Here is a 72089-nt window from a genome sequence, read left to right on the forward strand (position 1 = left end):
TTAGAACATGTGAGGAGGAACAGCGATTAATAAAAAATCTGATTAAACAGGGTAATCAACTTATAAAGCAGAGTGAGCATAAACTAAAAGAAGGTGATTTACTACTTCATTCTTATGGATGCAATATAAGCAGGTGTGCATAGACTTATATATGTCTCCATAAATATATATATATATATATATATATATATATATATATATATATATATATATATATATATATATATATATATATATATATATATATATATATATAAAGAATTTTAAAATGTATTCTACAAAATAGAGAACTCAATTTTTTTAAAAGATAAGAGCTATTATAAATTAGTAGAAAATCGCTTAACGAAAATTTTTCTCATTTAGAAATGCATTTCTGATTGCTTCTGATCTCAGCTTTCAGTTCTAAAGAATCCAAATCATTTTTGTGCTTCTGGGCTAGGCTAAATTTTTGCTTAAGTTCTTTAACAGAATTAAGGGAGGTTTGTTTTTCAGTGAGAAGTCAGATGATACTTTGGACATTACCTCAAATCGCCATTGCATTTGTGTGATAATGCTATCAAACACACAATTGCATTGAATGATAAAGTCTTGTTCTGGTTTAATTAAAATGCCATCATCATCAGCCTCATTAAACATCATACGCTTGACTTTTCTCTTTCGTTTAATTGGAAAGTCTGTGTCAATGTCAATTGTTTTTGCTGTTTGTTTGGCAGATTTTATGATGTTTTTCACTCCTCTTTCTCTGAGACACTGGATGACCGAGACAAGCCCTTTCATTTTTTTGTCAATTGAAATTTTTGGGCTTGCATTGCATGATTTTTTCTGTCAATTAATGTAAGAGTTTTATTCCGCAGGTTCAACAAACAAAGAAATTTAAGATTGAGCAATTTGAGTAGGTCTTTTGCACCAGCAACAGTTTCATGGTTTAAACTTGTTTTTGTACTCAAGTCTTATAAAACACTATAAACTTCCACAACTTAATTGTTTAGAGAAGCAACTGCTTCTTTTTTTGATGACCATTTTGTTTCACCCTTTAATGAAATTGGGAGTTCTTTCATCAGGTTTTCCCATCTTGATGTAGAATTGGAAAAAAATGTGAACATTTTTTGAATAGATCCAAGGAATGTAACCATAAGAGGTGAGACTTCAGCAGCATAAACGCCAACCAAATTAAGAGTATGGGCTGCACATGGTACAAACGATGCTAGTCCATTGGTATTAATGATTTGTACTTGAACTCCTTTGTATTTTCCAGCCATATTTGCTCCATTGTCATAGCCCTGGCCTGCAATATTTAATCCACCAATTTTCAGTTTTCCTAGGATTTCTTCTGCAATGCCTTTTCCAGTCTTTTGATGGCTCTCTAGAAAATCCACGAAACTTTCTTCTATTGAGCACATTTCATTTTTTATAAGAACATATCTTATTACTTCACTTAGCTGTTCTTTATGAGAAACATCAGGTATACAGTCAAAAAGCAAGGAATAATATTTTGCATTTATAATCCGTGAGAGGACTTCTCCTTTAACTTTTTCTCCCACAAGTGTAGTTATTTCATTTTGAATTTGTGGTGAAAAATATGAGACTGCAGCTTTTTTTGCTTTTATTGTTGTAATATGGTCTGCCAATAGAGGATTGTAATGACTAATCAACTCTAGGGTACTTAAAAAGATTCCACTTTTTTGTTCCCCATATTGCATCATTACTTCCTCTTAGAGCTAAATTATTATTTGCACAGAGTAATATAGCAACAATAGTTTTTAAAATGTTCCTCCGTTTGTTTGCTTCTCGATTTATTGTTCTCTGAAGTTTGACCTTTTTTTAAATTTTGTTCCATTTCCTTCCAAATTGCATAGCATTTTCTATGCTCAAGACTATTCTCATGTTCAGGAATTTTGGGATTAAACTTTGTTCAGTCACTAAATCCTTCAGAAATATCAGACAACTTATTAGCTTTTTTTTTAGGAAAAAAGTACATAAAAAAAAACAGAATGTTGCATCTTTTAAATTGCTATATAGCAACCATTGCCTTTTCACCAGTTTGCCATTGGCAAGAATCTTTTTGTACCACTTTGAACTGAAATGTCTTATTTTTGCATCAGAAGAAGAAGTTGATGGAAAAGTTTCTCTAGTTTCCTGCTCAGTTCCATTTTCAATTAAAAAGCGCCTCACTCGATCAGTTATTTGTGATCATATGGGAGGATCCTTTAGCTCAAAATTTGTGTTTAGAATATCTTTTTTTCCTTCTTCTTTGGGATTTGATGGTTGAAAGTTATTTTATTTTGTCACTTACAAAAAAAACCTCAACAAATGCTTTGTCTATATCAGACGAAAGTTGGAAAACCTTAGTTTTGTTTAGATCTTGATTTGATAATGGCGAAGAAGACTGAGTTTCGTTAATACGTTGATTGGATGAATTCATAAAAGTCTGCATTTGACATGGATTTTTTTCAGTTAAATCTTCTTTTTCAGTTAAATTTTCATTTTGGGATGCACTAACAAAACTATCAGCGTCTTTCACAAACCATTTTTTTAAATTAATTCTAGTTTCTTTTCACTTTCTTCTATTTGTCTTTTTTGTTTTTTTTTAATATGAACCTTATGGTTTTTTTGGAGGTGCCATTTTTAAATTTTTGATAATTTTATATTGCGCAAAATATCTTTTTGTTACGGCATTTTTACAAAATTTAATTGATTTTTAATTTAAGTTATGAATCGTGCAAGACATTGAAGAGAGAAACTTGCGAGTGATGAAGTGGGAGGAGATAAATAATCTTAATAATTGAAAATTGCCGCCTTTTTAATAAACTAACGTAAAGTATTGAAAATTTCCGCCCTTACCAAAATGGCGCTCGGGGCCTAGGCCTCAAAGGCCCCTCGTTACGGCACTGTTGATAAAACCCACTAAAATGAATTAATTTTATACCTTGTTACTACTGAGGTAGCCAGAATATTATTTCATTTCTAAAATGTCTATTTATCGTAGAAAATTTATAATAAATAAAAAACTTGCAACCTCTGTCGTAACATGGTCTAATCAATCAATCTTTGCGGACACACAAAAACAATGATCTAAACATTTTTTTTTTCTTTTCTTGATTTTTAATTTACAAAATTCATCATTTATTTGATAATATGCAAAAAAAATTTAAGAAATTTGGAAATTATTGTTTGTAAAATATAAAGATTTAGTGAAAACCCGGGTTTTGTTACCCCTGAAAGCTCCGCACTTAAAAAGATAAATTAAAAAAAAAAATTGTCACAAACATTTTTTGTTAATTAATGCTAACTAGTTTCGGTTAAAAAATATTCAAAATATTAGGCTTATTCTCCATTCAGAATTTTTTGCGCTTTGAAGGCGCGGAAAAGTTTTTTGAGCATGCGTCAACAAGCGGAAAACTTCCGTTTACAGAATAGCACTTAATGTATCAGTATAAGATTTAAATTATTTGACAGTGAATAATTTTTTTAAATTTTTTGCATAAGTTCACAAACTTTTGAAGTATTACTATCCTGGGTTGCTTCTTTTATATCTAAATCTTCTCTAAGACGTTCAGTTGACACTGATGAAGAAAGGTTATTACAAAAAGATATCTTGCTACTGGCAATGCTCAGATAACAATTGCAATAAGTTTTAGATTGAGTCCTTCAGTTGTAGTAAGAACTATTAAAGAAACATGTAAAATTATTTGGAATGTTTTGTGTAAAAAAGGATATTTAATAGCACCATCTGCACAACAACAATAGCTTTAAATATCTTCAGAATTCTACAAACGATGGAATTTTCCTTATTGTTTAGGTGCAATAGATGGTAAACATGTAGTTATTTAGTCACCAGCTCGAAGGTTCAATGTATTTTAAATACAAAAAAACAGTTGTACTTTTAGCAGCGTTTAATGCAAAATATTAAATCACTTTGGTTGATATAGGTGGCTTTGGTCGTCAAAGCGACAGTGGTATCTACAATAACAGCAAAGTTGGATTTTCTATCGATAATAATCTATTAAATTTTTCTGATCCATCATAGAGACATTTGCATTAAAACTGCAGACTATGAGGCCTTATCCTCGAAGGACTCATCTCAATAAAACAGAAATTGAACATAACTATCGCTTATCAAGTGGTAGATGGGTAGTTGAGAACTGTTTTAGCGTATTAGCTAGCAGATTCCGAATATTTAAAAGACCAATCATATGAAATTTTAAAAATGTAGAACACAATTTTTTAATAAAGATAAAAATAAAAGCAGACAATTTTTCATATTGTCCAAATGATTATGTTGATCAAGAAACACAAAATGAGAGTATACCTGGTTATTAGAGAAAAGAAATAAATGATTATCAAGGACTTAAACCAATTCAATGTCTTGGAGCTTATAATTTTATAAAAGAAGCATAATCTATTAAAAATAGTTATAAAAATTACTTTAATTTGGATGTAGGTTTATTATTATGGCAACATAGAATAGTTCATCGTACATTTAATCCTTTTGATGAAGAATATTAGATATTTGCTTTCACACAATGAATGGAATAAAAAATTGACATTAACGTTTTTACTTTTTCTTCATAAATATAAACATTATGTATATAAAAAAAAATTATTATTATTCAAATTCTAAATTAAATAAAACTTCTTCAATTCTTATTCTCGCCTAACTATTTTTCTTTTTATGAAGTTAACCTACTCAATAAACTTCTACAAGATAGAACATCGGAATCCATTTTATCATCAGCTTTCTTTAGTTGTTGCAAACTTTCAACAAGTAATCTATCAATTGAACTAGTATTTTTTGACCTTTTTTTAGTACGACTTGAGCAAGGTTTTGTGTTCAATAGTAGCGAATTACTGGTTTCAACTTTGTTGTGATTATATGTGGTCCGACCAGGAACTCTTTGTTTTTACTTTCAACCAATGAAAGTAATAACAAAGAATTCCTGGTATATACATATTTAATGGATTATAATTTTATTAGTAAAAGTTTGGTAAAAATCATCAACAATAAATTCAAAGAAATTTGTCGAGTTAAAAATGGGTTTAATTGACATAATGTGCACAAAAAAGCATAACGAATATCTCAATATGCTAAAAACATTAACTTGAAGTGCAAATTCTTGTCTTCAAATATTTGAAAATTTTTTTGTAAGATAACAACTTTCAGTAATAAAATTCCAAAAGATATCGCGAGAACCTTAAAATAAATAAAAATTTAAAATCTTTCGTTCTTAAAATGAAAGATGGAATACAAAAGTTCAGAAAAACATTATCAAGAAAATAATTAAAGAAAACTTCTAAAATGATCTCTTTTTCATCTTTTCAAAACTTTCACATTTTTTTTGTACTTTTTAATGATATTGTATATAAAAAACAAAACCAAGCAAACAAAAAAGTTGCTATCCAAGTGTGCCAACAAAACAATAAAATATCAATGCGGTATGACTCAAAAAAGTACGAAAAAGAAAAAAAAAAGTTGTTCAAACTTATATAAATTAAAACATAATTAACTCATATGGCATGTTATCAACAGGTGACTCGAAAACTAATATTGCAACAAAACTATGCAATAATAATCTTTATATTAAATGCGAAAATATTTAAGGTGAAACACTAAGAAGGCCTAAATTTTACTTTTAGATTAGTTAACTATTAATGAACTTAAAGTTGCTTTCAAATATTATAACGAAATAAAGAAACGATGAAATTAACGCAAATATTGTAATTGATTTTATAAAATATACAGACATCTATTTGGTGAAAAAACTTATGCGCAATATAAAGCTGTTAACAGCTCTTTTTTTACATTTGGAGAATTTATTTGTTTCAATTACAATTAATACTAGCAATCATCAAATCCTATTAAGAAAAAAACTAATTTTTTATGGCATTACTTAACCGTAAACAGATTTTGAACCACAACTCTTTGGTTCAAAAGTTACTAACCGTAAACAGTTTGTTTACTAATTGTTTACAGTTTCAAGATCCCGTATCTGAGGTGTTAATGAATATAAAGTGCGGTGTTCCACAAAGATCTATACTCCTTTTTATAATATACATAAATAATTTTTATAAATCAAGCTTTTTTATAAATAAAGCTTAACAACCATAAACTTGGCAAATGTCATCGATTTATTTTTGTCTCATGAAAATTTAAATATGCTTTTTACTAATATGAAAAACTAATGTTTTACTAATATGAAAAAAGTTGATATTTTGTCTCATTAAACTTCATTGTTAACTTAATTCTATACAAGTTTTTTTTAGCCTGATTTTAAAAAGTATTCATATATTTAAAAGATCAATAACATAACTGTTATTGCAGACATGAATCTATGACAACCAGACATTACGAATATTGCAAGCATAAATTCATAAAAAATCGTCTCTATACGCACAGTGAATTAGCGACACTTCCACTGAACAATTTTGGTATCCATGAAAGCTTTATACTTTTATTACAGAAGCAATTATATGAACGTGCAAAAACTTCAACACAGAAATATTCCAATAGAATAAAAATAAAAACAACTTCCATTTTTCCAAATTTCTAAAATTTGAGTTGCACTATCTCATTCTTAATTATTTTCTCGTATGCTGTGATGTTAACAATGTATTTGCTTAAAAACACAAGCATCATGGGATATCTCATTTTTGTTCTTTTCCAATGCCTTGGATTAATTGGAAAGCACAGTGTATAAGCACAGTAAACTCTAAGTAATAAAAAAATAAATTGAAAACTAAAAGAAAAAGTTAGCGAAAAAAACAACAACAACAAAAAGTCATAACTTACTACTTAAGCAGCATCTATTGGGTGCTGATCAAATTTACTTCTCTGTGTCTTAACCATATAAATAAAATAGGTAATTGTTTCTTTTTCAGGAACAGAAATCCCTTTAAAATGTTTACTGATTGACTAGAAAAAATAAAAATAAAAAAAACTTTTTATTTCTACATAAAAATTTACTGCATTCATAGTTTTACATAAACATCATTAATAAGTCGTTAAAAAAAGTTATCAAAGTTTGAAGAGCATTTTGAATGAGGAAAGAAAAATAATAAAAAAAATAATAACAATTCATCTTTTGCGTTAATGTTTTGTATAAACATATCTCTAGTTTCAATTTTTATATTTAGAAACTAGAAAAAATAAATCTCCTTTAATTACACCATGTATTATTATTTTAATAATTAGTTTACGAGATAATTTTATAAAACTTTAAATGTTAAAAAATTGTTAAGTTGTAAAATTTAACATTATAAAATTTGAGATGTTAACATTTTATTTATGTAAAATTTGAATCAAAGTACCTTTCTTTAATTTTTAGGTCTATGTTTTTATTTGATCAACGTAAAATTTTCACGCTAAAATATTAAAAAAAAAAAAAGGTGGGGGTTGGGAGGGATGTTATTTGATTATTTACCTTATTTATTTTAGATCAGAAAAACCTGTAAGAATAATAATTGTTGTGATTGTTAGTGCAAGTGTTTTTAATTTACTTATTATGGAGTCCTAACCTCAACCTCAAGACATTAATAAACTGAAAATCCTAAAAATTTTGTGGTTTTTGATGTTTATGAGATAATAATCAATGCCAAAATTATAAATCAGCTACACAAGTTTTACAATTAGTTTACATCAAACCATCAAATGAGGTTTATGCATCTTTTAGTAACACGTAAACAACAGCCAGGAGAAGGTTTTGATGAATCTGAAAGCTTCTAAAGTTTTAGCAAAATACTTTAAACAGGTGTCTGCAATTGAATATCGTGTTGATGTTTATTAGAGATGCATTTATAACTGGGATAAAATTGCAAGGCATCAGACAGTGACTACTAGAAAACAGTGCAATATGTTTTTAAAAGCTAGAACATTGGAGTCCGCACAGAAAAATGCAGGAAAGTGCCATCAATATAACACAGCAGATTCTACAGTTGCTGAAACAATGAAAAATTTAATGCAATCAAACTCAAAATCTGTTTTAACTTACTGGAACTGTGGAAATCAAAGACCAAGGTTGTCTGTCCTGCCAGCGAGTTGATTTGTTATAAACGTGGGAAAGTTAGCTGATTTGCCAAGCTATATAAGTTTTCTAAACTTATAACAGCAGGGATGAATGTTGTTGATCAACCTTTGAACTCATACAATCCTTCACTTATTTAACTAGACTACCCTGAATATGGAACTAATTTACAGAAATTTGCAGCCTCCAGTTCAGCTCTGACTAAACTAACAATTGTTATATTAGTTAATAGTTCATATATAAAGTTACCTTTTAAAGCTTAGGTATTCTCTGATGTTCTCTATTCTCTAAGATCCTTAATAAATACTAAAACAATGGAGACACCTCATGAAAGAATGTTTAAACACCTGTGTAAAACTGCTACTGGATGTGCTGTACCTTCATGTTATCCCAAACCAATAATGTTAAAAAAACAGACATGTAACAATAAGTATGAACAATTAGTTGATAAAGCTCAACTCATAGACGCTAACCCTAAATATGCTCATATAAAGATATTTTAAACAAACAAAAAAATCAACGACGACATGTACTAAAACTCTAAGGAATAAAATGCGCTTGAATAAATTATCAAGTCTGTAGATTGCGGAGTATATTATGGAGACTATTTGGCCTACAAAAAAACGAAGAAGGCGAGCTTTGACTAAAACAAAAAAGTTAGTTTTTCTTTTAATCAAAAAAAAATTAGGCCAAGCGTTTTTCTTTATAGTTCTCTTTAATAAAAACACAACATGTCTTAGAGGTTTGGTATTCCTTTTATAATCTTCTTTGTTTTCTGGTAACTCTGAACTTAAATAGTGCTTGCTTGCAGCCTTGTTGTTAAAATAAAATAAAATAAAAATTGTTTCAATACCTCAATAAGCTGAGATTTGCTCATACCAGGTCGAGTCGGGATTCGATAATATCTTTTATAACGTCTTAACGTAGCAATTTGAAGTTGGCTGAGTTCAACCTTTACAAAAAACATTAATATAAATTATTCTTTTATATATACTGCTTATACAACTTTTAAGAATAAAGATTTATTACAGCAGAAGAATTATAAATTGACGGTCAAAGTTGGTGACTGTCAATCGAATTGCAGATAAAAAAGGTTTTGAATCTTTTAAAGTTTGTAAACATATTTTTTGTTGATATTGAGCTGATGTATATTTATAAATATTTTTGCTTCATAAAATAATTTTAAAAATCTTTTTCTGCAGCAATAAATGATTTTTTTAAATTGTTAACATTATTTTAATACAGAAGTTTTATTGATTTTATAAACCATATACAATTATATGGTTTATAAAAAACGATACATGATTTTTTTTTTGTTACATGAAAACATAGAGTTGATTAAACAAAAATTTTTTTCTATTTTTTTGTTGTGTAAATTCAAAATATTTTTATTTAAATAATTAATTAAATAATTTAAATTATTATTTATATGGCTTTAAAGTTTAAAGTTACTAAAGTTTTTATAAGAAAATTTTATAAAACATTTTTGTTTCTATAAACTGACATAAGCTTAATGAGTTTTAAGGTATTTAATGAGAAACAAAAAATAATTCTAAAAAATCATTAATAATATAAGTATCAAAACGTTTAAAATCAGTTTTTAAGTCATGTTCATATGTACTTCAACAAATTATTTTTAATTGTATTAAACTTTTGGATCTCAAGTGAAAATTTCATAAGATCAAAGTTGTGCGTCCCAGTACCTTAGCAGTCCCTGGTTACTCTTTTTAATAGGTAACTTTGAAATACTTAACTTTGAAAATCAGCTGTCCTCCTCCATGACCTCTGATTTAAATACATATCTAAAATTTTATGGAGAGGTAGTTAAAAGTATTAAGGTTTATTTTATTGACTTTGTACATAAAAAATGTAAAGATTTGTTATGCTATCATTTTGCATATATCAGAACTTAAAATGAAGCTCTAGAAATAATAGTAATAATGAAGTTTGTGATGCGCCATCGGCAAAGGCTGATTGAGGCTAATGATAGGGTTTAATGTATATATATAAAGGTAATATCTTAATATTAGGTATGCAATTTGCATATGTAAGGTGTGCCTATGCACCAGTTTGGTTTGGCTTATTAGCCAATGCCGATTAATCAACCGAAACCATCAGCCGATTGATCGGCCAATGGTCAAGCTGATTAATAAGTCACTAGTTACCAATAGCATAGGCTAAGTAGGTCGAATCACTTCTGATGAATAGGTACATGTTAAATATGTAATTTAAATCCTTAATATTATCATAATACCCTTAAATAAATACATTAAACCTATTATTAGCCACAATCGGCATTAGCCAATGGCACATCACTATAAATTAATATATATAAATAAACTAACAACCTAGCAAAAACTATGCCAGGCAGAAAGAAATGTTTTGTTGCTACTTTTTTCAATGAGGTACTTGTAGAACCTGGAGGTTTTAAAACTCAACAAGTTGTATGCAAACCTGTTAAACCTATTATTAGCCATAATCGGCATTTGCCGATGGCACATTACTAATTGAAGTATCATAATATTTATAATGCAATATTAATAGTCCTTTTTGTTTTAGTTAAAACTTTTTCCTTTTAGCTTCAGTTTGAATTGATTTATTATTGCAAGCTTATAATGTAATTATTAACCATTTCTTGAGGGCTGCTAATGATAATAAAAAATTTGATGACTTGAATATAGTTACAGTTTTAGATTATTTTAAATTTTGCAGAAAAACATTTCTAAAAAAGAGTTATTAAGTAAAGTTTTTTTTCATTATTATTTAGTAAAGTTCAAAAACTAGGAGTCCATAGATATTTAATATATATTTTTCAGATTATTAAACACTAGTGGTGATAGATGATATAAATTAAATATTATTCTAATTGCATGTATTTGTTTGTTATACAAGCAATATTTTCACATTTAAGATAACAATAAGTAAAAAAAATAAGTAAAACTGAAGACTTGAAAAGTTAAAGGTTGTATATAAAAGAAAAACATGAAGATGGCTAATAGTTACAAGGTTTTTTTGATGTGCAAGGAAAAAAACTGGATTAATAAAAGTTTTTATAGCATAAAGAGACAAATAGAGTAAAAGGATGCAACTTGTTGAATAAGAAACAAGCAAGAATGAGTTTTGGTTTATCGTAATTGAGATGATAGTTTGTTTGAGCATTGACCATGATTGTATTTGTAAAAAAAAGAAAGAAATGCAACTTTAAAACAATGGGAGAGTAGTTCAAGCTTGGCAGATAAAGCAGTTCTAATTTATTATTATTATTATTATTTTATATGTTAATTCACCTCGCCAAGGCTGAAAATGCCACTACAGACAAGGAGGCTACTTAATTATATATTTGAGAGAGTTATATAGTTAGGAGAGATTCATGTTTCGGAGTTATATAGTTGTGAGGGTTGTAACCCTCTCTTAACTATATAACTTCGAAACAAGAACCTTGACAACCAAGGCTGCTGCGCAGAGAAACAAGTTGAGCACAGTACTACCAAGGACGTGGCAGGGATCAAACTTGGTACCTCTCGCTTATGACATAAGCGCTCTACCACTACACCACAACCGCATTACATTTACAATGTGTTTTTAGACTTTGTCTGAGAGTAAGAGGGTTGTTATTCATCAATATAGGAATACCAACATTATTGCAATATTTTTTTGCAGTTAATAAATAAGTTTTGTTGGCTAACAAAAATTGCAGATTTTAAGTCCAGAATTTAAACCCATAAGTCATAGCAAGCCTTAGGCTGTTACAGAAGAGAAATCAGCTGCTTGTTCTAAGCAATCAAAAAGTAAAGATTTTTATAAAGGAACAAAAGCTTCTGAGATGCACTTTATGCATACATATTATGGATATAAACATATATGTTTGCTATTTATTTAATGCTGGCATATATGGTGTAGTATTTGTCGAAAGAGAAGATAATGATGATTATGATTATCATGTTAATCATAATAATGTTTATATATGCATATATATACAGATAACATGAATTTTGAATTAAAAAAAATACTTTAAGATGTATAAATGTTTATGCAGCCACGGCTATATTTTATCATACCCAGCCCCGGTAAAATATCAACCCAAGTCGTTTACTAGTGAAGGTAAATGTTTAGAGTTGTCAGGTAAAGGAGTCACAAATTTAACTACCTGAATAAGAGATTAAGAAATGTAGAGGTTATAGGGTTTAGTAACAGCAGGCTCAGTGGCATTAGAGCCAAGGCATTCAATATGATGATCATTAGTCGCCAATAACAACAATATTGGCAAAGAGTAAAGAGAAAAGGCATGATCAATTTGATCAGAAATTACATCTAAAAAAGTGCAGTCTTGGGAAGAAGTAGAATGATAAGAAATAAAGAGAAAAGTAATAGAGTAAAGAGATGCCAAGCAGAAGTAAATAAAAGAATGGTCAAACGATTCAAACCTGATTTCATGACAAATAGGTGAATTGATACATATGTATTCCCCAAACCTAACATGTGACTATTGGAGTGTTTGCAAATTAAAGGATAGTACACATCAACACTGAGATCTGAAGAAGGAATAGCGGAATTTAAATTAGTCTCACTAAAAGCAAGCAAGTCTTTTAAAAGTAAATTTTGCAAGAAGATACAATTGATAGGTTGCTTCGCAGACCATGAATATTTGTAAAAGATATATTAACACAGTTAAGTGGTGGGAATGGTTTTTTTATGTTTAATATTTTGGGTTACTTTTGGTATGATTTATCTGTAATAAATCATGCCAAAATTCTAAACAATGAGCTATGCAGTTGCTTCAGTCTCATTAATTAATCCAAAGTTGTAACTTAGGGCTCCTTATATGGCCTCGACAATGTGCACCTAAAGCATTAACAGGGACATCATCATGTGCAACATAGCACTGTTATTACTCTGATATTTTACAGCTGTTGATAAAACCAGCCACTCTGAGAGCTACCACATAAGTTTTTTTTTTAACATCTTCACTTCCAACAAGGCTGCGAGCAACCAATATTAGAGTTGGAAGTTACTGAAGAGAAAAGATAAAGTTTATAGAGCAAGATAACAACTAACAGACAACTTAAAAGATTGCAAATTATATTAATCAAGAAAACAAGAGGAAGGAAGTGAATTCCAAAGGACTGATGTTTGAGGAAAAAAACTTCACAAATAAGAACTTTTGGAGCACTTAGGAACAGTAAAAAGATAAGACTAAATTGAATGATGAGTAAAACGAGAATGAGTTTTAGTAGATGGTACAAGAGACACAAGCTCTTTAGAGCAGAGTCCATTATAGTATTTATAGAAAAAAGAAAGAGAAGCAACATTACAACGAGGTGATAATGGTTGGAGGTTGGCCGCAAGAGCCGGTCCAACTATGTTTACAATGCATTTTTGCACTTTGTCTAAAGAGAAAGGGCATCACTCGAAGATCCGCCTCAGATATGGCAACAGTATTCCAACAAAGACGGATTTGAAATTTATAGAGATAAAGAATAGAATCCTGAGTAAGAAAGTGGCGAACAGGATAAAGCAGATGCTAAGGTTGTGTCTCTTTGAATTTGGGAATGCTAAGGTTGCATCTAGCTAGGATGCAAAGCTTGCATCTCTTTAAATTCGGGAAACCTTACTACCAGCCAGCCTCAGAACCATTAAACTGAGTTTCAGAGACTTGTACTCTCATTAGGAGATAATAAGAAGAGTTACATAGCCACTATCAAGGAGGCACAAGCAAAAATCTATGACTAGAGTCAAGAAAATCCAGCAATCACCAACCTAGGCAGAAAACAATCTAACACAGGTTTACATCTACACCAGCCTAATAGATAAAATTAGGGGTTTAGACTAGTCAGCAGAATTATTCTGCCTATCCTTCAAGTCTTTGCTGATGTAGACACCAAATAACACTGAAACCAGAAAGAAATAAAAACAACTAATAGATTTATAGATTTTTAGAGCATAAAGAAAACTCAACAAGAACTAGAAAATTTAAGAAAACAACTTGTTAGTTTTTGTATCTATTCTTGCTCTTTTGCTTTTAGTTTTATAGCAAACTTTGTGCATGCGTAATATTTCCAAAATAAAGTTTGACATTAATAATTTGGAATTTTATTTTAGAAACACTAATAAAAACATAAGAAAAACCTTTTAAAAAATAAATTAAAAAAGCGAGAATGACAAGTTTTGATTTATTAGCAACCTAATATTTGTATTTTGTTTACACATTTGTCTTAAATTTCTAATGATTTTGATTCAATAAATAACTTATTATTTGAAAATATTTTTGTACATGATGACATAAAAAACATTACAAAAATTATCATGTTGCAAATAAATCTTGGCAATATTTGAATTAAGAAAATTATATGCCTAATAATCATATTCTAAAAATGTGGCAATCAATATCAATGCATCTTAAATTCCAACATAAGCTGACTTTTCAACATAAATCAAAAAAACTTTGATACCAAAAAAAAAGTTTCCTACATAAGACTAAGAAATAAAATCTTTTTACTTTAACAATAATGTGAAAAAAAAAAAAAACTAAATTAAATTATTAAATGTTTATACTCATTAAACTCATTAAACTGTGTATTTGTAACAAACTGTGTGATATTTGCAATAAACTGCTTACAAACCTCCGGGCTTTCATTTTCTTCATCTGAATCTTTTCTTTTTCTTTTATTTCTTGCTTTCTTTATAATGTTTTTGTGAAAATCGCATATATATCTATGTCTTGCCTGGAATAATTGAAATAAAATCTTATACACAAACTTAAATATATAAAACAAATTATAAAAAAACAACTCACATTTTGGTCAAGTGAAAACTTTAGCTTTCTTTGTTCCACAAGTTTTTGAACACGAAAGTTGAAGCTAGCATTCCCTGATACACGCTTACAACGTTCTGAATTCTCAAGCAAACAGCATATTTCTATTTTGGTTTCTTTGTCTGTTGACATTATTATTACAACTAAAAGTTTTTAAAAGAACATATTTTAATGTACAAATTTGTTAAATAATTAGATTAACGCTAATTTGCACTTTAGCATTTTAAATGCAACTGGCGATGATAAAGCAACTGCAACTGAAGTGTTAGAAGCCAGTATTTAAAAGCTTGAGTATTTGCAACATGCATGTTTTAAAACACTGGTTTTAACCCAGACAGTTTTCTAGATCAAGTAAAAAAATAATAATAACTATAATAATGAAAAAAGCTGTTTGAAATTTTTTTACATACTGCTAAATTTTAATCCATACTTTTTAGATTTTTTAAAATTATTATACTGATTTTATATAAATAAACTTATTATCCTGAATGTTTCCATAAATATATTTTCAGGCATGTAGTATAGTTAATCAATTTGTGTAATACTTAAATTAAATAAAAAATCGAATAACCATACAATGCCATATATGTTTAAAAAAATTACAAACTTGCTTAAGTAGAAGTACTAAATAATTCTTAGGCATTTAAAATCCATGTAAGATATAAAAGAACTTGAATTTATATATTAAGGGTTTATATAGTCTATAATTTAAGGTGGCAGTAAACATGTACATTATATTACGAAAAACAAACAAACAAAAATTCTCAACTATTAATACCAATTCAAACAAAAAAGTTTACAGTCAGAAATATAATTTAATTTAATAAAAATTATATAACAAATGCTTCTGGTGGAATTTTTCCCAAATTATTTAGTTCAGTAAACTTTATACCAGCTTGCTCAAAATTCCATCCATTTGATGCTAAACAATCAAAAGACCATTTCAAGTTCATTTTAGAGTGCAAAGAAAACTGTTTTACTAGTTCTTGTTGTTTTGTCTCATTTAACAATTCTTGCTCTTTTGCCTCAATTGGTTTTATTTCGAACTTAGCTAGTTGTGCATCAGTGATATTTCTAATGTGAAGTTCATCATTTATAATTAAAAACTGGGAATTTGTTTCAGGCACACTAACGAAAACTCTAGAAAAACCTCTTAAAATATTCAACTTCTTTTCCAAAAAAACTCCATGAATAGTGAATACAAGACATGATGGTGTCACAACAGGTATATCAACAACAAAAGAATCTAATTTGTGTGTTGTTGTTGGCAGTTCAGTTAAAAAAGCAACAACAGCAAGTTTTGATTGTTTAATAAGCTGATGTCTTATATTTCGTTCACGTATTCGTCGCAAGTTTCTACTTATTTTGACATAATCATTCAATGAATGACTTTTGCTACTTGAAGATATTCCTGTATTCAAAGACATAGAAAACACCGCATCATTATGATATGCTCCTAATAAATGTTGGCGATAACTTGCATCGCTAGAATCATATATCTTATAATAATTTTCTAAAAATGTTGCAATCAATTTTAATGCATCTTGGTTTTCAGCATAAGCTGGTTTTGATTCTGGAATAATAGATTCTGAGAGCAAGTCACATTTAATAGCTTTTGGTAGAACAACGCCATCTAACTCTTCAATATCAGGTAGTTTACTGCGAATCTCTGCTATATAGGCAACATTGTCTGACTTGTAATTATCTGAAAATGGATTATCATTTAAAAACAACCTTTTTAACTTTTTGTTTGAAGCAATTTTTGTTAATTCCCCTGAAAAGCGAATTTGATTTCTTGACAAATTTAACTCCTCTAATTCTGGACACTTATCTGCTAAAAATTCAAGAGTGTTTAATCTAGTAATACCATTATGTGACAAATCCAAAGATTTTAATTGAGGGCATATAGAATTTATAATTGTAAATATAGTGTTCATAAATTTAAAATTTCCAGCATGGCCTTCTATTCGATTTTCAAAAAGGATTTTCTCGCTTGAAATATTAGACAAATCTAACTTGACTAGTTTAACATCATAACGATTACCAAGAAAGGTTTTTAAGACTTCTAATTTTTCAGGTGAAGTTTCAACAGAAGTATTACTAGAAGACTTCTTTTCGTCTTTATTTATATTATTATTAGGAGGTCTACTAGGCCGTACAGTAAAAAACAATTTTGACCCATCTTTAGTAGTGACAATGTTACTTGCACTTTGAACAGCATCTGCAATCATTTGGCCTTTAAGAAAAAAAACAATATTATCTTTAAAAGTATGGTAGTCAACTTCTTCAAAGGAAACCTTTGCTATTTGCTTGATTTTATTTAGCAACCAGTCTCGATTATGTTTTTTGCCTTCTGGCACCACAACTTTAAACCAATCACTTTCATCTCTATCTCTTTCTTTGTTTCCAAATCCACTACCACCATAATTACTGCGATGTAAATGCTCCTCATCTCTCATTCTTGCATCCCCATCATCATCATCATCGACAAATCTATGCTTTGGTTTAAAATTTCCTTTTCCACATCCTCTGCCACCACTATTTCTATTATTAAAACCACCTCCTCTTTTCCAACGACCACCATTATTTCCTAAAATCAAACTTTTCAGTAAGTAACTTACATATTATATATACATACATATATATTTAAATATATATATATATATATATATTTTTATATATATATATATATATATATATATATATGTATATATATATATATATATTTATATATATATATATATTTATATATATATATATATCTATATATATATATATATATATATATATATATATATATATATATATATATATATATATATATATATATATATATATATATGACTTTAATTGATGTAAAAATTAGGGAAATAGATGCTTACGAAACAGACAATAAAAATGATAAATATAGTAAGCATTATATTCTTTATTTGATTTATATATAAATTTTTGCTGCAACTTTATGTATGTATTATACTAATACATGTAATTTTTACCTGAACCAGACCCACGATAACTTGATGTATTAGCTTTATTTTCAAACCCATCTGTATGATAACGTCGATTTTCAAATCCACCTTCGCTTAAACGTCTTTCGATCGATCTTGTACCGTTAGAAGAGATATTTACTGAGAAATTTGCATCATTGACTGCTTTTTTGAAGCCCCTGAAAGCCATTTTAGGTCTGTATTATGCTCCAGTTTTTATTATTTCAAACCTTATTCAAAATAGCAGAACATTATCGAGACAAAAAAACGCTAAAATTAAAGTTTTTTTTACTACCGTTTTTTTAATACCGTCAACTCGAACACAGGATAACCAAAACGGGGTTTCGCCGTAATTATTCCAGTAAGGGAATTTTTTCTTAAAAGAAAGGTACACAGTAAGGGAATTTTTTCTTAAAAGAAAATCATTATATGGAAAACTTGTTATTTCTTAATAACGTAAAGAAAATCATGGAGCAATTTTTCGTTTAAGAAAAAACTTTATGAATTTTATAATTACCTATATATCTCAAGTTAAACACCTGTTATTGAAAAATAGAATTTTGTGTTGTTATAAACAACGATATTGAGCACACAACGAAATATTGTTTATAAAAATCATTTGTTATTGGTGAAAGGTAGTTATTTAGTTTTTATGAAAAAAGATATGTAAAAAATGAACCTTTCAAAAATTATATTTTACCCGCTAAATTATATTTAAAAGTTTGTTCTTGCGTGTTTTTTTTAAAAAGAATGAGCGAAAATGACAGCTGTGTGTACTAAACAAAATTTCTTTTTTTTTTTTTTTTACAACTTCAATAAATTTTCACATCGTTACGTTGCAATTACATGACATAATATGAGCCCATGAGATGCATAGTGGTATAAGTCACTTTTTTCAATATTTTAGTTATTGCCACCAATGGTTAGCATTTTGTTTATTCTATTACATGGCAGAGTGGTATAAGTCTAATGATATCGATAATGATGCTTATTTTATTTACTTCCTCTAAAACAGTTTGATGATTTATGATATGATGTCTACTAAATCCCTCTGTATCTCAAAACTAGATATGAGCGACTTATACCTCTATGCATCTCAGGGGCTCATATAATGCAACGTAAAAAATAAAAAATATAACATAATATTACCAGGTATAACATATCATAATAAAAAGTGATTTAAAAAGTATAACTATGTATAACGTAAACTAATAGTGTTTCTTGTCATAAAAACTATCAGTATTATTATTAGACTTATCATCGAGTACCTTTTTAAATGGTTAAATAAAGTCTATTTTATATTTATATATAGTCAAATGTGGTTAAGCAGTATGCAGTCAGTGATACATATAAATATTTTAGTATAAACTTTGTTGTTAAGTTTAGTACATGTCAATATAATCTTGATATTAAGTATGAGGTGTCCTAATTTGTTTTTCAAGTTGGAAGAGTTATTTCAACTTTAAGTTCTATATTTTATGATATTATTTTGTTATATAGGTACGGACCCCGGTAGGAAATAGAAAACCGTGAGAACTTTGTTGTTCTTTTAGGCAGTGTGAAGTTGCCTGTTGCTCTTGTTATATATCTATTAGAATTAACTTGAAAGGAGTTATCTAAAAAAATGCGATGGGACTAGTCCAAGTTTGTATTTAAGCACGATTGTTCATTTGGTAAACATTTAGTGCATTCGCGGTTTTTATTAAGGGTTCAGCATGGTTGAGTTTATCTTTATTATAAACTAATCTTGATGCATGTTTTTGACTTATATAAATAGTACTCGATTTGGATTTGTGTGTACTTGCCCATCTAATATTAGCTTATGTAAGATAACTTTGGATGTAAGAAAAATAAAGCGATTTAAGATTATGTTGGGATAACATTTTTTTTTTTTTTAAAGTTATAAGTTTGCCGTTTAAAATAATTACAACTCTCGTATTGGTAAAATATACACATGGCGGGGGCAAGAAGAAGACAAAATAGTCTTATCGCCAAGCTCCCAATAATCCGTAAATAATATAGCTGTCAAATCTTGTCATTAAAAAAGTTATCAAATATAAAAAGAAAAAAAAAGATTTTTTTTTTTTTTTTTTTTTTAAAAAAAAACAACAACAAAAAAACAAAAACAAAAACAAAAAACAAACAAACAAACAAAAAAACAAAAAAAAGACAAGAAAATAGAGATAATAAATTCGAAAACTTATTTTCAAATATAATTGAACACAAAGCAAAAATGAAAAAGAAACAAACAAACAAAAATGATATTTGAAACTATATATAAATGTTTTTAGTTATTGCGATTAAGAATTCTTAATTAGGAAATATAATGAAAAGAATTTAAACTTCGATAGCAAGACCTTTAGTTTTTCATAAAAAGAAAATAAAAAATAAAAAATAAGTTTTTTAGTGAACTAAGTTTTTAAGTTACCTTTGCAAATAAAATGAAAATATACTATACAATATTTTAAAGACCAACAAATAAATATAGCTCTAGAAGTCCTTCATGTTTTGATTAATTAAAATTATTTCTTAATTATTGATTTAAAAATATTTATGTTTGCAAGCGTTTTGATGTCATTTCTAATTACTTTACTCCATAGTTGTGGGCCTCTAGTTGTGATGGAAAACTTAGTAGCTTCAAAGTGATTTTTAGCTTGAACATAATTATTGTTTGCATGTCTAGTAAGGTATTTGTGCTGTATTTTTTTAAATAGCGTTTTAAAAATATTTGGCATCGTATCGTTATTGATTTTATACATAAAAATTAAATAATGATATATATTTATTTGGTAAACATTTAAGATTTTTAGATTAATAAATAGTGGTTGTAAATGAGAGAGACGGTCTGCGTTGGATATTAATCTTATGGCATGTTTTTATTTGTTCAATAGTTTGTTTAGTTTTTTTTTATTGGTGCTGCACCAAGCAATGTTAGCATAATTGAGATAACAATGAATAAAAGAGAAGTAGATATGTTTTAAGCAAGTTTGATTTAGATAAGGTTTTACCTTATAAAGTATGCCAATATTTTTAGAAATTTTATTTTCGATTAATTTTAAGTGGTTTGTCCTGGTGATATTTTCGTCAAGAAGAACACCTAGAAACTTCATTGAGTGTTCTCTTTTTATAAATTGATTCCCGATGCTAATATTTGGGAGCTTTAGAAATAATTTGATAAAAGCGATGAAAAAAAATATACTTAGTTTTGGTTAAGTTTAATGACAATTTATTTGTATTAAACCATTCAGTTACTTTTAACAGTTCTTCGTTGACTGTTTTAAATAGAGTTTTTATGTTACTATGGGAATAAAATAAATTGGTATCGTCAGCAAACAAAACAGAGTCTAAAATAATCGAAGCTCTGCTTAAGTCGTTAATGTAAATTAAAAACAAAAGCGGTCCTAAAATGGATCCTTGAGGAACTCCACAAGTGATTGTCCTATTGTCAGTTTTACCACCATCATAAGAAACATACTGCTTTCTATTAGACAAGTAGCTTTTAAACCAAACTATATTTGCATTCTTAACTCCGTAATTTACTAGTTTTTTTACTAAGATATGGTGGTCAACAGTGTCGAAGGCTTTGCTAAGGTCTATAAAAATACCTAATGTATACTCTTTTTTATCAAAGGCTCGAAAAATATCATGAACAAGTTTAAGAATAGCATGATCAGTTGAATGACCTTTTTTGAACCCAAATTGTTTGTTGTATAAAATATTATTTGTTTTTAGAAAAGACAATAGTCTATTATACATTATTCGTTCCAGTATTTTAGAGAAGCAAGGAAGAATGGAGATAGGTCTATAATTAGAGACATTAGAAGGATCACCCGATTTGAAAACTGGAATAACTCTTGCAGTTTTAAAACTTTCTGGAAATATTCCTTGTTTTAAAGAAAGATTAAAAATATGCAACAGTGGTGTTATTAAATAATGCATAGATTTTATTACAACAATACTGCTTATTTCATCAACTCCTAACCCTTTGCTTAGTTTTAATGTTTGAAAAGCAATTAATAACTCATTTTTAGTCAGTTTATTGTTGGTCATTATTGTATTGTTAGCAGTTAAATATGACTCTACGCTAAATTTACCAAGTTTTAGTTTTAAGACTAGATTTGATCCTACACTAACAAAAACTTTATTAAATGTTTTTGCAATTTTTGATTCATTAAGTATATCAACGCCATTAAAATTTATTGTTTTTGGAAGACAAGTAGTTGATAACTTTTTTTTACCAATTAATTCTTTAATGATATTCCAGGTTTTCTGAGTGTCGCCTTTGAATTTAAGTAATTGATTTGATAATATATTTTTTTTGAACGATTTATAGCTAGCTCAAAAATACCTTTATATTTTTTATAATTGGATTCATTATCAAATGATTTTTTTTTAAGAAATTTTTAGTACAAACGTTGTTTCTTTTTTGATGATTTTAGTATTCGGGTAGTTATCCATGGGTTCAAATACATTTTAGATTTAATAATTTTTGTTATCTCTGGAAATGCATTATTGTAATGTTTTTGAAATATTTGAAGAAAATTTTCATAGGCTTTGTTAGTACTTTTTATTTGCAATATATTTTCCCAGTTTTCAGAAGATAAAGATTGATTAAAAAGTTCAATAGAAACGTCATTAATGATTCGCTTGGTTATTTTTATTTTTTGCAAGTTTTTTGAAAGATTTTTTTGAGTTGCAATAAAAATTGGAAAATGATCCGATATATCAGATATAAATATTCCAGTTTTAACTTTTGTGTCTGTAAATTTGTTTGTTATAATTTGATCAATTGAGGTTGCACTATTTTTGGTAATTCTAGTTGGTTTACTTATGGTTGGAATAAATCCATTTTGAAATACTAAATTAAGAAAATTTCTGACGTTTTTATTTGAGTCATATTCTAGTACATTTAAATTCAAATCGCCCACAAGGTAAACGCATTTACTACAAACATCTTTATTTGTAAATGAACTTTTTATGTGTTTATCAAATATTTTCATATTACCTGAAGGCGGTCTGTATAAAACATGCACAATTACGTTTTTGGTAGTTTTACTAAATATTTCAATTGACAATGAATCACAACCATTACTTGCTGTACAATAATCACTTCGCGGTTTATAAATAATTGAGTTTTGGATAAAGATGCATACTCCTCCTCCTGGTTTTTCAGAGTTTCTAAGTTGATGAACTACTTTATAATTTTTAACTGAAAATTTGAATTGTTTTCAATTTCAATATTGTGACACCATGTTTCTGTAAGGCAAATAACTTTAAACTCCGTTTTTGTGCTGAGTAAAAAAAGTTTAAACTTCTCAAAATTTTTTGAATGCTTCTAATATTTAAATGAAGGATTGAGAATGCATCTATATCTATTTCGGGATTTGAAGTATTTAAGTTGTAATATAATGGACTTATTTTTTTGATTTCATCGCTACTATTATAAAAATTAATATCTGGATCTGAATGACTCTCTAGAAGTATATTTTTGTTTACTTGAAAAGATTTAAATTGTGAGTTTGGATAAAAATTTATAGTTTTATCCATTATAAATAGAAAAGTATAAAAACCAAAAAACATAATAAATTGAAATGATTCTGATTTTTTCGAAATTCTTTTACTATTAGTTTGTCATAAATAACAATCGAGTACATACCGTTGTTCCTGTTGACTTTCATTTCTTCAAGTAATTTTTTCCGTATCACCATTGTATCGAAAGAATAATCCTCGTTTATGTAAATATTCGTTCCTTTGAGTTTGTGCGCGTTTTTCAATATTTTATTCTTATCTTTATAATTTAATAACTTCATTACAATAGTTCTCGGATTTTTTAAACTTATCTTTCCTGTTCTGTGTGCCCGTTCAATAGTAACTCCTTTTATGTTGAGATTGTTTTCAAATACTTTGATGACTTTTAATTCGGTTTCCTCCCAGCTTTCCGATTCGTTCACTTTAAGTCCATCAAGTCGTAGATTATTTCTTCTTTGCCTGTCTTCTAATTGTCGAATTTTATTTTTTTCTGTTTGACTAATTTCTGTTTTGTTGTGAATTTTTTCCTCTAGGTCATGAACTTTCTTTTCTTGAATATCTTGGGAAAAATTAAGACTCTCTTCAATATCTCTTTGAACGCATTCATATTTTTTTAATCTTTCGTTGACATTTTCAAGTTCTACTTTCCTTGATTCGTTTTCATTGAATAGAGTTTTATACGATTCTTTTATTGATAATATTTCTGCATTCAAGCCATCAATTCTGTCGTTAAGTTTCCGCTGATAAGTTTAAGAATGTCGTTTTGCTGTTTTTGAAACATTTCTTTGAATATTTCTCGAACAATACTTATTGAAACTTCTTTATCGTCATTAATGCAAGATTCTGTTGATAACTTTTTTGATTTATGCATTATTAGAATTAAACCTTATTAACACAAATAGAACTGTTAGTTTTTTGTGTTTTTTTCCGTCACATAGGTTTAACTTTGTAGAGTATAACATAGGAGAGTATAACATAGATTTAGATAGAGTATAACATAGATATTAGATAGAGTATAACATAGTAATAGAGTTATAACATTAGATAGAGTTATAACATTAGATTTATAAGAGTTATTTACATTAGAGTTTTACATTAGATATTTACATTATATTAGATATTTATATTATATTAGATTTACATTACATTAATATTTACATTAGAGTTATAACATTAGATAGAGTTATAACATTAGATAGAGTTATAACATTAGATAGAGTATAACATAGTATTAGATAGAGTATAACATAGAGTATAACATAGAGATAGAGTATAACATAGAGATAGAGTATAACATTGGTTTAACTTTGTAGAGTATAACATGTAGAACAAAGGTTTAACTTTGTAGAGTATCCCAATATTTTTGAAATTTTGATGTTTATTGTACTTATATGAGCTTTCCAAGATATATTTTTGTCAATAAGGATCCCAAGAAATTTAGTTGTTTCTGTTCTTTCAATGTTTACCTTATCTATTTTTAGTGAGGGAAAGATAGTTGGTATATTATTATTTGATTTTTGGAATGAAACAGTAGGAATTTTGTTTTTTCTGTATTAAGTGATAACTTATTTAGTTTCAACCATATATTTAATCTTTTAAGCTCTTTGTTCATACATTCATAAAGGTTTTTGATTGAGTTCGAGGAATAAAATAAGTTTGTGTCATATTAAACATAATTACATCACCTTGGGGGAACACCGCACTCAACTCTTAGTAGTTTTAAGTGTTTATAATTATCTGAAAAAACGCATTGTTGTCTGTTGCTTAGATAGTTTTTGAACCAGTCAAGGGTTATGTTTTTTATACCATAGATTTTTATAAGTAAGATATTATGATTTACAGAATCAAATGCTTTTGACAGGTCTATAAAGATGCCTAAAACAAACTTTTTTTTATCAAAAGAATCATATATATTGTTAACTAGATCTAGGATTGCGTGATCAGTTGAATATTGTTTTTGGAAACCAAATTGCTTTTTATTTAAAATTTTATTTTGGATTAAATACTCATACAATCTATTGTAGATTACTCTTTCGAGAAGCTTAGAAAAGGTAGGGAGTACCGAGATAGGTCTATAATTATTAACTAAGTATGTTTCACCTGTTTTAAATATTGGTACTACTTTAGCTACTTTAAGCTTGTCCGGTACAACTCCTGTTTTAATCGAAAACTTACAAATTTCAAATATAGGTTTATTTATCGTTGTAAAGACGTTTGCCACTACCCTACTACAGATATTATTAATACCTGGAGTTTTATTTAATTTTAAGGAATTTAGAGCAACATTAAGTTCTTGGTTGTTTAGTTCTTTGTTTTTTAGTTCGCTCTGGGTATCACTTAGGTATGATTTGAATGAGTTATTAGGAGACTTAATTTTTGAGGCAAGATTAGGGCCAATGTTAACAAAAAATTGATTTTTTTAGCAATCGTATTTTTGTCACTGTACTCTATATTATCTATGACTATTTAAGCAGGTAAACTATTTGATTTAACTTTTTTGTTCCCAATTATTTCTTTTATAGTATTCCATATTTTTTTAATATCACCAGTTGCATTTTTTATTTGGTTCAAGTAGTAATTTTTCTTCGATCTTTTTTTATTTTTTCAAATAAATTTTTGTATTGTTTGTAAGTATTTAGATTTTTTTCATTTTTACTTTTTAAATACTTGATGTAAAATTGTTTTTTTTTGAAGATTTTTTTATACCTCTGGTAATCCATGGACATGCAAGTATTTTACTTTTGATTATTGTTCTATAATTGGGAAGTGATTATCATAGTGCTTTAAGAATATTTCTATAAATTCAATTATAAGCGGAGTTGGTATGCCCAAGGTTGCATTCTTGGTAAATCCTATCCCACCTTACTGCCGATAGTGAGTCTTTAAACTGTTGAATAGTAAAATTAATAATTTTTATTTTATAGACTTTGATTTTAGAGTTATTATTTTTTGTATCTTGAAAAAAGGAAAAGTATATCGGAAGGTGATCGGATATATCCGTTTTGATTACACCTGCTTTTAATGAAGAATCATAAAATGAATTATTCAATATGTTGTCTATTGCAGTGATTGAATTAAATGTTACCCGGGTTGGTTGGTTTATTATAGGAAAGATGTAGTGTTGAAACATATCGTCAATAAAAGTTTTGGTAACAGCATCTTCATTTTACTGTAGACAGTTTATATTTATGTCTCCAATACAGACTAATACTTCTTGCTCATTGTTATTACTTAGAAATAATTGTTTTAGGTGATTTGAAAAGTTTTTTTAAATTACCTTCAGGTGGTCTGTAATAGGTGGGCACCAGTATATTTTTTAATTTTTTGTTTATTATTTCAATTGCAAAGACCTCACCAACATAAGAAACCGAAATATCGTCTTTAATTTTAGTAGTCAGTTTATAATGAATATCCCAACCGGCACATTAAGTTGTAAATGCGCATTTAAACAAGTTTTAAATGCGCATTATTCTGGTATGTATGTTAGCCATTTTATTGTGTCAAACACGCATTAGAAATACGCTTCGAATGCATTTAAAAACGAGTATGCAATGCGCATCCTACCGAGTATGAAACTCGCATTTGAAACTCTTGAAAATATGCATAAAACACTGTAATTAGATATTATTCAATACGGGGTTTCCTTGGTATTAAATGCGCATTTAAAACTTTTCAGAATACATGTTATTCACGAATGTATGTTAAACATTTTACTGAGTAGAACACGTATCAGAAATACTTTTTAGGTTAGTAGATTATTGGACACATAACACGCGTCTGAAACGTGTTTTTATTACATGTATTTACAAACGCGCACACGCATTGGTTTTAAAAATAATAACAAAAAACTAATACTTGAAAACTTTATTAAATTAACTTGTACAGTGTTCAATATGCACATACGGGTGGGTAAAACGCCCCTTATTCTTGAAAATCAAAAGGTACTGTTTTCCATGTGCTGTGGACGTACTCTAGGATAAAAAAAAACAACAAAATTTAACTTATTTGCTCACATTTTTTACCCCGCCCAACGGGGTCGAAAGTTAAATTTCCCCCCAAAAAGTCATATTATGAGTAGTTAAACCCCCTAAATTAATTTTCTTTTTGTTTAAGTGAATAGGGACATTTGTGTGATCAATTAAAACAATAATTCAGCAAAATAGAGACTATTAGGACAGCTTTATGTGTTGTTTTGTAAGTTTTTTATGTAAAAACTTTGACCTGGTTTCTCAAAAAAACCCGGTTTTTACGTAATTAAACTTTTACGTATTAGACTTAATAGCTACCTATCGACAGCAGAAGAAATATACAACTAGGGATAGTTTTCTTATTGTGTTATGCATAGTTATGCACATATGTGGGTTTAGAAAGCTTTTTTCTTAGCACATTTATAAATGAAAATTACAATTTTTTTAAATTTTTATTTTAAAAACATGTTTTAAAAATAATTTTTTTTTATCAATTAACTTAACATAAATTTATGACTTGACATAAATTTATGAAATTAGATAACTTTTTACAATTTAACAATCATATAAACAATGTAATAATTACATAACACATGTTAAATAATTTTTGACAACTTGTCTTTAGTATTGACTGAAAATTTTTGTCTGTGACTTGAAATTGAAAGAATCAAACATTGCTTTAATTCCTCATCCTAGCACATGTGTGTAAAGTCTTGGATAAGCTTTACTCCTCTCTCATCCTGGCACATGTGTGTAAAGTCTTGGATAAGCTTTACTCCTCTCTCAAAACAATCATTTACTACAGTTAACTTTTCAATGAATTTTTTTAGGACTCGATATCCTGAAAAATTATTCCAATCTCTAAAATAAAATATGTACAAAAGGGTGTCCCAAAAAAAAAAAAAAAGCTCTTAACTGATTCCCATTCTATGTGACCTAAATAAGTACTAAAAAAAATTTGACGGTTTTATTTTGACAGGAAGTGCTAGATGTAAAATCTGAGTTTTACTGTTTTAATGTTAAGCTAGCTTAACATTAATAGAAAACACATTTTAGAAAATTAGAACAAAACAATTAGATGCATATAAATCATTTCCAATTGTTTTCTACTATTTAACTTGATAGATTATATTTATAAATATGAAAATACAAAAAAAAATACATGAAAACTAATATTTATTAGCAAATTTAAGATTTTATTGCGGTGAATTATTTCTCAAAAAATACAACTTTTTGAACAGTTCCCAAGCTCCTTTTTAGTCATAGTCTTAGTCAAGTTTTTTCTAGACTTTTTAACTACAAAAAGTACATTTTGAAGGTGATCTTCATCTCTAGTAGCTGAAAGAAAATCTTTAATGAGCTTAATGTTTCTTTCTGCACCATCATTTACAACAGATATGTTTTTGATTCATGCAATAAAATCTAGCAACTGAGGATGGTTAAAAACATCTATAGTATTAAGACTATTTTTAAGCCATTCTTTTATACTTGCTCTTGATATTTTAAAATGTTTGAAGAGAAGGTAGCTTTGCTCGGAAATCAACTCAGGTAGCTCTGTGGTCTCTCCAATTTGTACATTTGATGGTTTACAACGCTGAAATTTATTTGGCTCTTCAAACTCAATCAGAGCTAACAGCATTCTTAGCTTTGTTTCAGAAAGAACTTCTTTATCCCCAAAGAACAAAACACAGAGTTGCGGAGTTAAGTACCACGTATGGCGTCCCATGCTGAGAAGCAAAGGATTTCCAATATTCTTTGCCAGTCCAATTTACATAAATTTTTCACTTCATTCACTTTCTCACAGATTTCAGGCCACTTGTTCTTTAGCTTGACATAAAGAGCTCTTCTTGGACCTTTAGTTTTCTCACCAGTAAGGGCAGCCATATAGTGAGATACATGTACTTCATATATGTGTCTCCTACACATTATCCACAAAATTGGTAATTTCAAAATATCTGTAAGAATTTGGACTGCTCCATTTACTCCGCCTGTATTGCTTGCAGTTGTATCACAGCATATACCAATGATCTACTCTGTACATCCGTAATATTCTAAAAGATTGTGCACTTGTTCTGCTTGGTCAACTCCCTTTGAAGAGGGACATTGAACAACACCTAAAAGATGGTCTTCCATGGTATCGTCATCCGGGGAACTCACTGAGACTGCAAGTCGCTCAATTTTTTGGATAATGTTAAGCCCAGTGGTAATTTGTTCCAACAGTTTGGTATCAAAATGAAGAATAAGCCGTCGGCCTTTAAGATGATTAATTATTGAAATCCACTCCGAGTCTCCTTCAAGTTCTACATATTTGAACTTTTTTCTATGAAGTGTGCTTCTTGAAAGCGGTATATCATTAACTTCTATACCTCCAGCTTTAAATACTTCACTTAAAATTGCCAGATGGGGTCGTACACCAACATTGAACCTTGTTGCTGGAACAGCAGTACATTCAATGAGCTTTTCAACATTCAATGCTAGATTTATCGTATCTCCAGAATTGTACCTAGTTATCATTTTATAATATTTTTCTACCTATTTATAATTATATACTTTTTAATAAAACAGCTTTAGCTTGTGAAAATTACAACTATGTTATTAAAATAATACTATACCTGCGTTTCCGACCTTTACCCAGGAAATCATCTTCCTCGCTGATTTCACAGTCCTCGTTTGACTTTTCTTCCTCACTGATGAATTGAATCTCTTCTGTCATGGAGTCATGTGACAACAAAACATCATTGATATCTTTTAAGTTTTTCTGTCTCTCTAATTCTTTCTCTCTCAACTTATCTAGCTTGTTCTTTCTCCTGTTTGCATGCAGTACTCTTCTACTGTAGTCTTCATCGACTTTTGTTTCCATATATCCTTTCCTATGTAACTTCTGGTCTTCATAAAAACTAAGAAATTTTTAAATCTATTAAGCCATTTATAAATAAATTAATAATTGTTCTAGTTTTTCTTGGAAGATGACCAAACCATGTAAAGAGTTAAACGTAAATATTTTAAAGGAAATAATATGCTATTACTTAAGTTACTTTTAATTGGAAAAAAAATCTCACTACTAAAAAAAGTGTTATTTAATGAACTTACTTTATATCTTCCAGCTTGGCATCATCTGTTCTCAATCTATCAGCAAGAATATCTTATTTAAAATTCTTAGTCGAGATGTCAAAAAGCTGATAGGATTCTGTGAGAAAATCTTTCTCTAACTTTGATTGCTTATCAAGACTGCTGTTCCAGTTTAGAGAAGACAATTTAATCAATTTCTTGTATTTTAAATTAAGTTTAATGATTTTAGTCTTTATATTGTACCCACAAATCACAAATTTCTTGCCAAACCCAGCATTTATCCCAAATTTTTTTTAATCCTAGATACCAAGCAAGAACTATCAGGATCTGTACAAACACCATTTTCACAAACAAGATCCTTGGATTTCGATTTCAATTTGCAACCAACATTAGTAGAAGTGGGTTTGTATTTAACTTGTGACTCGCGAAGGATAAATTGATAGTATCTAAGAATATCACCATTAGATGGAAGCTGTCACTGAGGTAACTCCCTCAGTGGGTACTTCAATAGGTAAATATACCTCAACCTTTCTGTATTTTTCCGTTTTATCTTATTCTGTCCTATCATCTTCTTTTTTTTAGCTGTTCTACCCATTTTTATATGAATTTCAAAATAATCAGTTTTTTAACTAAATTTATACTAAATGTTACACTTGCATCAAAAATCTATGAAGTCGTTATTCCCTCTCGTATAATATTTTATCTAAGTTTACCGTTACGGCTTTTATAACCGTTTACACGAGAATTTCTTCGTGCACAAATTAGAATTCCTTCGTGCACAAATAATTCCATTTAGAAATTTTTTCCTTCAAAAAAAATTTCCAAATGGAGTTATTTGTGAACCAATCCATGGGGAATTATACGAACTAATAATATTGTCAAGAGGGAAAAATATTAATCTCTAACAATGTTCATAGGGAATGATCCTATTCTTTAATAATATCCTATGGGAATTATTTGTGTACTAATTATTACATCATATCAAAACATATTGAAATACTAGATAACGCTGTTTTTTAGTAAATACACATAAGTGTACAAAACCGTAAAACTCAGAATTTACATCTATCACTTCTAGTCATCAAAAAATTAAAAAAAAGATTTTGGTAGCTATTTAGGACCTATAGAATGGGGATCAGTTGAGAGCACATTAAAATTTTAAAAAAAGTGTGTTTTTGGGACACCCTAATGTACAAGCATTTTTAAATATTTTAAATGCTAAAAAATTAATAAAATTAAATCAATTAAGAGAAAAACTTACTTTGAGCTAACTTGCATCCATTCTATTTCTGTTGCAGGTAGATTTAGCTGTTGAATTAGAATCCAACTTTGAGGTTCAACCAGTTCCCATAACTCTGGAATTTTCGTTATGTTATTGTTTGGAAAAAGTGGTTCTCCCAAAGTTAATCAAAGGTTTAGGGTATAAAAATAATTTTTTGGCAATATTTTCTATATGCTGCAGTTGAAATTGTTTTATTAAATGATCCTGATCCTGATGTTGAAATTATTTTATTAAATGATCCTGATCCTGATGTTGAAATTGTTTTATTAAATGATCCTGATCCTGATGTTGAAATTGTTTTATTAAATGATACTTGATAATGTCCCTGATTGCAAATAAATCTAAGCAAGGAGAAGAGGCTGACAATGGTGCTTTCAGAAACCATCTTGCATGAAATGGCCCATTAAATTTAGCAACTTGATGAACTGTTGCTATTTCTTCTGCACTAATTATATCAAATTGTTGCAAATGAAATGTAAGCAGTTTTATTGTCATGTAGTAGATGGCTTTTGATAAAAATCTTGCATGATGAAAAGCCATAGGTTTACAAAACTTAAAATTTGCTAGTTTATCACTGCCTTGTTTATCACTGCCAAACCAGATAAAATTTGCTAGTTTATCACTTTGCTAGTTTATCACTGCCAAACCAGAACAAGCTCTGCCAAATGCTTGTAGTCAAGCCAAGTGGAAAATTGTCTGTGAACAAGGAACATTTTAGATAAATTTTGGTTTCAAAAGCCTACGAAAAAATATAATTCAAATTTGTTAATATGATTTTTTTTTAATTTAGAAAAAAGAAATATACATTTCTCTACCTTTTCTTCTAAAAATGTTCCTTTTAGCTTGCTCTATTCAAATCTGTTAAGGTTGTTCAAATTTATGTGCAGCTTTAAAGTTTCCCAGAAATTTTGAACTTTTTTGAAAAGATTATAAACTGGTTCGTTTGAAACTATTCAGGAAACTGCAAGTGCTGCATGCTAGATAATGACAAATAAGAAAATAAAAAAGCCATTTGAACAGAACTAGAACAAAAGTATTTTATAAATAAACAATCAGCTGGTGGAAACTTAGGTTTCCACCTAATGACATTAGCCAAAGTAGCTGTATGTATTAAACTCTGAAAACCATATCTCTTTGCTGTAACAGCAGTAGCCTTTAAGATTTTCCTAGGTAGCATAACTTCAACGAAATCTGATTTTCTTTTATGAGATCTTGGTTTTCTTTCCTTTTGATATTCTTAATCTTAGTTATCCTCTTCGAATTGTGATTCTACACTGCTAACCTGATATATATTCAGAAGCTAATATTTTACTATTTGAAGTAGTCACCCTCTTTTTGGTAGATTCAATCTCCCTTTGCTTTCTGCAAGCAGTAAATAAGTACTTTTTGTCTATTCCACCCATCACAGCTTTATGTTCTCCTTGTTGATCATTCAAAAAATTTATACCGACATTTCTTTCCTCTTTAGTGATTTGTTTGCTTGATAAAATTTTTTGCTGCACATCTTTTACACTTATATCAAATAAGCACTTTGTTTCACGTTTGTAGTTATCTATAGTACTTAAATTTTGTGGTGTTTTACATGATCTGTTTTTTGATAGCTTCTTTCTACGAACTTCCAAGCACAAGATCTTACTTCTATATAAAGAAAACAATGTTGTAGCGTTATGATAAGATTCTTAGAATAACGTAATAAGAATCTTACTCTCTCTCTCTCTCTCTCTCTCTCTCTCTCTCTCTCTCTCTCTCTCTCTCTCTCTCTCTCTCTCTCTCTCTCTCTCTCTCTCTCTCTTTATATATATATATATATATATATATATATATATATATATATATATATATATATATATATATATATATATATATATATATATATATCTGTGTGTGTGTGTGTGTGTGTATTTGTTTTAAGAAATTAAATTTAAAAATAAATATACACTGCGTCATGTACCTAATATATTGATCAGCTACTATTGAAAATGAACTTGTTCCAGATTTTCTTCAGTGACGAAACAACATTGCTTTTAAGAAAATTACATCCTCCAGGGTTATTGCAACCAATTTCAAAACTTCCATGGGGAAATTTGCAAGAAACTATATCACTGAGTTAATATTGTAATTTTTCTTTTCTTTCTTTAATTACTTTGCCATGTAAATATTGCAGAACTTGTTCTCCAGTAGACAGTTGAGATGATGATAGTATCTCAATGGTATCGTTGATCAAAACAACTTTGTTTCGATCTTGTATCTTTTCGCATTTTATTTTTAATATTAAATTTGCTTATCTAAATATTGCTTTTCTCAATGCGAAAAAGTCAAATTTTCTACTTTAATAAAGCTTAAAAGCGTCGTAAATGTCGTCGTAAAAGCGTCGTAAAAGCGTCGTAAATGACCTTAATAAAATAAACAGACCGGCAAATTGAAGGTATAGTAAAAACCGGTCAAATTTTTAAGAAACCGGGTCAAAACTCATGGTCCAAAACGCTTGAGCAGTCTAAAATTTATTCAATTTCCATAAGGTTAGGTTTAAAATGACCATATAGACCTATAAATTTGCATAAAAAACAGTGCCTCAAAGATATCCATTTTTAAAGATATTTAACCGGTTATGATATGATTTTTTGAGGTGAAAAATTGATCTTTGAGCCCATTGAGCAGGGTCTAAAAATTGTGTAAATGAGTTAAATTTTGTTTTTAATAGATCACAGAGTACACCCACAGCACACGGAAAACAATGCCTTTCGATTTTCGAAAATAAGAGGCGTTTGACCCACCCTAACGCACATCTATATTATAATTTTTACAATATAATAAAAATGCATGTTTATAAAATGTTATAATAACAAAATTGCACCAAAATTAGTTGTATACTAGTAGAGGATTTATTTACCTTGTATTATGTAAATGTATTATTGCTTTTAATTACTGTTTATGCAACTAAAAATACACTATACAACATATTCAAAAATTACATCATTAGGCAAAGAATTGAAACCCGTTTTAATGAAAAATTTGACTGCGTTCGCCTTTGGTGGTGCATGATAAAGAAGGACGATTTTGAAGAGAAACAAAACTTATAATGTTTTTCGATAGTTCTTTCAAGTTTAAGAAATCTATATCAGAAACAATGAAATTAATTTAACCAAAGGAAAAGTTCTTACTTAAACCTGAATGCATGCAGCCAGTTTATAGACACATATCACATCCACAAAAATATTAAAAGTTTCAATTGAGTTTGTTTTACCTTTCTGAATTCTTTGTCACTCATTTTGCCTTCATCCTTCAACTAAAAATCTATATGTAAAATAATTTTTTAAATTTAAAATTTGGTAAAAAACCAGCATCAAATATCTCAAAAAATATTTTATTAAAATATCTATTTTATTAAAATATCTCCAAAAATACTTTAAAGAAATTATGAAATAGAAGTAATCTAATTAGTAAATAAAATCAAAGGTAAATTCTTCTTATAACATGGTGTTATGAAAAATATTTTAAATTAGCTCGTAGTTGGAGGGTTTTTTAACCTTGTTGCAGTAAGGTAAGTCGTCAAGTACAGCCTTCCAATAACTAAATAAAAAAATAAAAAATAACTACTGTCCTATTAATTTATCATACATTTTCATTTAGTTTGTAAATTCTAATTTATAAATCTACACACACTGTAATTTGCATAGCTTGTTGAACAGCCTAGCTTTAGATATGTTGTGGATTAAATAGCTAACCTTAACTTAATCTTTTATGATAACTTGAACTTAAACCATTATATAAACTTAGCTTAAACCAATAGAACTACTATAATCATTGACACCTTAATTTATTCACAATAAATAAAAAACATATCATTAAGAAAGGTGTCAACTCATTAATATTTTATAACAGGTAATATTTATCAAAACCAATAGAAATAAATTCATTTTATATTTTGAATATGCTATCTTTTTTATGAAGGTAATATTAGAATATCTTGAAATATTATAAATAAAATCCAAATCAAAAAAAATATATTAACTACTATAAATAAAAATAATTTCTGAAATCAAAATAATCAAAATATAATCAAAATGCAAAAGGATTTTCAGAAATGAAATGAAACTATCATTGTCATGAAAAAAATTTGTTGCTTTTACATTCTTTTTGATACTTTTCAGCACAAATTTTTAAATAAAAAGCCATACAATTGAGCAGCTTTGCATGCCACATCGCTTGCAGTACCAATTTTGCAAGTCACTATATCTGTAGTACCTACTTTGAAAATTACAATACTTGCTTGGATCATGGCTTTACTTAGAGGTTTTTAATAATCTGATACCTTGTATGAGATTTCTATAACCTCATACAAAGTATATATGATACCTTGTATTAGATGTTTATCAACTTTGAAAAATAAACTACAAATTGTTTTTGTTTTTGAACATGCGACATATAAATGGATATTATTGAATAAAAATAAGAGAAACACAGTTTTTTAAGATATAACATTTGAATGAAAAATTATCCATAATATAATTACTACAATAAAATTTAACGTCGTTTCATTAGTTACTAGGCTTTAAAAGAGCGCGTTCTCAAAACGCACGCGATCATTGGAGAAAGATCTCTAAAGCGAGTTAAAACTTTTTACCTTTTGGAATTTAATTATTATTTATTAGTTTAGAAATATTACATAAAGAATCAAATATTACATAAAGAATCAAAAATATAAAACATTTTTATGAGATATAAACAGGGTCGTAGGAACAAAAATTATATTGGGGAGGCAGTACTACCCCGAAATAGTTTTAAGGACTTTTTTTTTTTAAAGTCATTTTTTCAGTCAATTTCTTCAAAATTACTACGGGGCTGATAAAGTAAAAAGGATCACTTCTTTTAATTTTTAAAATTGTTTACATTTTGTTTGTTTTAGTTTTTCTTTTAGCTTTATTATTTTTTTTAGCAGTTTTGTTTGATTATTTTTATTTATATTTTATTTTTTAGTAGGAAAATAGGGGTATGGATGAGGCCTAATTATTTTTAATGCAACAAAAAAGCTATACTAATGCTATTTCCATAAAATTGGTCATTACTACTTTAAAATTTCTGTTATTCTATTAACTATTTTTGTTGTTTTTTAGAAAATTTAGAAAAAAAAATTTTGTGCCAACACTGACATGAAATGTCACATGTTATTGTATGTAAAGGTTAAATTTTGTTATGAGGATTACAGTTCTTATGGAAAAAAAAATGAAGGTAAGAGTATTGTTTATTTATATATATTTTGTTTACTTTGTATCTTTTTAAATTTTTTTTTGCGTTATTTTAAAATTTTTTTGTTTGCACATGTTTATTGTTTGCATATATGCTTTTTTGGTAAGTATGTGTATGTGGTAATATGTGCTTTTTATTTGTTTAATCAATTTGTTTTTATAATAATGTAAAGTGTTTTTTTTATTGTTTGAGTATGTGTTAATATATGTTATATAATTGTTTTATAAATGTGTTTAAATATGTATATAAGGTATATATTTAACCTTATATACATATTTAAATACATTTATTGTGTATATAGTTGGTACATATGCTTATATTATATTGTTTTCATGTTTTCAAAGTGCTATGACTTGGTAAACATGTAGAGCAAGATTTGTCAACCTTGCCAGCCAAGTGATGTACTTATAACAGAGGGTTACACGACAGTGTTTAGTGTCAAACTGTTACTGCTTTAGGTCTAGGTGTTTTCAAGCCTTTATAATTAATTATTCTAAAAATACATAATAATGTATCTTAATAAAATTTTGCGTAATGTTGTTACTTATGTTCTGTTATATATGAATGCTATGTTACTTAAGTGTTTTTTTTTTTGTCTTTAGCGCTGTTTATTACATGATTTTGCTATAAATATTTTGGAATCATGATGCTCCATCATAAACTATTTTCTAAAAGCTAACATAAAGTAATAATATTTAACAACTCCTACTCTGGTAAATCACAACAGCTTTTCTCTATAAGGTACATTGATTTTCATTTTTTTTATGTAATGTTTTTCTTATTTATTTACATAGTCGTTATACTTTTTATTTTAGATTTATCAGATGATGTATTTATGTGGTATAGAAGAACAAAATATTGTAAAGTTTTGTAATTTTTAAAAAAATTTTTACTAATAATTTTTTTGAAGAAATAATATTTAAGTTTGCAAAAAAAGGGTTAACAATGTTTGTTTTTTCTGTGTTAGCAATATGTTTATTATTAGAATTGCATGCTTTTAATATTTTTTTAAATTATTATTTGCTAAGTTATCTCCTAGCTGATATATTTTTTTAAAGTCATAAGATTATTATATAATTTATTTTAAATGACAGTTTGTTATATATAAAAATTATTTGTGAGTGCTATTTAGAGTAGAAAAAAAATATATATAGGAAATATCACAATTTTCAGGATTTGTTTAAGATTTTTTGTTACTACTATCAATTAAAAGTGAAGTTTAAATGGATGATATTAGGCTAGAAGCAGATATTAGTTTAGAAAATGAAAATAATAATTGGCAAGTTAATCAGCACAGAAATAAAAGAGATAACCTTAGGTGAGATGAAATTAATAATCGACAAAATGCTAGAAATGCTGCTAGATACGAAAGAATGCATTGCATAGCAAGAAGTAATACTATTCCAGATAATAATTATTTAGGAGAAATGAATTATGTTTGTCAGCATTGTGGTGCTAAGAAATTTCCTGATGAAACATATTTTTTATGTTGCGATGGAAAGGTAGTTTTGTCGCAACCTACACCATTTCCACAAGCTTTATTTAAAGGAAACTATGCAGATGGAAATGCCAATCTGAATTTTTTAAAATATATTAGAAATTATAATGCCTGTCTTTTTCTTGCTTCATTTAAAGCTAATGTAGTTCAACCCATGAATCATGGGCGCAATGTTTTAGAATATGTGGTCAAATTTTTCATCATATAGGTTAGCTTAGGCCAAATCAAGATGTTCTGCCGATATATTGTCAATTATACATCTATGATCCACTTGCAGCAGTAAATTTTAGAATGCAACAACGTGGTAATGATCTTTGCTTAAATGATTTAATGTTTCAATTGCAAACTATTATTAGTGAAGAGAACCCGTTTGCTCCTGCATTTAAAAACATGGCTGAAGTGGAAGAGAAGAAATTCGTCGAGCAGCTCTAGAAGGTTGCTCAGTGTCAGTTGTAAAAATTTCTTTACTTGGAGGGCAAGATAGACGTCGCTATAATCTCCCTTCACATAATGAAGTTACAGTTGTATTTGTTGGTGAAGATGGTGCACCACCTGCTTCCATGGAAGTTGTTATTTACCCAAGAGATCATCCTCCTAAAACTATATCAAGTATGTCTGCCAACTTAGATCCTACGGTTTATCCTCTATTTTTACCACTTCTGGACAACAGACGTTTTTCCTTTTAACATTGTGGGGACACCAGACCTTTTATATTGACCTAACTTCACATTGTCGTAGGACAACAGTCTTTATACCTCTGTAGATACTGAAAAAACTGAAAAGATCTCATACATAACTCATTTTCACAAAAAACTGGACAACCAACCTTTGTCTTCTGAGGTACAGATATTAAGATTTACAGTTTATTTTACTTAATAGTTTTGGTTTAGTTAATAGTTATTTTTAGTTTACTTTTAGTTGGTTTTAGCTTCAGTTATCTTTTTTCTTACTTTAGACATCATTATAGAGGAAATGAGGGGAATAGGTAAAAAAAATTATAATTTTATATTTATTTATATGTAAATATTATTTTATCGATTATTCTGAGGTATATTTTTTGTATTTAGTGTCTGGTAGAAGCATAACTGGTAGGGCTGCGTTTTAAATTTTATATTTTTTGTATGGAGAAATATGTGCAATAGATGAAAGAATTATTTAATATAAATATGACATTTTTAAACTGTTTGCACATTTTTATTAAAATAAAATTTTTCACATGTTCAACCTTTTTTAATTTACTCTCTTTTTTTTTTAAATATTTTTAGGATCCTCTTCATCCTGTGAAAAGGGTGAGGTTATGCTTTATATTTTGATTAAATAAAATTGCAAATATTTATAATTTTTATTATATCCTTCTATTTGTAATTTTAGAGTCATTAACATTTGAGAGCATTTATGACTTTAGATTCATTAACATTTGAGCAGTACAAAAATTATCGCTCCCAACACCCAGGGTCTTTCACAGAGAGGTCCTTTAATAAGTGGTGTAGTAATGGCAGTATGGATGAGCCCTTGTTTAAACATGGAAATCACTGATGTGTAGCTAGTTACACGCTGCAAGTTAAGATATTAGTAAATATTTTTTCATACTGTTTTATATATATACTATTTATACCTACTAATAAATATTATTTTTACGAAATATATTTTACCAACTTTAAAATTAAAAAAAAAAAGTTTTAATGTCAAGTGACAAATAAATAAAAATTTGTATAACATTTACATTTTAACATACAAGATAAAGTCTTAAAAAATAGTTTTTTTTTAATCAAGTAATAAAAAAAATTTTTCGTTTTAAATAGCTGCCAATTTTCTGAGAATTAGTTAAAAAGTCACATAGAAAGTAAATGTCAGAAAGTCACATAGAAACATCAGAGATAAACTTATACTTATCTTTTACTTCATTTATAAGAAAATTCCACAAAGGTCCTTAGTGTGTTAGGTTAATATTTAGTTAGAGATTTTAAAGTTAATTCATTATTTTAGGTTTTAAGACTTTTTGAAAAACAAAAATGTCAATTTTTACAAGAATATCTCAAGATATCTCAAGATATATTTATTAACTTTCAAAATCTCTAGCTAAAAAAAAAGATATTAATGCAAGTATCAATATCAAATGTAAAACTGTGTCTATAGAAGAGGTAACTGTGTTACCTCTTCTATAGACACAGTTATCGAGCATCTTTTTTTAGACTTATTTACTATAATTTAAATAATATGAAGAATGTGTAAAAATACTTATATTCCTCCATGAACGAAAAATAAATTTAGATTTCAACAAATTAACACATTGAAACATTCAATTTTTGATCAATTAAGCCATGAACCTTTATTACTTAACTGCATGTTTTAGTGTAGACTGAACCAAACATAAAAATATTTCAGTCTACACTACATTTAGTTTTAATAGTCACGCGAATAATTCTTGCTGAAAGATTGGTTTTGGGTTCAGAATCAGTATCCCTGAATTCAACATCACCAGAAAAACCAACCATATTCGATACTCTATTTCGATTATCACTTGAATATATATTCACTTAACCGAGATATAATTCTTTTAAATGATTTTTGCTTGTTTTCCAGTGACGAAAGATCTTCAGATAACAGTTCATTTGATGAACTTGAAAACATATCAGGGCAAACAGTACTAGAGATATAATTATTATCACATATAATATATGTGATAATAGATATATCTCTAGTACTGGAGATATGTCACATATACTAGAGATTACCACATATATTATATGCGATAATAATTATATCTCTAGTATATGTTGGCATATGTTATAATACTTTAGCAGAAAAATAAATAATGTTTGGATAAAGCATTATCACGTATATCAACATATCTGTGGAAACTGTAGGTACAGTTTGCACTAATATGTTGCTACAACAACAACAAAATACTAACTAGATGTATAGATAGACTTATTCTATACCCAGTGGGTATAAAATAAGTCTATCTATACGTTCGATCAACGTTGAATAACGTTGAAATAACGTTGATCAACGTCGATCAACGTTATTTCAACGTTATTCCAACGTCGTGTGCCCGCTGAGTAGATATTGCATTGATAGTATTTATTGTATAGATAGACTTATTCTATCTTTACTTCTGGGTTTTTTTGTACTCATTTTCTATTATCACATATATCATGTGATAACAGATATATTACTGTTACAATTTAAATTGATGAGCTGTAAATGTTACCATTTACAAATAGTATACATATAACTGTATCATTTAATAATAGTATACATATAATTGTATAGTGCTTTAACGATAACTTTTCTTATAACTTAATATTATGTTAATGAACTTAATAATACGTAACATAATAAAATAATATTAATTATGTATTATATTATATAACATATTAATGAAAAAAGCATTGCTACATGTGAAATGGTTTATAAGAAGGATCGATCTCTTCTAAAGTAGGTATGTTACATGAAATTTTTAAACTCATCAAATTCTAGGTTGTTATATATCATTAAAAAGAGCTTCATTTCAATATTCCAAAAGTAAATTTTCAAAATCGAACCACCCTACAAAAAGTTGTGGCGTTTTAAGTACCGATTTTTTGACATTAGGATTTGTTGAAGAAACGGCGGTCAAAATAAAGTTTTTATTAACTAAAACTATTATAACTTAATCGATTCTTATCCAAAAGTTTATATCTTGGTCTCAAAAGATAGATACAAGAGTTATCTACAAATTTATAAAGATTTCTAGATTACGGGCGCATCCGGGGGCAAAAGGGGGCCACAAAATCACCATCCATACCGGCAATAAAGACTAACAATATTTATAAAAAAGTGTTTTTTTTTAATGAAAATGTAAATTTTTATATACAAGATGTTTTGTAATTAGCTATCAGACCACAGTCAAATATAGAAGTTTTATCATTGTCTTTGGGTGGATGTAAGGGTGATGGTTTCAAACACCCTATTATCAAAAATGACTCTTTTTTTTTATAAATATTTATCTTTATAATTAAAAAGAAATCTAGTATTAAATCAAAAATTATATTTTACTACTTTACAACATCACTAGTAACGCACCCTTTGTTTCAAGGGGTGTAGATGGGGAAGGGGGCATGTCATCACCCCCCTCTTTTACAACCTAAAAAAAAAATTATATTTTTAATGAGATTCGAAAAAATATTTAAATGTAATTAAAATAATAAACTTTAATATAAAAACATCTTTTATTAAAATTCAAAATACATCACATAATGCTTAGTGATAGTTATAGGCTCCCCCTCTGACCTGAAAAAAATTTTAAAAACAAAAAATGTTTTATAATATTATTTTAATTAGTTTACATCTTGGCTTTTAGTTAATGATTAAGATATTAAATTCGCTTAATGAAACTATATAATAATCATTGTTAACATTAGATACGACGTGAAGGTAAGCTAGACCTGTCTATCAAAAAAATTGCAAGTTCGACTACTCGCTTTATATTTTTGCAAGTTCCACTACTCGCTGTAATTTTTTTTGTGCAAGTTCCACTACTCGCTGTACATATTTTTTTTAAAGTTCGACTACTCGCTGTACATTTTTTTTGCAAGTTCCACTACTTGCTGCACACTATATATATATATATATATATATATATATATATATATATATATATATATATATATATATATATATATATATATATATATATATATATATATATATATTGTCAAAAAATAGTAAATTCAAGTAGTAAGATAATAAAATGCATGTCCAATAATCAAAAAATAATGGCAACATTAGGAAAACATCAACTACAATGTCAGCAACTAGCTGGAACTTTTTCATATAATAATTAACAGCTTCAGAATCATTTTCTTTTCTAGTCCAGTAAGAAATAGTAATAGCCTTTCTGTGTTTTTTTTAAGTTTTTCTATTCTGCTATTGTGCAAGACTGTCATTGCTGTATCGGAATCATATCATTCATAGTTATTATTGATATAGTATGTATTAAATATATATTATATTATAGTATATATTTAATATATACTATAACATAGTATTAATTATATACTATAATATAATATAATATATTATAGTATATATTTAATACTATGTTATAATATATTAAATATATAAAATACTAGAAATAGTATATTAAATTTAACATACTATAAATATATTGTATATGTCTATATATTTTAAGACAAATATTGGTAGATTACTAATATATGATATATTCTAAATACATAAAAAAGCAATACATTATATTATTATATGATATAAAGCTTTTTAAAAATGTAATAATGTGATTAAACTGATCAAAAAACATGTATTATTGATTTGATATGTAATAAATGTTATTTTTAAATTGATACTTTATAAATGTAATATTAGTGCTTATATCACAAAATCATTGTATAGAAAAATCACATAAATTTTTTAATAATAATTATTATTGACTTATAAAAACGAATATTTAATATCCTTCAGTACCCCCCCCCCCTTCACCCCCAAACAGAAGTCGGAAAAACAAAATTTAGGTACCGAAAGTCATGGTAAAAATAGGGTATCTGCTAGTTAAAATAAATTCTTGAAATTTGGCATATGCATAGAAAATGTATAAACTTAAAAAAAAGAATAGGATAGAAAAAAAAGATAATATCTTCAACATTTACTCGGCACAAGAAGTACAACACACTTTTTGATATCAATAAATAACTCTTTAACTTTTGTCAATATAATAAAAAAATACTCTTTAAAAAAGTTCGACTATTCTACTTTTAAAAAAACTTCTAAGTTAATATAAAATTCTAAAAAAATATGCAACAAAACACCATCCTACCATAATGCCTAAACGCCAAGTTCTGAAAACGTTGAACAGTTTTTTAGCACAAAAATCGGTTCCGTAAAACGCGGGGTTTGACATACCTATCTAAAGAGATATCGTTCTGCTAAAACATTTTACATATATCACAAAAGCTTTATGAAGACTATTCATGTAACTTCTCGTATATACCTGAATATTCCTGCCAGAATATAGTTATAGAATATAAGTTTTTATTAAAACAAGATAATAATTTTAGACAATTTAAAAAGTTGCATAAATGAAATAACGACTTTTCACTAAAACTTCTTAATTTTGATCTAGCGATTTTGATGTACGCATGCGCTCTGCATTCTAACTTTAATTTTTCTGTTAAATGCACTGATCTGAAAATATAACGTTAATAATACGTTAATAACAACAACAACAAAAGGAGAGCGACCATGAACAAAACAAAACAAAAGAATAAGAAAAGAAAGAAAAAAAAAGAAGCAAATAAAATAAATAATACACTCACAGAAGGTTGCAATTAGTCTACATTTATATTTGTATCTTATATCTTTTTTATGGTGATTTATCTATTATCACCAGTGATACTACTATTGTTTCTATTTATTTGATGTAGCAAGTAGTATTTTAATTTGGTTTTGAGAACATATTTTTTAATGTTGCTAAAAGGGATTGATTTTAATTTATTTTGAATTTGATTCCAGTCCATTAATACAGAGTATTTAAAGGAATGTTTGCCGTAGGATTTTGTATTATATTTTTGCACACTCAGTGCACCTCGGCAAGAATTTCTTGTAAGTTGACAGCTAATTGTACTGCGTAGAATATACCATTTATTAAATATAGGAGGTAGCTTTTTGTTTAGGCAGCTGTGAATAAATAAACAATTTTCAATTTTGATTATATCATGCAGTTTTAAAATTTGTAATGTGTTAAAAGATGGGAATTTATGTGAATTATTTAGTAGAAATTCAATAACCCTGACTGCTTTTTTCTGCATGATAAATAGGCGATTTACAATACTTATGTTTTGACTCCATGATAGAAGGCAATATGTGAGATGAGAGTGAAACAAAGCATAGTAAATAGATTTTAAAGTTTTTTGTAGTATAAAATGTCTTAGCTTTGACAGGATGGCAAGGGATCTATTCAACTTATTAGATAAATCATTATAATGGTAAGTCCATTCCATGTTTTCGTCTAGCTTTATACCCAAGTAGTTTAAAAATTTTTTGCACCAAAGTTTTTTCCCATTTAACTTAATTTTGAGCTGCTATTCTAATTTTTTGTGACGACTTTTAAATAATATTAAATCAGTTTTTTTGGAGTAGCGGGAAATTTTGATGGCATTTAGCCAGAGGCATAGTTTTTTAAGATCAAAACTGAAACTCTTAGACAATATCTTTACTAACAATTTTTTAAAATATAACGCTTAAAATTAATTTTTTTAAAATATGTCAAACCGTTTAAATACTGGCCAAACCGTTTAAATACTGGCAAACCGTTTAAATACTGGCGACAAAAAAAATTGTCGTTAATGATCAAAATTGCTGAAAGCTTTAACAATTATTTTATAAACATCGGAAAGACACATTCTAATAAAATAACTCAAAGTAAAAAAATATTAAATCATATTTAAAAGAAGTCGACTTTGTAATGGACGATTTTGACTAATCTTCAGATAAACTGCTTTTGAAACAATCAAAAAACAGTCTGGGTCTTAATGACATAAGCTCTTGGGTGGTTAAAGAAGTTTATCATGTTATTAATAATAATAATTCTTTTAAACACTGAATTTATTACATAAAGTATAAATAAAAGTATTAAAAAAAAAAAAATTAGTTATTGAATATCCTTTACTTCAATTCTTTGATCTCTCGTTAAAAAGTGGAGTTATTCACTTTAAAGTAGCACGCGTAGTTCCAATATTCAAAAGCGGAGATAACTCTACTTTATCAAATTATGGACCTATCTTCGTACTTCCATGCTTCTCACGTGTACTAGAGCGCATAGTGTGTAATATACTTTTTACATACCTCCAAAATCACAATATCTTTTTTAATAACCAATACGGAATCAAAAAAAGCCATTTAACTGAACATGTTGCATTAAAAAGAGTTAACAAAATCTTGAATGGATAAAAGTAAATATACACTTGCAACGGAGCATTTTTTGGTGTTTGAGATAAAAGTTAAAACTTTTCAAAAATTCGAGTGAAATTGAGTGAGATTTAAACTTTATACGATCATAATTTTTGAACGCTGATAAATTATATTATCAAACTTAAAATTTAACGATGGATATAACTTCAGTTAAGAATAGTAAAAAAAATATTTTATCAACTTGTTGCTTTTACGTTTGGGACAGTTGTGGCCAAAGTTTTAGGGCTTTATGGTACCCAGGCTCCAATCATCATAACTTTTTATCATTTTGTATATTAAAAAATATCAATAAATATACTTGTATTAAACAAATAACGAGAATTGAGATGTGAAATAATGAGAGAACAGAGTATTATTATTTATTAATATTCTTATTCCTAATATTTACGAACAAAACTTGTATAGCGTCCATTCAGTGTGTTTAAAAAAGTAATTTGGTGCCAAAAATATTCCATAGTTTCTTAAAACTTATTGATCACAAATACAAAACAAAACATTCTATGCAGAAATATATATGCAGAATACTCCGAAAATGTCTTTGAGACAATCAAAGTTCACAATATCTAGAACAGGACCGCAATTGCGTAAATCATTTCTCACAAATGATACTAAAACCTTAAGCTTGATTCAACATTTTAAATGCGTTATTAAACAACAGTTACTTGACTCCAACATTATTGAAACAATATCTTAATTTTAGAACTTTTACACATTTTGAAATTTTTGGCTTTGATACATTTTTTCTTTTTGTTCTTTATTACAATACATAAGATAAAAATACAAATAAAGTTTAATACAAATAATAGATAAAGTATATAATGGTGAGAATCTAATTTGTCGAATACGATTATTAAAATCTTATACATATATTAGAACATAATAAAAATATATTTGTACTGGTGTACTTCTAAATACACATCTTGATTATCTAAAAGGTTGTGCAAAAGAAGTGTGCAACAGAAGTTGAAATTTTATACATATATTAGAACATAATAAAAATATATTTGTACTCGTGTACTTCTAAATACGCTTCTAAACCACGCTTGTGGAATTCGGTTCTTGACGAAAATATGAAAAAAATAAAATCTATTGCTACATTTAAAAGAACTATAAAAAAACACTTACTAAATTTAAACATTACGTACATTCTCTCATTTTTTTGAAAAAAAAATCGAAATAGTTTTGTATTTTTAATTTTTTATGTACTTTATTTAATTTTAATATTGTATTGAATATCTAATGCATATGAAGCGAATTAAACTTTTTTTTTTTTTTTGTTTATTGTCTTTAATATGTATACGAATATGTACAGATTTGTAATTTTTTATTTGTTATTTCATATTTTAACTTTATCTTAAATTTCTTCTTTTTTTAACTTTAAGTTCTTTTTTTAACTTTAAGTTCTTCTTTAACCTTCTAAAATTTTTAACCAATTTTTTTTTTTTTAAACTTAATAATTTCACTCTTTTATGTAATATTGGAAAATGTAAAATTTAATTGTATTTTTTTTTTTTTTTTTGTATTTCACAAAGGGGCTTGATGATAAGTCATTTTGACTTCTACTTGCCCCAGTCAGATAACATTGTAAAATAGATAACATTGTAAAATGTGTAAAATGACGAAATAAATAGAAAAAAAAAAAAATATACATCTTGATTATCTAAAAGGTTGTGCAAAAGAAGTTGAAAATACATACGAAGGTGTCGTTGTATATGAAGTTTACGCTCGTATCGACAAAAACGCCAAACCACTGCCAAGGGATGGTCTTTATTACAATACATAAGATAAAAATACAAATAAAATTTAATACAAATAATAGATAAAGTATATAATGGTAAGAATCTAATTTGTCGAATACGATTATTAAAATCTTATACAGATATTAGAACATAATAAAAACATATTTGTACTAGTGTACTTCTAAATAAACACTTTGATTATCTAAAAGGTTGTGCAAAAGAAGTTGAAGATACATACGAAGGTGTCGTTGTATATGAAGTTTACGCTCGTATCAACAAAAACGCCAAACCACTGCCAAGGGATGGTTCACCTCCAAAAGTAGCATACATACATATATTTGCAGATACGCATAGATCTAGACATATGCGTTTATTATTTTTTTTTTTATTTCATTTTATTTATTTATTTTATTTCGTTTTTATTTTTAAATTATTATTTTTTTTTAATATGTATGTATATACTTTTATAATATTTTTATTAGTTTTCGAAAAAGATTGTGATAAATACAATTAGAAACAGCAGTTAGAAGAAAAAAAATGTTCGATAGAATGAGTTGACTTGATTTAAAACTAACCAGAAGAAATAAAAATTTTATGCCTGTTTTAATACAGGATATTACGTTGAAAGCTCAAATATTAGCGAAGAGACTAAAGATATCAGCCCAAGGACCATGACAAAGGATGGAACAAATGGAATCCCAGTCAGCTGTAAAGTAGACACAAATTGAGGAGTAAAGGTAAGAGATAGAGTTGTTTGGAAAACAAATCACAAAGTTAGCTATCTGAGTTTTTGAGAAATACAAAGTTTTTAAGGTTAGCGCCAGCAAGGTCAGTGCTACAATAATCATTCAAAGCAATCAGCATTAGTTACCAATAACAACAATGTTGGTTGATGAATAAAGATAAAAAAAACTCAGTCAATTTAATTAGAATTATCAAGAAAAGTGCAACCTTGAGAAAGAGAAAAATAAATGGAAACAATGAAGAGGTGCTAAAAGAAAGGACATAAAAGAATAGTGAGAGGATTCTGATTTCATGGCGAATAGGTGAATTGTTAGTAAGTATATGCTTAGGGAAAGGATGTAATTATTGGAGTCTTTGCAAATCAAAGAATATCGATCAATACTGAGATCCGAAGATGAAACAGCAAAATTTAGTTTTACAAAGAGTAAGTAAGTCTGGTGAATTTTGCATTAGGTAAGGTTTGAAGGAAGAAAAGTTAAGTATTAGAGAACTTGGCTCGATCATAGAGTGCATGACACTCTATGATCGAGCCAAGTTAAGTAATGGCTATGCAGTTGTCTTTGTCAAAAATTTTATATTAATGAAAAGATGTAACAAAGAGCTCCTTAAGTGGCCTCGGGAATCAATACGAAAAGATACCATCCAGCCTCAACATCGCATTACACGGCATATTATGTTAATACCCTGATTTTTTACAGTTGTTGATGGAATTAGTCTTTTTGAAATCTACAGAAATCAGGAAACTTTACTACAAGCCGCCCTCAGAAGCATTAAACTGAGTTTAATAGTTGTACCATCATTAGGAAATGACGTAGCGAAATCTCCTAATGAGGGTACAATAGCAAGAGTTGCAGGGCCACTAACAAGGAGGCAAAAAACCCTGAGTCAAGTAAGAAATATCCAGGATTCATCACCTAAGGCAGAAAACAATGAAACGCAGGTTTACATATACGCCAGCCTAATAGTTGAAGAAAATGTGTGAGGTTGTTTAACAGAACTTTTTTTACTTATCCCTAAAGAAAGCTAAATTTTTTTCAGATTGCTTAACAATTTCAAAAACGTGATTAAGCACTTAACAAAGCATGTAACAAACCGTTTTAAGCACTTAACAAAGCACATAAAAACCGTTTTAATAAAAACGGGCATAAATCGACTGGATTTGGCTGATTAAATAGGAGAAATGGTTCAGCTTTATAAATTTATGAATAGTAGCAAATCATTTTAGTCATTCAAAACGAACTATTTATAAATAAAAATAGGGGAGAGTGGGGCACCATGATACACTTTTGGTTTTTATTTTGTAACTTCTTTTGTAAGTTTTTTTTTGAGCGATTAGTGCAATTTGTAGATAAATATTACACCAATTTACAACTTTTTCTAAAGACTCGTTAAAAATTTTTAAAATTAGGAATAGGAATTTTGTCCATCACTTAATAAATCAATTTCAGAAATATTTTTATTATTCTTTTTATAAGATAATGTTTCTTTATCTTCTTTTTCTTTTCTTTTACTTCGAGTACAGTTTTTGTTGGTGTATCTGTTGCTATTATACTGCAAGCTTTCTCACGAGGTTTTCTTTTCTTTTTTCTTTCAGCGGCCTTTAAAAATCCTTTACACTGAGAAGAGTTTACAAAGTTAATAACTTAAGAACCATTGGCTTGACTTGTATTGGCTTGGAACTGACAAAGGCTCTTGAAGTTTTTCTGGTGAGAGTAACAAATTATTAGTATTCAAAGTTTCTCCAGTATTTGCTTGATATGTATTTGGATTGTTTCTATCAGTAACAACACTACATAACAAATAACGAAACATTCCACTTTTCCTAAATCCACTTTGAATGTTTGTGATAGTAAAACTTTTTTCATATGCGATGTTAACACAAGATGCAATTTCGTAAATAGCGATTGGCACTCATACAGAGACATCTAAGGGCTGCATTTTTGTGGCTACTATGTGGTGGTATAGTAAGAATAGTAAAACCATTAATTATCAAATATAAGTAGAGATGGATTTTCCTTTGACGAGAATATTTTTGATATAAAATGTTGAATTACTTCTACAAATAACTCTTTATTCATCCATCCAGTAGGTGGATCGAGTGATCCAGATGGTGCATTATTAAGTATATGTTGCTCAAACGTTTTTCGTGGGAATATCATTGCAGGTGATGTGGTAGCACCTGAGACACTTTTTTTTTATATTTTCGCTTTCAACAAGGCTGCAAGCAACCACTAATTAAAGTTGGAAAATACTGGAAGAAAAAAGATGGTTGTAGAGCAAGATAACGATTAACAAACGACTTAAGGGATTGCAAATCATATGAATCAGGAAAGCAAGATGAAGGAAGTGAATTCCAAAGAACTGACGTTCGAGGAGAAAACTAGACGAATAGGGTTTTTGGAGAACTTAGGAACAGTCACAGAAAAAGGATGACACTTAATTGAATGACGAGTAACACGAGAATGAATTTTAGTAGATAGCACAAGAGACGCTAGCTCTTTAGAGCAGTGCTCATTATAGCATTTGTAGAAAAGAGAAAGAGAAGCAACATTACGACGATATGATAATGGTTGAAGGTTGGCTGCAAGAGCAGGTCCAACTATGTTTACAATGCGTTTTTGCACCTTGTTTCGCCCCATATATGGCAACATTATTCCATACAAGGCCGGATTTGAGATTTATAGAGATAGAAAATAGAATCCGAAGAAAGAAAGTGTCAAGCTCGATAAAGAGATAAAAACGATAAAAAAGATAAAAACCTTAGCAGATGCTAATTTTGCAACTGATTTGATATATGGTTTTCAAGAAAGATCGGAAGTAAAAGTTAATTTTAGAAGATGAAGAGTAGATGACTCATCGAGTACATCACCGTTCATAAATATAGGAAGATCTAACTTATTGCGAATACGTTTGGCTGAAAAAAATTAAGTTTTATCTGTATTGAAGTGCACCAGCCACTGTGAGCACCATGCTGTAGCAGAAGTGAGATCCTTCTCAAGCTCAAATGCCCCCTCCAAGCAATCAGAGAGTGTTGGTTTCTTATCACGACAAGAATAAATGGTAGTATCATCAGCAAACAATGCCACCTTAGATATGAGTATATCTGGAAGATCGTTAATGTAAATTAAAAAGAGTATAGGGCCAAGGATAGAACCTTGAAATACAGAATAAGAAGAAGAGTGCTGTTCATCGAGGACAACTTTTATACTACGATTGGAAAGGAAGGATTCAATAATCTTATAGATGTTACCTGATACACCATAAGAAGAAAGCTTATGGAAAAGAGCACCATGTCGTACTTTATCAAAAGCTTTTGAAATGTCAAGAGCGATGGCCTTAACCTCTCCGCCTTTATCTAAAGCACGATAAAACCTATCGGTTATTACTGTTAGCAAATCAGCTGTTGAACAAGAAGGTCGAAATCTATATTGATGGTCATAAAGTAAGTTATTAGATTCAAGACGAGAAATTAAGTGTTTTTTTTTTTTTTTTGTTCTTTTTATTACATTATAAATAAGCATTTCGTTACAATATTTAAAATACAAATATATAATAATAAAAACATATATATATATATATATATATATATATATATATATATATATATATATATATATATATATATATATATATATATATATATATATATATATATAATAATCGTTATTAAATAATAAAAGAACGCGGGAACTCGTAGAAGACCATACGGTCTTGTCGTCGAGTACCGCTAAGAAATGATCGTGTTAAAATTTATAAAATATTTACAAGATAAGAAATAAGTTAACGAAGTAAGAAACTTAAAATATTCCGTTACAAATTCAAGATACATTATTATATATTACAATTGTTAATGATGCATATATAATTTTTATAAATCAATAGTTAAATAGGGGGTAAAAAGAAAGATCACTAAAAAAAAAAGAAAAATATCAAAAGTATATTGTTACATCTTCAATTGTAAAAATGAGTTCTTTAAGCTTTCGTTTAAAAGAAAAGTAGTTACTTTGATGAATAAAATCCTTAGTAAAAATTTTTAAAACTATTTTATTCCATAAGAATGGTCCGCAATACAAAAATGGTAATCAATACAAAATTTAAAAAGATTTGTTTGAAAAATGGACTGCTTTATAAAATTATCATTCCGCAAAATGTATTTATTTTTATCTTTCGATGAATACAAATTATGGAAAGAAATAGGGGATCAATTGGTTTTACATTTAAACATAAAACAAAGAATATTAAAAATGTTAAGCTCATATATATTAAAAACTTTCATTTCAAATAATAGAGGCTTGCCATGAGTATAACGGTCTTTAAAATATATGAGACGTGCTACATGCTTCTGCTGACAATAAAGAGGTTTAAGTTTAATTTTCTTTGCACTACCCCAAGCAATGTTTGCATAGTTTATGTGACAATGAATAAATGAGTGATATAATTGTACTAAAGTACGTTTATTTAAAACATTTCTTGCTTTGTACAATATTCCTATACTTTTAGAAATTTTACTTGATAAGTTTTTAATGTGACTTTTCCATGTAAGATTTTCATCTATACAAACACCTAGAAAGTTGGTTACTGTTACTTGATTAATTTGTATATTGTCAATAACAAGATGAGGCATGTTAATTGGCAGTTTATGTTTTTTGATAAGAGGATGGAAAAAAACCCATTTAGTTTTATCAATGTTAAGAGATAATTTGTTAGTCTTAAACCAGTCAGATATTTTGATTAACTCGATGTTTAAGCAACTAAATAAAGTAGGAATGCTTTTGTGTGACATGAATAAATTGGTGTCATCAGCAAACATAATTGTTATTAAATCCGAGGCTTTGTATAAATCATTAATATAAATAAGGAAAAGAAGAGGTCCTAATATGGATCCTTGAGGAACTCCACATGTAATATTTAACAAATTTGATGATAATGTTTCATCGGCGTAAACAAATTGTTTGCGATTAGTTAAATAACTTTTTAACAATTTTAAAACATTGCCTGTTATACCACAACATTTTAATTTTTTAGCAAAAATTTTACGATTAATGGTATCAAACGCTTTCGCTAAATCAATAAATACTCCCAATGTGAATTTAGAATTATTAAATGAGTCTGATATACTTCTTGTAAGCTGAATAATTGCGTGCTCTGTTGAATTATTTTTTTTAAATCCATATTGCATGTTATATAATAATTTGTTTGATAAAAGGTGATTGTATATTCTGTTGTACAAAATTCTTTCTAAAATTTTAGAAAAAACAGAGAGGATAGAAATTGGACGATAGTGTTTAACATTATTTTTTTCTCCTTCTTTAAATATAGGAATAACTTTTGCTATTTTTAAATCATCAGGAAAAACTCCCTGATTAATAGAGCATTTAAAATTTGGAAAAGTATGTCTTTTAAAACGTCAAAACAGTTTATAATAACGTTCCCACTGATATCATCTGGACCAACTGCTTTATTTGACTTTAACAATTTATAAGCACTTTCAAACTCTTCAAAAGACAAACCAAAAAAATTTAGATACGAGTTAAGAGAGTCATATGTTGCCTTAAATGATTTTTTAGGGTTTGGAATTATTTCGGCTAGGTTTTGTCCTACAGATACAAAATATTTATTAAATTCGGAAGCAATTGTTTTTTGATCAAGAATAAAATTATCATCTACTTTAATAACTGAGGGCAAAGATTGCGATGTTTTTTTAGTGTTACCCGTAATTTCGTTTATTAGTTGCCAAGTGCGTTTAGAGTTTAACTTGTATTTTTCAAGTAAATTAGTGTAATATATTAATTTTGAATTTTTCCTTAGGCGTTCAAATAGTCTTACGTAATTTTTATAATTGGTCTTACTCTCAGTTGTTTTCAATTTTAAATATTTAATATAAAGTTTTTGTTTAATTTTAGATGATTTTAAAATACCTTTAGTAATCCATGGCGATTTAATTTTTTTATGTTTGTAATTTATTTTTACTTTGGGAAAATTGATGTCATAAATTTCATAAAAAATTTAAAAAAAAGATTTGTATATTAAATTAATGTCTTCAGAAAAGTTAATAATGTCCCAATTAACTAAAGAAAGTTGATATTTAAAAGATTCTAGGTTTTTATTATGAAAAAGTCGTTTTTTAAATGATTTTTTTTCATTACATAAAATTTTCGCATAAATATCTATTGAAAAGAAAATAGGGAAATGATCAGATATGTCACTTTTAATAATGTCTTTTTTAAGCGAATTATTAAAAATATCATTGGTTATAATGTTATCAATTAAGGAAGTTGTTGTTTGAGTAATTCTTGTTGGTTTGTTTATTAGAGGAACTGCTCCATTTTCAAATAGTCCATTATAAAACCCATTAATGTCTTTTTTGACGTGATACTCAAAGCAATTTAAATTCAGATCACCTAATATGTAAAGTAATTTCTTTTCGTGGTTGATTTTATTTACAATATCGTCATGTAAAAATGAACTAAATGTATTAATTTCGCCAGTAGGTGGGCGATAACAACAGCTAATTACAATATTTTTAGTTTTATTGCTTAATATTTCAATCGTTAAAACCTCTATATTGACGTCAGAAATACTCATGTCATGCCTAACAAAATACCGTAGGTTTTCTTTTACATAAATAATTAAACCACCGCCGCGTTTGTTTGTTTTCCGCCCTAATGAAATTAAATTATAGCCCGGTATTTTAAAATTATTATCTAAATTTGAGTCAGCAGAACTACACCAGGTTTCAGTTAGGCAAATTACACTAAAAATAGTTAGATTTTCCTCAAAACTATTGCAAAGATTTTCAAAATTTTTTTTTAAACTTCTTATATTTATATGAAGTGCATTAAATTTATCACGCTCAAGAAATTCTTTTATTTCAAAAGTATAAAAATAGCTGCAGTTGCTTTGTAAAGCATCTGTTTCACTAAAATAACTTTGATCCGGATCGGACTCTTTGTTAAGTATAAAATCATTAAATTAAAAAATTAAAAAAAAAAAGTGTTTTAAAAAAATTAAAAAAAAAAAAAAAAAAGTGTTTGTTAATTAAAGATTCAAAAACCTTGCTTATGATTACTAATGATTATGAAGACTAATGGGACGGTAGTTAGACGAATCAGATCGCTCTCCAGAATTTTTGAAGATAGGGATAACAGATGCCGCTTTCCAGCAGGCTGGAAAACAAGACTCTGATAAACACTTGTTGAATAGTTTTAAAAGTATAGATAATAGCCCGGAGAACACTTCTGCAAGACAATAACAGGTATGTTGTTTGGGCCACAAGCTGTAGAAGAGTCTAGGCAAGAAATCACTTTAGATACAGAAGCTGGAGTGATACGAATGTCAAGCAACGGATCAACCTGTTTGTTGGCAATATCAGGTAGAACGTAACTAGTGGAACCATGAGATGATATTGATAAAAAGTTTTTAGCAAACAATTCAGCTTTGTCTTAAGGTGAGGTGACAAAGTCTGAACCATACAAGAGAGGTGGAATTAAAGATTTGCCTTTATTGTTGATACTATTAAAGATTCTCCAGAAGTCACGAGAGCCTAATTTTTGAGATGAGATTTCATGACCTGAGAATAGCGGGCTTTGGCGTTAGACAAAACCACTTAACAATGGTTTCTAGCAGTAATAAACAGACGTCTGTTTTCTGGAGAATTGTTTAGCTGGCAGATATGGAAGTAACGGTTTCAATTAGCAATCGCAGCAGCACAGTGTGAGGAAAACCATGAAGGAGAGTGAGGCTTGACCTGGAATCGAATCGAACGGGAACAAAAGATTTTATGCCAGCCTGAATCCACGAAGTTATGTAAGAAGCACATTTGTCGACAGGAAGACAAAAGCCATCACGAAGAAAATCACGGAAAGAATCCCAGTCAACTTAAGGTACTTATGAAAAAAAACTTGTCACTAAAGTTTCACGTTCTCCACTTGCCACAGTGTTAACTTGCTTGATGCCTTTTTTAGAAATGATTTTATTACATTTTTGTACAGTGGTGGTAGCTGTTTCATCAAGATTACAAATGCAAAATCCATCACCAAATTTTGATTCTCTTAAATACAATGCCTCTAAATTAGTAAAAAACTTTTGTACATTGTAGTTATTGAAAGCTGTCATTCTTGAAAAAGAACATCCAAGGCACTCGAATGCTTAAAGAATTCCGCTTTAAAAACAAGCGCATCCGTTCTATTCCGGCTTTCTTCTCTTTAATCCAGCTTTTGGGAACTTTTATATTATTTATTATAACCATATCAAAAGCAATACATTTTAAATTTACAACAAACTGCCCATAACACATTTGAGTGCAATTAACAATATATTGCTTCAAAAGACTTTCTTGCTCTTTCAGTAAATATTCTTCTTGTAGAAAATTTGGGTTTTATAGTAATGATTTCTCCTTCTTTTATTCCTTTTTTCTTTTAACATATCTGTATACATAAAAACACTAATTTAGAATTTGCTTTTAGCTACAAACTTATACAAGTTTCATTTACTAAGTAGGACAAATACTTTAATTTACATAAATAGATTTTATATATTAATAGAAATCAGTACAAAAACATAAATTAAATGAATGTTAATCCTTCAACAAAAAAGAATTAATAAATATCTTGATATAAGTATAATAAAGCAAACTTATGTTTACATAAACTTTTGTATCTTATGTTTATGTTAACTTTTGTAACTTATGTTTATAAGACAAAATTAATCTAATATAACTACATAAGTACATCATCATACTACATGCATAAATACTAAATAACATAAAATTGACTTTTACTACACGAACTTTATTTAATGCTCCACCGATTTTTTACCAAGTTAGGTGAAACATTAAAGTATGGAAGTCGATATTTCCCGCCGGGAAATTTAATGTCTTTGCCGCACTGAAAAGTTCATGAAATATAGTTTACAAAATAGAAGCACTTTCCGAAGAATACAATAAATAAAACACCGTAAAACCTAACAGCTTCAAAAATTTATAAATTACTTTGCAACGGAAAAAACATTAACTTGAACCTCTCGCAATATTATTGACATTTTCTGATTTGAATTATACGTTAAACAATACATCTAGTAGCAACTGATTACAACTCTAAAGGATTTGTCACAGTACTTTAATATCGCTGTATAATTGCTTTGTTTCATGGTGCCCCACTCTCCCCGACCAGTGGCGGATCCAGCATTTTTGATCTTTGAGATAGCTAACTTCCAGACATGGAGCTAACTCCAAACATTTATATGTTTATACTTATGTCAAATAATGAGGGTTTGCAAAAAATTGCGATGAATGGAGGCTGGGAACAAAAAAGCCCCAAAAGTTTTGCAATACCTGGCCCAAACGTGAGAGCAACAAGTTGATAAAATATTTTTTGTACTTTCCTTAATTAGACTTATATTCATCGATAATTTTTAAGTTTCATAGTATTATCTTTGAGCGTTCAAAAATTATGACCATATAAAGTTTAAACCCCCCTCAATTTGAGGGGGTTGTAAATTTCTGAGAGATAATACTTTGAAACTTAAAAATTATCGATGAATATAAGTCTAGTTAAGAATAGTACAAAAAATATTTCACCAACTTATTGCTCTCACGTTTGGGGCAGGTGTTGCAAAAATTTTGGGGCTTTTTTGTTCCCAGCCTCCAACCATCGCAATTTTTTGCAAACCCTCATTATTTGATATAAGTATAAACATATAAATGTTTGGAGTTAGCTCCATGTCTGGAAGTTAGCTATCTCAAAGATCAAAAAATGCTGGATCCGCCACTGCCTACTTATTAATAAGAAATATCAAACTAAAAAAAAATATTTTGAATTGTTTGAAGTACTTTAGAGAGTAAAACTAAAATAATGACTATTTAAAACTTCAAATTTTTGGAGAGATAAATAAGGAATTAGACTCAAATTTGTGAAACTCCCTATATATATCTGCAGGCAACTTAATTGACCTGTCATCAATTGTCAGATATTTAACAATTAAAACTGCAGACAACTTCAACCGATCAATTTAAAGTACCAACTTAACGGTTAATTCTTCAAACTCCTTTAAAATAGACATCAACTATCGAATAAACAGCAACTGATCAACAATAAATTGATAATAAATTAACTAACGACACAAAAATTGACAAGATTTGAAAAATGCTATTTAAAGGTTTGAATTTTTTTTAATTCTAAACTTTTAAATGTATTATTATTTTTCTTTGTGAATAAAAAGTAATATTTTTTTCAAAAATAATTCACGCTTCACATGTACAAACATATTAATAAATACAGCACATTTGAAAACTTATTAGATATGTTTGGTTAGATATAACCAAAGTTATAAAGATATCAAAAGATATAATACCCTAAAAAAACTGCACTACATTTTTTCGATGAAATTTTAAAAGCTACAATATGATTGGTTTGTTGTGAAAACAATTATTGTAGCTTACAATCCTCCTCGTTATGCAACTTTTTTCCTTGAAAAGTTTTCGAAGACTTTTCTTCAATTTCTGAAAAAACTGGAGATTTCTGAAAGTTTTCTTTCTGCTCTATAATTTTAGGCGACTCTTTTGAAACCTACAAAAATGTTATTGGAAATTTTAACGACAATAAAATAAAAGATCTTGACAATTAATTAAAAGTTCTATTCTAAATGCTAATTAATCTTAAGTATTTTAAATTTTTTCTCAATTGTTCAGCTTTACATGAATAAAAATTTGAGCAAAATTGCTCAAGCAACGTAAGCACGTAAAGCTGAGCAATTACTCTAAAAATGATGAGTAAAAGCATTTGCTTTTTCTTAGCAATGCCATCGATTTCAAATTCAAGCAGTAGCTTATTGTGCGCAAAGAGAGTTCTTCTGCAATTGCATTGTACCTGATTGGAATTTTCTACTAATCTCTATTGTATCTTTTTTTATTGTAATAATTGTATCGTATCAGTCAACGCCTTCAAAAATCAACTCAACCTATTTTTTAACTTATACTACAAAAAAAGAACTGACGCCACAGCGGGGTTTCATTAATTACCCTGCTTGCAGGTGCTTAAGAATTTCGTTATAAATTACTTATACTATCATTATTATTATTCTTTATTATATTTGAAAATTTTTACCTCGGATTTCGGCGAAGAAGGTATAATTTCTGTCTCATCTTTAAAACTTACTAACCGAAATCGGTTTTCCTTAATGGGAGATATAGTGTTTTCGATATTTTTTCCTATATGTAGACTGACTGCAGATTTTGAATCAATCTCTTTATTTTGAGAGAGTAACTTTTTCTCCATGCCGAGTTCTTTGAGCACTTCATTTGGTAAAAGATTCCACTGAAATGAAGTGTCATTTTTTTGCTTATTTTTGTTTTTTGCTATCTCGTTACTTTTAAATGTTTTTTCATTTGAAAATTCTTTTCCTTTCGCTAAAGTAAACGGCAAGTCATTGTTACTTTTAGTCGATTGTTCGTCATTTAAAACTCCGACAGGAATAACATCATCAGTGGAATCGTAATTAAATTTTTTCTCAATAAGTTGTCGCTTATGGGTTTCTAAAAAAATAAATGTAACGTAAAAATATAGGAACCCAATTGATAACGTCATAAATGTAAAAATATAGGAATCTAATTTATAACGTCAAATATAAATAATTGGGATTAAAATATCATAAAAACACCTCCTAACAGTTTGTTTTTAGTTTCTTCTAAATTTAACCTCAATTTCATATTTTGGCTTTTAAATTTTTCAGCAAGCACACTAGATTCGTGAAGTTTTTGTTCTGCAATCTGTAATTTGTCACTCTCTGCAAGTTTAATCATGTGGGTATGATCTAGCTCTTCACGCAACTTTATTACCAATTTCCTTTGTTAACAAAAAATGTCTTATATAATATTTATCAGATTAATAACCCATAATAATAATTAGAATTAAAAATTAATTATTTTCATAACACAAAACTAGTGACACTATTGGTTTTTATCTAATATAGAAATCTACAACAGGTAGATAAAACAATGATAAATAAAATTTAATAACTATATAACACTTATAATATAACTAATAAGCGTTTTTAAACCATAAAACATACAATTACATAGTTAGCTTGCGCATTTTTTTTTTTTGGATACGATCTTTTTAACGAGCGCAACAGGGTACAGTTCCTTTAAACAATAAAATAATAATAAATTATAACCATTGAGTATTACGTTAAAAATATTTTGTATAATTAGAATGCTGTGACTCAAATAGTGATATCTAATTTTTATCGGCTTTAATATATCTTTTTGTACAACATTCAGATGGTTCTCGTTACTTACAAAAAAGAATATTGAATAATCTTTTACAAAAACAAATTTTGTTTAAATATTTATTAGAATATTAGTTATAATACTACATACAAGAAAAGTTTTTAAAGTTGTATCACTTCTGGGTTTCTTTATGTTTGGACTTTTTTCTGTAACTACTGATAAATAGATAAGCAAAGAAGTCTTCTTCATCTTCAAAGAAGCTTTTATAATATATCTGAATTTTTGTTCAAATAATTTGAGAACATTTTTGACGTTAATGTTACACATTTATTTTTTTCTAACTTGCACATGTACCAACTTCATTACTCTTTTCATTGTAGATCGTAAGCATTTTTAAATTAAAGAAGAACATATAAGGGGCCCACATCCTATAGGACATATAGAGTGTAGGTCTAAAATATAGGAAAATACAGCCGTTCTTTTTATTGAAGGAGGGGGGATTGGCGTTAACCTGTACAAAAGACAAAATGGAAAGGAAAGAGAAAGGCAGTCAAGAGAAAATAATTTAATTACATTTACCATTTTTTTATACTTAGTTAATCCACTAATTGCAGATCTAGTTGAATGTTGATATTTTTTTATAATACTTTTTGTTATTGTTGTTATTGGTGTTATTGTTGTTATTGGTGACTTTAATGCTCACTGTATAATTTGGTTTTAATGCAACTTATCAGGAATCAGACATAATCTTCTAGAATCAGGAATCAAAAATTTTCCCATAATTTTCTCATTTTTGTACAGCTGCTCATATTCATAATTTTCATATTTTTTTCATCCGCAAAACTCTATGAAGAACAAACATGATTTTATTATTGCAAAAAGATGCCCGAGGTCCATGATAGAGATGCAATAAAGATGTCTGAGGTCCATGATTCTCAGATTACTAAATCTCGGCATTTTAGAAAATGAGTTCTAGAAAAAAACCATTTAAAACCCAAAAATAAATAAAAGTCTAACATTCCATCTCTTACTTGATCTTATAACTTTTCCTAAGGATAAGGCAAAAGTATCTGCAAACAACTCTTCCTCTAATTCATCTCCTGAATCTAAAAACCACTCCTCCTTATCCCAAAACAGTTTAACCATTTGCTAGACATCCAAACCACTACTAGTTCCTTTGCTTAAGTTGTTTATCACTTAAACTCTTCTACTGTTTGTGGCCCAGACAATATTCCTTTCACATTAAAAAGGTGTTCTTCAGAACTCTATCACATTATCTCAATCTAAATTATTTAACTGAAATGTTTTCCAGCATGCTAGAAAACGGCATTCGTGGTCCAATTTAAAAAAATCAGGAGACCGCTCTGACTCCTCTAGATATTGACCTTCTTCTTAAAATCTTCTTAAATCATTCTTCTTAATATTAGCAAAATCTTTAACTAACCTTTGATATCTTATCTTGAATTTAACAACACAATCAAATGCAAAATTTATACCTGCGACTGTACCTGTATTTTGGTGAAACAATTGTTCATTAATTATGAAATTATTATTTTTTTAAATAAGAGATGCTGACTCGATTATAAATTCAGGTTTAAATCATTTATCTGTTGAATCATGATTATGTGGAATACTCGTATAGAGGTTAACAACATTACATTATATGTTTCTATATAACTTATACAACTTTCTGAATTAAGTTGTACACTGGTGAAACTAGCCATTTAAATTTTTTTAATAAAAAAACATATTTCTAGTTGCAAATTGACAAATAAACTAATAGATTTGAAAACCTTGTTTAAACCTGTCAACATGTCCTTAATAATGAACCTTTTGTCCAACTTTTATCCTTCCTTGAAGTTGCTATTGGTTGAAAAGCATCTTCACAATCAAAAACATACTTCCACAATCATTATTTATGACAACAATATGTAATTACCATTTTTTTTTTATAGAAAATCTCAACAGCACTGATTGTTTTTTTGAAAAACTTGCAGTTTTTGCAGTTTTTTTATAGAAAACCTCAGCAGCACTGATTGTTTTTTTGAAAAACCAGCAGCACTGATTGTTTTTTTGAAAAAAAAAAAAAAAAAAGTTATAATTGAAATGTTTATTAATATATTTTTTAAATTCCCTTTAGCTTTAATATAAATACTTTTGAGATAAAAATTTATTTGAGCTTTTTTTTTTGACAACTTCTTAAATTTTTATGAAGTCATAATTCAAGTTATGCACATAAAACATGGTAAAGATGTATTTTGTTTTTTTTTAGGCGCTACCATCAAGTTTTAAACTTGAATAGAGAATATGAATCAGTCATAGATACTGCATGGCACCCTAAGCAATAAAACAGGGTTTTAAATGATAATTACATTTAAGGGCATGATATTTTCAGAAGAAATATTATGCAGTAAAATTATATATATAATTATAAATATTTCTTGCAATGTAAAAAGACATTTCTTGTGTATTTTTCTTGAGAAAAAGATAAAAAGAAAAATTAGATAATACATGGAAATGAGACTTGATTTGAAACAGCAAGAAGCAGAAAAAAAACTTCCATGCCTGCAAGAATCCAGGAGATTATCTAGGAAGTGCAATTTGAAGCAAGACAAAAGATATCAGCTCAAGAATTATCATAAAGAAAATCACAAAAGGAATCCTAGTCATCTTTAAATTAATAGCAAGAAGTGAAATGGGTAAATCTGATGTAGAAGAAGCAGAAGATATATGTTTTAGTGAGTGAGATCATGGATCTGTACAAATGGTACAAAATACCCAAAGTAAAACAAGAAAAAACTGAGCAAAACTCAGGGCATGAGGCAAGACAAAAATCAAAGAATGAAGGTTAGAGGTTGTCTGAGAAAACGAGTCACAAAGTTAATTACCTAAGAAAGAGATTAAAAAATAAAAAAGGTATTAGATATGAAATATTAGTTTGAGTTAAGGCGATTTCTCTTTATTCAATGTTAAAATATACACATTAAATTTACACCATTATACTATGTCTCAATGAAAGTAACGGATTGTATTCACGCAGTACAGTCAAAATATAACATTAGAAAAAGTTTAGCAACACAATCAATTCCTTATTATTTGGTAATAAAATTACGTCTAGAAGGTAATGATCTTTTAATTAGATATTCATTAAACTATAAAATAATTGTTTTTTTTAATGGTTTTATCATTATTTATATTTTAACAATTTTATTATAACATTATTTTACGTCTGATAACAATCTATTCTATTCAGATTTAAATGCAACTAAATAATATTTGGTTACAGTTATTTATGTTTAATATGAACAACTTCTTTTTTTAAAAATATTCTAATTATGTCGACATCTTTAATTCCCATACAAAAAGTTCAAGTTACCCTAAGAAATTTGCTGTAAGGAGACAAAATACTTAACAAAGTTTATGTTATCCGAGGTTTGACTTAAGTGGAGTATTTTAATAGTAATTGGTTAGATGATTTCAAAGGACCAAATGAAACAGTTCGAGAAAATAAGAGTTATTCAGTTAACCAGTGCTCGACTTACTGGGAGTTAACTGTACTATTATTATTATTATTACTATTATTACGAGGGTCACTATTTATATTTCGGGAATTGGCAACACTGATGTCGTGTGAGTCCATCTGACGGTTCCATCATAAAGTTTGACATTTTTGACGATATACGTACTCAGAACATTTTGTCATATGGACGCTATTTGTTTATTTTATATTTAGTTGAAAGTTTCGTCTCGGCAAAAAATGGAACTAAATCGTGAACATTTTTGTGCGATGATTTTTTTACGACTTTCAGCGTGGATTATCACAACAAGTGTGCGTCAATCAACTTAATTTGACTTTTGGCAATGAAGCTCTATCAAAAACCACTGCGTATCGCTGGTATAGTGAATTCAATCGCGGTCGTAGTTTGCTGTCCAACGAGTTTTGTGAAGGTTGTCCAAAATCGACTGTAGTGCCAGAAAACATCGATGCTGTGCACGAAATGATTAAGCAAGATCGTCATGTAACCTATTGTGAGATTGAGGTATCCCTAAGCATTAGTTCTACCAGCATATATGTGAATTTACATGAACACTTAGCTGTGCAAAAGTTATGTTCGCATTGGGTCCCACATAATTTGACAATCGCTCAAAAAAAAAGCTCATGTTGATTGGTGCAAAGGAATGCCTAAGAAATGCAATTGTGGTGCTTCAAAAGACATTTATAAAATTGTGACAGGTGAAAAATCATGGATATATTCATATGAGTCCAAAAGTAAGCAGCAGTCAACTGTATGGGTGTTCCGAGATGAACCAAATCCAACAAAAGTTGTTTGCGCACAAAGCACTTCAAAGAAAATGGTGGCCTGTTTCTTTGGAAAACCTGGTCATATTGCAACAGTGCCTCTAGAGGATTGTAGAACAGTAAATTCTAAGTGGTACACAACTATCTGTTTGCCAGAAATCTTTGGTGAAATAAGGAAAACAAACAAGAGACGTTGGATTGTTCTTCATCATGACAATGCAAGCTCTCACACATCGGCTCAAACAAGAGACTATTTGAGCACTCAAAACATCGAAATTGATGGGTCATCCACTGTACAGCCCTGATTTGGCACCCAATGATTTCTTTTTGTTCCCATCCATGAAGAATAAACTGCGTGTATGATTTTCATCGCCAGAAGAAGCTATTGAAGCGTTCAAAAATCATGTTTTGGAGATACCTCATTCGGAATGGAATAAATGCTTTGAAAGTTGGTTTAAGCGCATGCAAAAGTGTATCAATCATCGTGGCGAGTACTTTGAAAAACAACAAAAATATGTTTGCCAAAATATAAATAGTGACCCTAGTATTATTATTATTGTAAATTATCATTAAAAAAAAACAAAAAAAACAACTAATATTGCTGTTATATGGATTATATTAAATTTATTTAAAAAAATACGCTATTAGAATGCAAGCAAAAAAATACAATAATAGAATGCAAGCAAAAACATATTTACTTTTGTTCCTTGAGTTGTATAGAAAGAAAATTGATAATATCTTTAGTACTTTGAAACTCAGGTAAATCTTTTGCAACATTCAATAAATCCTCTGATGAAAGTGCCTTAAAATAAAAAGGCTTTTTAATTATAGTTTTTTTTTTCACACACATTTTTATTTATTTATTCATGTACCTTATTACAGATAGCTAGAATGCAAAAGTCCTAGAACAAAATACAAATCATTAACTATTAAAACTAAATGAACACTTCTCAAACAAAACAAAAAACTTACATGACCATCTTCAGTCTCTTTTAACTTTTTAGAGAGCTCTTGAGCTTCTGATCTGGCTTGAGATAAAGCCCTCTCAAGTTGCAAAATTCTTTCTCCATCCGCTTTGCCTGCATTCATTTGAAGCAAAGCAGTAATTTGTGTCTAATTTTAATCAATTTAACAATTGATTAAAGATAAAAATAAAAATGTAATAGCACAAACTTTTATAATAAAAAATTACCTTCATTGAGTGGTTTTGGGATTTTAAAAAATTATACGATTTTTGTAAAGATTCATGCTTTACTTTCATTGATAATAACTTCTTTTCCATTTCCAACCGCTTGTCTTCAACCTATGAACAAATATTTCCTGTTTAAAATATTCAATGATTATTGAACACATTTTTTAAGTGTTTGTTGATGTTAATGCTTTCATAACCTTTTTTATACCCAAAAGTTATAACTTTGACATATTCCACATTTTTTTTGACTCTATCTGAAGACTATTTTTTTGATTATCTTTCAACAATTTCTTTTCGTAGAGTTTTATATAAAAAAAATAAAAAATTTTAATTATTATATAAAAGCATCACCTCTGCAAATAAAGAGTTTCCAGATTGGAAATGACCAGAGCTTTTCATCTCAGCTCTCAAATTGTCTAATTCTGTTTGTAATTCACATGACTCCTTTCGAGTTCTCTAAAATTAAAATATTCCAAGAAAATAAGAAAATAATATAGTAATTTAAAATCTTTAGAAATAAAAATGCAGGTTGGTCAGAGTTTAGTTTAACACCTAATGTTTTTATATCAGATTTTCCTTCGTCCTAGGTAAGTTGTCTTCATCAAGGATAAAGAGCCTCACTTACTCCAATACTTCATTATTTTAAATGTACAGTGTACGACACTAGATACTTACACTGCAATTTACATTTTATGAAAACTTCTATTCTTTTCAATTTTTGCAAATAAATGCTAAGCTTAGAAACAAAAGAACAAAAATTTTATTAACCTCCTACAATTTTAAAAGTATATAAGAGAGGGACAATATTAAATACATTAGTGTTTGTTATGTCAAAACAGCAATTAGACAAAATGTTTAGTTTTGGTTTATGATCCATTCAGATTGAAATCCAGGATTATTGTTTAGAACAAACCTCCATTAAAAGACAAGATTTAAACGTATTTACAACGTTTATTATAGGATTATTAAATAAGAAAAAAGTGTTCAGAATTTTAATTTTATGTAATGCATTTATAAATAGTCTAATTAAACATATATTGGGTGCTTCGAAATTGTCTATTATTGTTATTAATATTATTTATACTAAATTTCATTTCTTTGTCTTTTTTATTAAAAGTAATGCATTTTTTAAGATATACAATTTACTAAATACTTTATCGTTTTTATGTTTTTAGTGATATGCATTTAAGTGTGTCACAAGATTACTTGTAGGGTAATATTTTTTTTGAAAGTTTTAAATCTTTTAATCACAAATTTAAATATTATTAAATCATTCAAACAAAATTATCAAAAATATTCAAACTTTTTTTATATATAATTTTATGCAAATTTTGGCATACACTTCAACCCTTTTCATATATACATTTATTTAGCATTGGTTATAATTTTGCAATATTGTCTAATGTTAGTCAATATTGTACAAGTTGAATCAATATTTTAAAAAAGTGTCGTTTACTACCCAGTAAATGACAACTCTGTGTTTACTGATCATAGTGTGACCATGGCAATAAAATTAAAAAAAAACCTGAAGATGATTAAAGTAACTAGTTGATTGAATTTCTGATTCCTCTAATTCTTTACGCAATGATTCAATTTCTTTTTCTTTTGCTTGCAGAACAAGTTTTAAAGACTGAATTGTATTTTCTATATTCCTTATTAGATTTTCTTTAGTTTCTAGTGTTTCTTCCAGAGCATAATATTTTTCTTGTATTTCAAACAGCTCAGAGTCATTGTTGGTGGTGCTAGAAATTTGTCGTTGTTGTTGATTACATGTCTGTAATTCATAAATTTTGCTATTTAGTTGTTCAATAGATTGTCTTGTTTGACTCTCGCTCAGTTTTAACTAAAAAAAAAATAATAATTATAAACTGTGTTGTAAATCATTAAGCCCTACTAAATGCTTCAGAAAAACAGAATCACACTACTAAAAGTATCATTCACTTTAACTAAATATACATCACATAATCTAGAGAGCATCCCAGTAGGAAATCGACTAACGACTAGCTAGCAATATTTGTAACAATAAAGACAGCGATTTGGCCATGAGGATCACTAACTAGAAAGCTAGCGATTATTTAGCAAAAATTCACATTCTATTTTTATATATTCAAGCCTCAGCGGTAAACAATAGCTTTAGTTCTCGCTTTTACCCACACTTCCCTAAAGTGATTTACAGGAGCAATTGATGGCTCAAGCAAAAGTATAATTTTGTCATGAATATAAACCACTTTCTTTTTTTCTTTACTTTTAGATATTGATTAGATAAATAACAAACTCTTGTGCAAAGTACATCTAATCAAAAAACAAAGTTTAGATTTCAAATTGACCTGTTTGCTTTTTATCGAATAAGTACTTAATGAATAAATGGATAGCTGGTGTGAAAACCCAAAGAAAACACTTACCTGAACAATTTTTTTTGGCTCAATAAATGACGCTCATTATGTATATACTCTAGTAACATTACCAGTACAAGGATATTTTTGTAATGAGTATAAAATCAAATTTTGTATTTAATAAGCAATTCTTTTATGAATATTCCAATAGCTCACGCAAAAACTAAAGGCTCTTGTAAAAGACTGTTTAGAGGAGCAGCTTGCATGGCTGGCCAAGTTTAGTTTTAGAAGAATGGTTATAAACCACCAGATTTCGATTTATACCACCCAACCTTTAATCATTTTTTGCTTTTGGTTGTATTTTTTTTGCTTTTTATTATTTTGGTAGTCTTATCTAAAACAATCATGCTAATAGCTACAATGCTACATTAGCTATTGAATAGATAGACTAATTGTTATACTAATCATTTATTACTAATCAATTAAAATTGGCCAGCTAAAATGTTGTGTTTTCTCCACAACTTTTTACCTAACAATACCGACTTATAGATTTATAACTATGTTTTAGCAACTAAGCTACAATATGTAGCGACCAAAATATTGTTTTAAAATCACTCAGTGAAAACATACGATATGTATACACATATCAGTATTGCAATAAGTGGCTTAAGTCACATGGTATTGTTGTTATGTAGAAGCTTGCAACAAAGCTATGATATGCAGCTATTAATATTTCATAGCAACAATCCTAGCTAAAAAATCAGAATATGTAGCTATCAACTAGCTTTAGATTTGTTATTATGCTGTAGCTATATATATGATATAATAAATATTAATGTTATTAATATATATTTTATCACATAACACCTATGATTTGCAGCTATCAATATATCATAATAATATCACAAGTTACGAGGCTGCAATAAGTAGCCATTGACAAGCTACAGATTTGTCATTAGGTTGTAGCTAGCTACAATGTTACGATAAGTATCTAAAGATATATCGTAGCAATACTGACAGCCAAAAAGCTGGAATATGTAGATAGCAACAATTTGTAATAAAATGACAGTGTTAAAAACTCATTTATTATCATAAATATATTAGGTTCAATACTAAAATTTAAAAATCGCTATAAAACTAGCTCATTTCCTTCAGGTATCATTACTAATATAACAACACATTATCACTTGATCTACATAGCATCATTAGAAATATCAAACTTAATGATTGGCAAATAAAACTCTACAATTATTGGTCAACTATATCAACATCCTTTAGAAAAAAAACAAATAAAAATTTTCAATAAATTAAAGCCAAACAATTAAATTGTTCCAAAGCCTAATTTTTAAAACCTTTTAGAACTATAAGTCATCATTTTTGAGCTATAAAGTTATTTTTTTGACACCGTGATTTGAAAATCAAAAAAAAAAAAATTAATAATTTTATTTTAAAAAAACAACCTGTTCATTAGTGGAATTAAGAAGCTCATTTGCTTTTTTCATTGCATTAATTTCTTTTTTGTGTTGATTTTTTAATTCTTCCTCTTCATCTTTAAACTTTTTTGTCAGATGATTTTGAAAATTTTCAAATTCTTGTTGCTGAATGGAAAGAGATTTATCTTTTGCCTCTAACTTAATGCGAAGTTCAAACATTTCCTGCACCATTTTCTGGGAAGAAAAAAAAGTAGAAAATTGCAATAAACTTTTAACTAATGATCAATAATCATTTTAAGAAAAAACAAAAATTTTAAACAAAAATACTCTTATATACACTATATAACTCTCATAATAAGTTCTTTTTATTTTATAATAATTTGTTAACCAATACTAATATTAATAGCAGTGCATTTGCACTTGAATAATTAATGAATAATTAATGCATCTATGTTGCTAAACTGCATGTATTATTTAAATTGGTAAATAAACCAAAACAAATCATTTCAATAGGACAACGCGTAACTTAAAATTTTGTCACAACATACCTGAGGCCAATTCCATCCATATTTCTGAGTATCTAATTTTTCCTTAGTCCAACTTATAGGTGTTCGATCGATTAAGTGACATATTTTAAATTATCAGACTACAAACATCATCTATATAGCAAACTCTTTAATTATTTATTTAATAACAACTGTGCACATGTACAATAACAATGTACGGAGCTTAGGTAATCTAGGCTTTAACAGCAGATTTATGTTAAAAACAAGTCCAACATGATATACCCGTCAAACAGGTTGATCCATTGCTTGACAATGAAAGTGATTTCCTGCTTAGACTCTTCAACAGCTTGTGTTCCAGACAACATACTTATTGTAGTCTTGCAGAAGTGTTTTCCAGAGCTGTCATCCATACTTTCAAAACTATTTAACAAGTGCTTATTAGAGTCTTGTTTCCGGCATACTGAAAAGAGGCATCTGTTATTCTTATTTTCAAAAATTCTGGAGAATGATCTGGCTCGTCTAACTACCGTTCCATTAGTTATCTTACTATCATAAGCAAGGTTTTTGAATCTTTACACTTCTCCTTACACTTTACATCTCTCATCTTGAATCTAATAACTTACTTTCTGATCATCAATATGGATTTCGATATTCTCGTTCTACAGCTGATTTGCTAACAGTAATAACCGATAGGTTTTATCGTGCATTAGATAGAGGTGGAGAGGTTAAGGCTATCACTCTTGACATTTCTAAAGCTTTTGATAAAGTTTAGCATTTTCACCATAAACTTTCTTCTTTTGGTGTATCTGGTAAAATCTTTAAGATTATTGAGTTATTCCTTTCCAATCACAGTATAAAAGTTGTCCTCAATGGACAGCACTTTTCTTCCTATCCTGTCACTTCAGGAGTTCCTCAAGGTTTAATCCTTGGCCCTATACTCTTTTTAATTTACATTAATGATATTCCAGATATTCTTACATCTAAGGTGGAGTTGTTCGCTGGTGATACTGCCATTTATTTTTGTCATGATAAGAAGCCAACACTCTCTGATTGCTTGGAGGGGGCATTTGAGCTTGAAAAGGATCTCACTTCTGCTTTGCTACACAACAAATCCCTCTGAAAAATTATTAAAATTTTGTAAAGTTCTACTTACATAATCATTAATGATTGCAACACTAAATCCCTTGGAGATTCATTTTGCACAAAGGAATTCTAGAACAAATCTATATAAAAGCCGTA

General features: G+C 28.2%; 3 protein-coding genes and 1 long non-coding RNA gene across 5 annotated transcripts in view; all 4 read right to left on the reverse strand.

Moving 5' to 3' along the window:
- Window positions 1-6208: 6208 nt before the first annotated feature.
- Window positions 6209-24263, reverse strand: LOC100210590 (histone deacetylase complex subunit SAP30L). Its single transcript, XM_065811175.1, has 6 exons — window positions 24231-24263; window positions 14812-14972; window positions 14639-14740; window positions 8872-8970; window positions 6788-6910; window positions 6209-6707 (listed from the first exon to the last, which is right to left on the reverse strand). The coding sequence occupies exons 2-5, from the start codon at window positions 14959-14961 to the stop codon at window positions 6791-6793; spliced, it is 471 nt and encodes a 156-aa protein (XP_065667247.1). The 5' UTR covers window positions 14962-14972; window positions 24231-24263; the 3' UTR covers window positions 6209-6707; window positions 6788-6790.
- LOC100214173 (nuclear RNA export factor 1) lies at window positions 15591-18290 on the reverse strand. The gene is made up of 2 exons (XM_065811174.1): window positions 17826-18290; window positions 15591-17419 (listed from the first exon to the last, which is right to left on the reverse strand). The coding sequence occupies exons 1-2, from the start codon at window positions 18004-18006 to the stop codon at window positions 15660-15662; spliced, it is 1941 nt and encodes a 646-aa protein (XP_065667246.1). The 5' UTR covers window positions 18007-18290; the 3' UTR covers window positions 15591-15659.
- A 3489-nt stretch (window positions 24264-27752) lies between the features above and the next one.
- Window positions 27753-33985, reverse strand: LOC136087750 (uncharacterized). 2 transcript variants are annotated; one of them, XR_010642032.1, is made up of 4 exons: window positions 33616-33985; window positions 32480-33302; window positions 31644-32403; window positions 27753-28154 (listed from the first exon to the last, which is right to left on the reverse strand). It is a non-coding gene; the product is annotated as an uncharacterized LOC136087750 (long non-coding RNA). The 2 variants fall into 2 exon arrangements; XR_010642033.1 differs by lacking the exon at window positions 27753-28154 and adding an exon at window positions 30963-31567 and having other exon boundaries at window positions 33616-33970.
- A 25201-nt stretch (window positions 33986-59186) lies between these two features.
- The window catches only part of LOC100202223 (protein Spindly), a 14037-nt gene continuing 1134 nt past the window's right edge, over window positions 59187-72089 (reverse strand). The window contains exons 2-10 of the mRNA XM_065811176.1: window positions 70372-70578; window positions 68104-68421; window positions 66930-67034; window positions 66579-66689; window positions 66359-66499; window positions 66085-66188; window positions 60516-60700; window positions 59963-60390; window positions 59187-59425 (exon numbers count right to left, since the gene is read on the reverse strand). Of these exons, the coding sequence (XP_065667248.1) occupies window positions 59285-59425; window positions 59963-60390; window positions 60516-60700; window positions 66085-66188; window positions 66359-66499; window positions 66579-66689; window positions 66930-67034; window positions 68104-68421; window positions 70372-70578 (1740 nt within the window). The 3' untranslated portion in view covers window positions 59187-59284. The remainder of the gene's footprint in view (window positions 59426-59962; window positions 60391-60515; window positions 60701-66084; window positions 66189-66358; window positions 66500-66578; window positions 66690-66929; window positions 67035-68103; window positions 68422-70371; window positions 70579-72089) is intronic.

Source organism: Hydra vulgaris, chromosome 12 (genome assembly GCF_038396675.1).
Source record: "Hydra vulgaris chromosome 12, alternate assembly HydraT2T_AEP".
In the NCBI taxonomy this organism is placed as follows: Eukaryota; Metazoa; Cnidaria; class Hydrozoa; order Anthoathecata; family Hydridae; genus Hydra; species Hydra vulgaris.

Excerpts from the sequence above, each read along its gene's own strand:
- LOC100210590 (XM_065811175.1), bottom strand. The coding sequence starts at position 14,961 with ATGTCAACAGACAAAGAAACCAAAATAGAAATATGCTGTTTGCTTGAG. Across the intron at positions 8,971-14,638 it reads AAGAAAATGAAAGCCCGGAG|GTTGAACTCAGCCAACTTCA; the intron begins GTTTGTAAGCAG and ends TTTTTTGTAAAG. Across the intron at positions 6,911-8,871 it reads GCAAATCTCAGCTTATTGAG|TCAATCAGTAAACATTTTAA; the intron begins GTATTGAAACAA and ends TATTTTTTCTAG.
- LOC100214173 (XM_065811174.1), bottom strand. The coding sequence starts at position 18,006 with ATGGCTTTCAGGGGCTTCAAAAAAGCAGTCAATGATGCAAATTTCTCA. Across the intron at positions 17,420-17,825 it reads TTATCGTGGGTCTGGTTCAG|GAAATAATGGTGGTCGTTGG; the intron begins GTAAAAATTACA and ends GTTTGATTTTAG.